Raw genomic sequence first — 72,089 nt, 5'->3', positions numbered from 1 at the left:
TTTTCTTCATGTTTGCTCTCCAAATGATTTTTGAACCCTCGAACAGTCTTGTTGATGCCCGGACGCCTCTAGAGATGGCCCTGTCTCCGGCTCCTCCCTACACGTGCTACGGGCTCCGCGTTCTACGTTATGGGTGGTCGGCAATGGCTCCTTGGTCACGCCTATTCCTCCTACACGTGCACAGGCTCCGCGCTCAACATTATGGTTAGCAGGCTAGCTAGGGCTGGAGACTCAGCTACACACTAGTTGTTCGGGCAGTTTGTATTAAATATAAATACATCTTCACACCAATTGATCGCTGAGCTACATACGCTATTTCATCACCATTGCTGATTTTTCTCTGGAGTTCATATATTTTAACATCATGTACTACCTGTTCTACATATTTGTGTTGCAGGATCATCGTCCAGGTGATCGGACCACCTGGTGCTCGGACATCTCCACCGATCAACTGGTCGGACTACTAGGTTCATGGACTTTGTCCCCGACCAGTTGATTGGACTGTTCACCGGTCGCTTCTTCTCAATGCTCACTTCGCCGCTGACCAGTTGACCAGACTGTTCGTTGCTCGTGCTTCATCACTAGCTACGTCAATTACTCCTCAGCGCTTAGATTCTTCGTGCTCGGGGACTAAGTGGGCACACTTCACCCCACTCATCGGTGCTCGGACATCGCCAGCTATGCTGGAGACTCCTTCGCTACTCGGACGTCGCCCGCTATGCTGGGGGCTCCTCGGTGCTCGGACATCGCTAGCTATGCCGGGGACTCCTCGGTGCTCGAACATTGCCAGTGGCGCCGAGGAGTCCTTAGTGCTCGGACGTTGCCAGCTACGTCGGGGACTCCTCGGTGCTCAGACATCACCAGCAACACCGGGGACTACTCGGTGCTTGGATGTCGCTAGCGACGTCAGGACTCCTTGGTGCTCGGACGTCATCAGCTACATCGGGGACTCCCTTGATGGTCAGATCTTGCTATGTCTCATCGTTGTGCTATCAAGATGCTCCATGCTATTCGGATCAGGGTGCTGATCTTGGGCAACACGTTTGGTGTCTTGATATGCACATGTCAGATGATGTTGGCAAGCTTTTAGACTTTTTTCTTTGACCCTGCTACAAGATTCATTCTTCATCTTCCAGCAGGCTCGGGGACTAAGTGGGCACACTTCACCTTGTAGTGAATGTGCTTTTTGAGGCTACGCTCGAGGACTGGTTGCCTGCTCGACCGGTCTTCTGCCTTTCTTCTACTTTCTGACCATGGCACCACGTGACTACGTCACCTACTGTTAGGCTCAGGGACTAGCTATGGGGGTATGGCCCCCGGTATCCATAAGACAAAACATGGGCCGCACCATCAGAGGTGGCCCAGCCCACAAGATCAAGGCGTGCACGGCGCTGCTCGACGTGCACCGCAAGACATTGTATAGTACCAAATAGGATATTATCCTTGCAACCCTACCCCTCTAGAGTATATAAGGAGAGGCAGGGGTCCCCTAGTCGATATCCCCATATAGATCCTAGGCCTAGCCTAAGGCATCTTATCAACACGCAATATCATACGATAGCTAATACAAACCAACATACTACAGGAGTAGGATATTACATCATACTAACGGCCTGAACCTGTCTAACTCATGTGTCTTTGTTGCCTTCTTGTTCTTGATCACACGCTTCTCTGCGATCAATCTACCTTCGTGGGATATCCCTCGGAGGACTACCGATGATATTATATCGACACTATAGGTTTTAGAATGAGTTTCATTCCAACTTCTATGCATCCATGAACTTCAACTCCAAGAAATCCAAAGTTGTCAAGATGCAGTATGTTGATTGGGAGGAGATGAAGGCAAAGAATGAGCCATAATTCAATAAGGTGATCAAGGCTTGTGAGTTGTTTGGCCTCACTGATATTATGAGTTTCAGATATAATTGGAATGAGGAAGTGCTAGCCTAGTTTCATGCCACTTTCTTCTATAGTATCTACACTGATGAGATTCACTAGATGACTGAGGGACGACATTATAGAGTTGATTTTGTGACTTTCAGCTAGATCCTTGGTTTTGGAGAGGAGGAGCGGGGCTTCACTTATATTCATGATGATGCTAGAGCTGAGATCCATGATATTACCTATATGTGGATTGACAGGAGAAGTGCAGATGGGAAAGTTAGTGGCCTGAAGAGCTATTATTACATTCTGAATAATTTGATCAGGCACACTATCAATCCCAATGATGGAGCAACCTCTTATCTTAATGGCTATGTCAGAAATGTGCTTGCTAGATTTGTTCCTGGAGGTGTTAGGTTTAATATCCCTCGCTTCATGTGGCATGAGCTGAGGAACGCCATGGAGGATGGGAGAAAGGGGATACCCTATGCCTACTATCTCATGTTTATGATTGAGAGGGTCACTGGCTATAGATTTGAGAAAGATGGTCTTCACACCATCTACAAAATTGAGAAGACCTGAGGGACAGGTGCTAGTAGGGCAGTGAGATGCTCACCATCAGTTAAGGACATGCCTGAGTCATCCCAATCTAGGCCTCGTAAGGAAAAGAAGATGGAAAATTTTGGGAAGTGGACCAAGGCCATCTTCACCACATGTACCTATGTAGTGAGGACCGCATATCAGGACTAGTTGGAGAACTGTGAAGCCAACAGGGAGGCTAGAGAGCGTGCAGGGCTGCCACCTCTTTCTCTAGTTCAGTCACCGCTGAAGTTTAATGACCTCCCTAGCCTATCTGACACAGATTCAGAGGATGAGGAGGAGGAGGAGAAGCAAGAGCAGCTAGATATTGATCCTCACACTAGTTTGAGGACCACCTTGTAGTCCATGAGGAGGAGCACCAGGCGTGAGCGCTAAACTTCGACCACTCATAGCCAAGGGAGGGCGGTGGTGTCTTCTTCTTCCTCCTCCTCCGACGATGATGATGATGGTGGAGAGAAGGACATTGCAGGTGCTAGTGGAGCTGCTGGTAGGGATGATGTTGATTGGGACACGATTTAAGAGAATGAGGAGTGAGTGTTGGTCTTTCTTCTTTTCTTCTCTTTTTGGTGCTTTATGCCAAAGGGGGAGAAAATTAGAGGGGTCAACAACTTTTTTGATGCCATGGAGGTTGCTGCAGCTAGAATCATGTTCATATCCATTTAAAGTAGTCTTTGTTAGGTGAGAGTTTGAGAGTCCATTAGAAACTCTATTTATGTAATAATGCTACTTAAGTACTTTATATGTGTGGGATATGGACATATATTAATCTATGCTGTCGCTTGTGATACAATTGTGCTAGAATGTATATCTTTATATGTATCACATGTTGTGTGGTGTTTGTTCTGATCTGTGCTGTTACAGCAAGTGCGGCACTGCCGCACCCAGCTGCAACAGTAAATCGTGTTGTGCATAAACTGTCATTTGCATCATGTTTTATATACCTGACATAGTATGCAGCACCCCACAGGACCATGGAAGTAGAGGGAGCCAAATCACTTTCACTAAAATGTGAATCTTTGCTTCTTATACCAATTTGAGAATTCAATTCTCTATTCACATACTTAGGGGGAGGCTCTACACCTATGGCTTGAAAATCTCAGTATTTATTTCATATCTTTTGTAAGCTCGAATTGGGTTGTCATCAATCACCAAAAAGGAGGAGATTGAAAGTGCAATCAAGCTCTAATTGTGGGTTTTGGTGATAATGACCGCGCAATTAGAGAACTAATGAGATTTATCGAGATGACAAGCAGGGAATTTATATTCGAGGATGCTACACGAAACGGAGGAGCCCCCGATTACAAATGTAGATGGCTTCAAACTCAAAGGAGGTTTAAATTCTTTTATATTTTGAATCTGAGTATAGGAAAAGCCATACTATAAAGGGGGACACAATGCTTAAGCTAATATGTGCTACCAAGTGCTCAAACAACCACTTGCATCCTCAGATTCACAGCCAAGATAGTCTACACTTCACTATTACCCTTGCTGTCTTGCGTGGTGCAGCACTGCCGCACTTGAGTCGCGGCATAAGGAAGTTAGCACCCACGCTGACTTCCCCGGATGACTTGAGATGCATTAAAAGGTCTCGCCCGACCTCGAGGCCACGGGCTCCGTCTCGCCCGACCCCTTGGGTGTGGGGTCCGTCTTGCCCGACCCCAAAGTCGTGGGCTTCATCTCGCCTGACCTCGAGGCCGTAGGCTCCGTCTCGCCTGACCCCTTGGGTGCGGTGACCGTTGGGGGCTGGGGGTATATATACCTTTCCCCTTCCTCCCCAACGGCTATCTGCCTCTTCTTCCTCACTTCAGCACGCTCAAACATAGAGCAGGAGCTCTCTCTCTCCCTCCATTGTTGACCTCAAGCCCCAAGCAAATCCATTGATTTTCCCATCAATCCTTGAGGGAAAACGGTCCAAAACTCGATTAGAGAGCAGCTCCAGTGATTCCCTCAACTCTAAAGAGCACTTGGTTCACGTATTAGCCGGCGGTTGTATTTATTACTCTTGGAGCTTGGCTCCTAGCTGACTAGAGCATTGCCCGTAGAGCTTGCCAACTTTTGTGGCAGCCCCAGGAGGTTTGTAACCATCTCTTGAAGTTAGTAAACTCACCCCTCAACTCAAGAGTTAAGTCTCTTGATTTGAGAACGAGGAAGGGTTGGAAAGCCCTAAGCCTTAGTGGCTAACCTCAACAACGTGGAGGTAGACAAGCCTTGGTGGTGAGCCAAACCATGGGATAAATTATTGTGTCACTTTGTGCTTGATTTACATTACTTGCACGACATATTGTGGTTGAGGTGATTTCTAGGGTTTGTCGATCTACTTGTGTGTGGTGTTCCTACCACTTCTAGCTTTTTATCAGTGATTGTCATACCTACAGTAAGCTAGGAAAATTCTCCGATCTAAGTTTTCGTTCATGGATTTTGAACTATGATTCGAAGTTGTCTGCAGGTGCGGCAGTTCCACTGTTCTGGCCTGGCAGTGCCGCAGTCCGGCAGTGCCGCTAGGTGAATTTGATAAAAGTTTGAGTGTTTGTTTTGACAGGCCTATTCATCCCCTCTAGGCCAACCAGAGATCCTACACTAATGATGTGCGCCCTCATAAATTTAGTTTTGATATGGATGTTAGATGAAACAATTGGGGATAGCATAGTGGTAAGCCCTAAGAAAAAGAGAAAATTGGTTCTATAGCATTGAAAGATTGATATGTTCAGAAAATACCATCTAAAGTTTGCCGTTCCATAAAATAGCATTGAAATAATGAACGTTACCCTAAATTAGCATTTTATCACGTTTGCCGTTAACGCCGTTCCTGACTATTCATTTCGATGGAGGCGGCACGGGCATTGGCGCCCAAGTGGCTGCCGTAGGCGTCGGACTTGACTTCCTGGACCCAGCGCCGGACTTGCCTTCCTGGAATTGGACACCCCGGTGCAGGCACGCGACGGCGACGCGCGCCTCCTGGACGGCCACCGAGAGGAGCCCGCTGACACAGCACGAAAGAGTCCTGGATCGCCGCCTAGTTCCCGATGAAGGAGAAGGTGCCGCCCGTGGCCTCCGCGGCGGCGTGCTTCACGGCGGCGGCATGGTCGGTGTCAAAGCCGAACGTGAGGATCGGCGCCGGCCGTCTGCTTTGACGACACGAGGACGGCGTAGCTCTTGGTGCCGTCAGGCCTAACGCTCGTCCAGCAGCCGGAAGTGTCCTGCTCGTCGGAGAGGAGGATCATGCCGGTGACATGTGAGCGAGGCGGGTCAACAAATGGTCACGGTAGCATCCGCCAGGCGCAAGTCGCGTTCGCTGCACTCCATGGTCCAGGGCTCCAGCCCGAGATGCAGGCCGCGCTACGTTGCGGTGACCCCACGAGGTTTTTTTTGATAAGTCGATGGGGGGGGGGGGGGGATCCCCCACCTGATATTATATTGATTTCAGTGGCCCTCTAGGCCAGATGTTTGAAATACATAGCAGTACATTGTTCAAAGATAAGACTAGTTCAGGTTTACATTGTGGCAGTAAGGATAGAGCACCAAGCATCTGCTGTCTGCCTATCTTTTCTCGGCAGACGGACTCGCCACAGGTTTGCCTTTGTCTTGCACGCTGCCAAAGCGCCTGCCAGCGTAGTCCGATCATCCCGGAAGATCGTGTTGTTCCTGCGTTTCCAGATGTGCTAGCAGCATAAGAGCAAGAATGTTCCAAAAATGAGTTTGTGCTATGTGTGGTGGTGGCCTGATCTCTCGCAACTTCTGAACACCCCATGAGGTCGGCGTCCATGTCCGCGCCTCGGCCCGCATCAATGTAACTAGCGTATCTCCGCTCGCCGTTTGCGGCCGCCGAACGCTCAATTTGTTGATTGACCATATTAATTGTTTCAGCCATGTACGTATATAATTATATTTCCATCTTTTGCAGATCATCGTGCCGCGCAGCGCCGCTGCACCTCGCAAGGGCAGCTCCACTGGCGGTACATCCTCCTGGCGGTGCCACATGTTGACGTCGTCGTTGGAAACCACGCGCATGGCAGCCGCGAATGGCGAGCGAAGGCGCGCGGGCGCTAGTAGCCTCACGGAGTCACCGCAGCGGAGCGCGTGTCTACGCCCTGGTGGAAGATGCCATGGCCATTCGTGAGCCGGAGGAAATCGTTGAGTATAGGCTTAGACGGACCAAACGACGACTAACAGACGACGTTAACAGCAAATATGACGTTAACTGCATATGGGCGATCAACTGCTATGCTGCTACCAAGTGTTTTTGGTCTTAAAGGAATATACTACTATTTTAGTCATTGGATAGCTAAGTGAAAATGAGCATCTATTTTAAATGCATGCTATCTCTTTTTGTATTAAGCGTCATGAACTGCTTTTATGCTATGTAGAGATTGTCTCTAAATTCTCGGCAAAAGGAGTTAGTCGTATGAATTCCTTTCCTTCTTATGTACTTCGTGCTATTGCTCCAAGTGCTAGTGGTAGGGCACCGCGAAGCACACTTTCTTTTCTAGTATAATAATTGTTTGTTTGCGATTCGATTTTCATATGGAATAAGCTTGTGCGCTTATGCCCGTTGTGATGTGAAAAAGGGACAGTAAGATTGATTAGCTGAGCGGATCCACGTGCCTTTGTGGAGGAAACAAGCTAGGAGCTGGGTGCGTGTAATCTACTCTTATCAAGCCAGCCGACTTTTGTCATCACTGAGTCCGTCCACGTTAGCATAAACAATTTACATCATTTGATCTGCTTTTAACGCTTCAGATTTATCCACCGCTCGGTTATCAAGCCAGCCGATTTTGGCATCATTTGATCTGCTTTTAACGCTTCAGATTTATCCACCGCTCAGTAATTGTGTGCCACTCCACGTGTTAGCCTCCAATGGGCTCGACACAAAAATATCTTCCTCGTCTCCTCCACTTCTCTGGTTGCCTCCTCGTCTCCTCCACTTCTTCCTCCCCCAACGGCGACTCCTCCTGCTTCCTCCGCACCGGGCCACATCGGCCAGCGACCGGCCCTAGCAGTGCGGCCGCCCCAGGCGCGTGCGACGCCGGCAACCCGGCGAAGCGACCCCAGTGCCACAGTTGATGCTCCGCCCCTCCCGACACGACCAAGCCCTAGCGTAGCGGCACGGACGACGATCGGCCCCAACAGCGCGGCCGTCCCAGAGCACGCAACGCTAGCTGCCCCTGCGGCGTGGCCCCAGTGCAGTGCTGGCCCTAAGGGTAGGCCATCAGGTGCGACAGCCGAGGGCCCAAGCAGAGGAAGGGCCCAAGCCCAGGTATACAAACCCTCAGGTCCTATAGTTCATTAGGCATTAGCAAACTAATAAGAAGAGAGACATAGAACTGGCTAGGCGGTCTAAAAAGACAATATTGATATTTATTTCCTAGTTTTCTTTCCCCACGGCCCTCGGGTAGAGAGGAGGCGAGGAGTCACGCTGCACACAACATACTCTGATCGTGAGTTCGGGACGTGCGCCTTACACGCATGGAGCTGGCGAGCCGCGCCGCCGCGAAGAGCTAGACTACCGGAGACACGGACACGGCGCACGAGGACGGCGACCAGGCATAGCTCCATGACAACGACATCTTGATTCTTTGCTTCTTATGAATTGCGATCACCGATTAGTTGTTTAGGCCCGGTATTTTTTTTCTTTTTTATTTTTAATTCAAATTAATTATTTGTATAGTATTCCAGACTTATAGTACTTTGCCCATATAGTCATATTTTTCTTCTAATTTACATGTTAGAATTTTATAATGTTACCTAAGAAATATTTGTCATGGGTGAGAAAAGAAAACGAATATATTATTTTTTTAATCTACATTATTCCTCGATAATTATCATACATCTACAAATATATTCCTTAATCTATATTGTTTCTCGATAATTATCAGACATGTTAAATTAAAAATATGTTATTGAATTTGCTTTTGTTTTGCAAGTAAAATTAGCGCCTATATATTATAAGATTTTATACATGATCAAGAGGGGCCGTTACGATGAGAACGCCGGAGGGCCCTTAAAATCCTAGGACCGGCACTGCCCCAGTGCCATCGCTGCTGCTCCGCCCCTCCCAACACGAGCAAGCCCTAGCGCGGCGGCACGAATGCGGCCGTCCTGGTGCGAGAGGCCTCAGTCGTGACCAGCCCTAGGTGAGGGTGTGTTGCCTCCTTTGTTCCTCTCCCTTTCCCTCGCCGACGCTGGGGACGGGCGATTTGTTGATGGAGATGACTATTGGAACGAGGGTCAGGCCACCACGATGAGTTTCTCTGAGGTTTGGTTCTGCTGCCCCTTTGTCCTTCTTTCTTGTCGCAAGCAAAGAGATAAGAAGCACGCTCAATGTTTGTTCAATCCGATTTAGCCAAGTTGCAGACCACTCAAATGTTGGAAATTATGAGGATGTTTATTTTATCCTAAATTTTGTGCTGCAGCTTCGACCAACTAACTTGCTTTGGATATCAGTTTTGCATTGCTAATATCGTAGAGTTAATGAAAGGGATGCCTTCTCCATGCTACCAGCTTGCAACTAATTTTAGTTGGGGCTTCTCTTTAGTTTTCGATTACTGTCATGCTTCTATTGTCTAGAAAAAGTCTTAATTTTATTTGTAAAATCTTTAGAATAATCTATCCTTGAAATTGAACTATATTAATGCACCCTTCTTTTTTTTTCAGATGCGATCCGGTGATTTCCATGTTTCTCTTTTGTAACCACTATTGGACCAAGGTGATCTAGGTTTTATTTAATTTTTTATCCCCTTTCAATAGTTGTGTACGCAATTCTAATGTTCTTCACGTATATGAGTGAGGCATGTTTCCTATATCAGAAAATACAGAGCAACACGCAGTAGAAGATATTCTTCAAGATCTGCCAAACTTGATTGCTTCATCTTGAATTTATGTTGCCAATTCCCTGGCTGGACACAAAACTAATACTGTTGGACCTTCACTTGAATTATGCTTCAGGCGCTCCACAAGAATAAACCCTAGGAGGAGATAGCCCCGTGTTTTAGATGAACCTATCTTTGCCACAGCTACTATATCGTGACCCTTTATACCAGCTGGAGATGACTGAGCTTGGATACAATTTCCCTAAAGCAATATGCTAGATATTCATTTGGTATGTCATTCCTATCAGATTGTTCAAACATCTTTGTTGAGCATGGACATTGATTAATTTAGAGTTGCTGTAGAGAGGCCTAAAAGACATTCATTTCTGGTAGATTAGTTTGCACAACAATCAGAAAGAAAAAAATATTGGGCCTGCTCTTGTTTCAATCATAGGGTCAAGTGACCTCCTTTCCATTCCATCTTACAAGAAGTTCTGGACATCTGTGTCAGCTTCGCTTTTTCCCATGTGTTCTTAGTTTTCACGGTATTAGTTGGTCCTCATGGCTGTGAAGCTAAATAATTGTGTTCTGCATATAGACCCAATATATAATTATCAATGCCTACCTACATTGTCCATGCCTGATATTCTTATTTGTTTTACTCTTTCTGCTACTACCATGAATGGGATGAGATTTAGATTTGAACGCATAAACGAGTCCTCGTACACTGATTCGTGGCCTAGATGTAGGGATTCTAAAGTTTCCAAAAGTCTTATCTAGATATTTTTATATTTCTTTGCAGCTCATCCAATGCCTATGATGAGTTGACTGCAATCACGAACATAGCTTCACGCGGCCTATTAGTCCTCACTGCCCTCTCCACCAGCATGGTTTGCTAACCAACAACTTAGAGTTGGTACCATTTCTTTCTTGTATCTCCTGCTACTTTGTCTTTGCTTAATTTCCAACTATATATTAGTACCACAACTACTCCTTAGTGCCTTAGAGGTTGCAGTTATAGGCTTTTCAAGAAATTTAGGAGCAGCCTGCCATGGTGATCTCTTCCATTGAAAGCAAGAAAGTTTATCCCATCAAGGTAATCATTTTGGGTCCTTGGACTTCCTTCATGTACTGAGTTGTAGTATGCATAATGTTCATGGGACATTTAATTCCTGAATTTACATTTTATTTAGTAGAGAGGAATTTAGTGAATCACTGTGACAGAATAAAAAGGCACCACATAAATTGAGGGTTTAGAGTTTAGCAGTCCTGGAACCCTCAATTTATCTTTGCTTGGTTAATTTATACCATAAGCGATAACCCACTTCCTAGAACCTTCAATTTATCATGTTTCCAAATTTGTAGCAGTCCTCATGGTTCCACTGTCTTGTAATAGTTCAAATCTCTTTGAAGAGACATACATAGACACTCTCTCGAAAGCTTCTTATTATCCATCTGTAAACTTTCAGCGCTGACAGTACAGTCATTGCAAATGCAGGAATGAAGGTGTTATAAGCACTCATAGTACCTATGCTCAGATGGATAATTACTTCCACGAATACCGTGCTGAGTACCTAGCAAATTGTGCATCAAAAGAGAGTTATGCAACTCCAGTCCATCAGGTATATCATGGCCTTCATCTGAACCGTTTTCCCCCTTGATCCATTATTAGAAACCTCTGCTTTGGCGATGTTGTTTTCTTGTTTCGTGTGGTGGCCACATGCCGGCAATGATGACCTCACGTTGTTACAATGGATGCTGGCAGAAATTGTGCTATTAGACCTGCCTCACTCACCCACCAGGGAGGTTGCTTAATGATCCTATCCATTGCTAGAAGAGGTTGCGCCGTACTAGAGCGCTCCCTCAGTTCCGTGTAGGTTATGCCGATGGGAGCGATCTAGGTTTGCATCTATGGCCTTCATCCATCGTTGCTTCTAGAGTTGTATCAGTATGTGTTGTTATTCAACTCCATTCTATAGTCAGTTTCGCTGATGCGTGTCATAGTCTTCTCTTGCCATTTTTATAATTTCTACTATAAAATATTTGTAGGTAATGTCAGGTTTAGTCCCAAACTTAGATCTCTATTGCTCTGTTCGTAGACTCATCGTGTCACCTATCTAAAGCACACACTGAATAGACTTGGCCTATTCATGGTGCGAAATTTTAGAGTCACTTTCAGAAGCAACTTGAATATAGAGGCAAAGATATGGCTAACCTAACAGAAATATATACATATTTATTTATCTGATGTGCTTTATTGATTCCGTTACAAGTTTGTATTCGCTCCTGTGTGGCTGGTAATTGTAATTTGAAGGAATTACATACTTTAGCTCACAAAATTATTTGAGCCAGCCTATAAGTTGCCTTCTTCGCATTTAATTCCAGTTGAGTTTATGGCTGTTACAACTGAGTGGTGGGTGGTCAGCAATCAATGACCAATAGTAGTGGTTGGTGAATGTCAATGTATGTGTTTTGTTGCCTTTCTCAGGCCTGTTGGTTTTTTCCCTTTCAAGTTTATTTGCTGCTTTGTTATTCTGTTACAACAATTCAATGTATGTCTACCACTTAAAGTTAACATTCATAATAAATTTTGATTATTTTAAATTGATGTGTAGGGGCATTTGCTGGATTGAAGCTATATGGAACCTCAGCGGCTAAAGCAAACATTAGCCTTGTTTGAATGGTGGATCCAGTTGTTCCAGATCTCATCTATTCTTTTTTAATATGAATTCTTACATTTTTGCAAAGATGGATTTTTTAAAGTTCTGGCAATCTACCTAGTGTGATCTCCAAGTATTTTCTATGTTATCATAGGTTCAATATTTCGCATTGGAGAGAAGTACTTTTCCCTTCTACGGAACCTACATTATTTGTAGAATGTTCTCTATTTCGTAATTTGATTTGAACAATTGCCAGCGACTCCAACATTTAATAATTAGTGTCCATTCCATTTTAAGCACAACAGCTATATTTCCTTGCATGATTACTCATTTCCAAGTGCTCTAATGCTTCTGTGTGTCCTGCATTTATTTATCTAAAAGTCTCTGTGTGTTACCTATAATAGCACAAGTTCTATAGAACTCAAAACATCACCAGACTTACTTTTGCTCGACCATTCATGTCTTATATTCCATAACATTTTCTATTTGATCATTGAGTATTTAATTTGCTTTAGTTAAGACATGGATTATGTTGTACATTTCATCTAATGAAAATATGAATTATACTTTAAATTTGTGCACCTGTAATTCTGTATCCTACCTTTCCTCGTTTGCAAGATTTTGCTTTTGTCCCATGAAAAAATGTGATGGATTCTTGCCTTTAGATATTGTGCATCGACCATCGAGCTACCCATAAAGAGGGGGGGGGGGGAATATATTTCAGCACCTTATTATTTGTTATGCTCATCACTCATGGAAGCTATTCAGAACAAAAAAAAAAGCTCGTAGAAGATTATAATGTTGTTGTAGTTCAATTCATATAGGTGGTTTAGAATGATAATGGATCAAACCAGATAAGCCTCTCTCCCTTTCTGTCCCCCTCCCTCCGCTTTTGGTGTATGACAGGGAAGCCCGTTTAGAGGTCATGCAGTTCTGATGTGCACTTCTTTTTGTGACTATTATTCCTTTCCCCAGAAACATACTGAGAAAAGAAGCGCGGAAAAACAAATGTACACTTGATATTTGAACACCATTGAAGTACCTTGCATTTGACACAGGGATGATAATTGATATCACAGTAATGCAGGTATAACTTAGGCTTTTTCCATGTTGCATTAGCCTGAAACACATCAGAGAACTACTGGATGCATTAGAAGCCAGATCCAGGACGACCTTTGCAGGTGCCAAAAACTTGCCTTCAAAATTGTTACATCCCTTTTTGACACCTTTTCTTAGTAGATAGAGATATCTTGGTTTTGGTTATCCAGCAAACCATAGCAGAGATATCTTGGTTTTGGTTATCTAGCAAACCATTGCTATGCCACTGAATCACTTGACAGCAAGACAAAAAAAACTGACACTGCTAAATGCAGTGTTCTCTTTTATTCTGTTTTTGCACATTGATGTGAATCATCAAGCACAAACTATCTCCGGCACATGACATGGAAATCATGATTCTTTCTTTTTATTACAATGTCTAATCTCAAGACTGATTATACGTATAGACAACCAAAATATGTTTGCTTCCTTCCGGTAAATTACATATAGCTCAAATATTGGTTACAATCTATGCATGCCTTCTCCGCGGTGCTTCGCATCTCCCTAGTGGTTTCCCCTTGCCGTAGTGTGCCAGGCAAGGCCAACTAATCATGTGAGGTCTAGCATGTCGAGGGAAATATGAACCCTTCACATGAAAAGATTGGTTTGGAGTCGATCTGGCCCCAAGAAATCGAGCTTCCCTTGCCGTAGAGCCCCTCTCTTCGTTCCTATTTATCCTGCCAGCGCATGGGTTGTGCAGCACTGCACGGGTTAGACGATGATTAGCATCTAATGACCTTTACTGAACAAAACTACACAGGTAAGACACCTTACTAATTGTACATTACTTATATACATAATGGTTTTATACATAACCTAACAAACTGCCTTCATAACCAGGTGATGAAAACGTATCAACATTTTATTCCTCAGGTCCATCACATATATTACTTCTACGCTTTTCCAAGCACTCCATATCAGAACAACGGCAATATTCGTACAGTTCAACCATAAAATAGTCCACTATTATATCATTTTACCAGACAGTTTCTACTTCACAGATTATCTCTCAGGTTGCAGTCACCATACAGAATGCATGTGCCACTACCAGATCTCCGGTAAACATTCTTATCCATGCAGAGCACCCATATTCTTTTCACAAACTCATAGAAAAAAACTAATATAGCATCTATAGACATAAGACTCCAGTAGGCCGAGCTTAGTGTCCATCGACAGCGGCCTTTTAGACCATGAACCAGAATACTAAACAGCTAAGCCGCACTACCGCATCGTGATCAAAAGATGCATCCATATGTACAGTTAGTACAGAAGGAACTGTTTATACAAAATCTATATAATTATGCTCTAGACCGTGTACTACTAATCATAAAAGGCATTGTACAAAACCACTATGTCTATCCGGTACTATGTTAGCTCCAAACTGCCACCATGTACCATGACCTAGACATATTATATTACTAAATTTATACATAATCCTTATCCACTTAATCCTCTTGCACTCTATTTATTCAGCATGTATGTTTCACATAGACATCAACCATCCTCATATTACAATGCCGGATATTTATCGTGTCTATGCTCCTATCTTAAAAAAATGTATATATGCACATGATTAGATTTGCGATTATATTTCCAACTGAGTGCCGACGCGCACGAGGGCGCGCGCCACGGACTAGTTGACCATAGAATGGAGGAGCGAGCAGGACGAGTAGATAATAACCTCTTTTTTAAGGTGTAGAGACGAGGCATAGAGAAGAGATAGATATGAGGGGCCTGTTTGGCAGAGCTCCTAGAGCTGATTAGCTGATTTCATAAAGTGATTATCTGAAATGAACTAAGAGGCTGAGAGCTGAAAAAGTAGGTTCTCTTGATTTTGTGAAGTGGTTCTCTATCATGATTTTAAAAATCTATGCTAAAGAAATTAAGAGAATTATTTTCAACCATAAAATCATTTCTATCAGAAAATCAGCTTCCATATAGAATCAGAATCACGTGGAGCTCTACCAAACATGTTCGAAAACTGTCTGGGTTCGTATTTGAAACCCCTATGGCCATTATCTCAAGTTTTGAAAAAAAGTCCTTTCGGGAAAAAAGAACTCTTGGAAAAAGAAAAGAAAATACACCTCCAATGAACACGTCTAAATGAAACTCTGAACTGATGCAGAGTTTCTAGAGCTGATTCTCTGCTGAATCCAGAGAGAGCTCTGTCAAACAGTTTTTAGGGAGAAGTGATTCTCAGTTAATTCCGTGAAGTGATTTTTTGAAATGAACTAAGAGGTTGAGAGCTGAAAAAACTAGATTTTCCTTATTTTGGGAAGTGGTTCTCCATCATGATTCTAAGAGTTTACGCTAAAAAAAACAAATAGAATCATTTCAGCCATAAAATCATTTCTCTAAGAAAATCAGCTTCTATAGAGAATCAGAATTAAATGAAGTTCTATCAAACAGGCCCGAAAGCTGTCTGTTAGCCTGGACAATCGGTTTTAACCGACACATCGGTTCGGTTTCCAGAAACTAGCACCCGATCGGTTTGGTAGAAAACAAGAAACCAACAACTTCGGTTTCAGTTTCTTCGGTTTGGTTTTTGGTTTAAACCGAACGATCTCACCAGAATAGAGAAGAGGGAGAGCGAGAAGCACAGGATCCCACCTCCGCTCATCTGCTTGCGGATCCGCCGTCGCCGGCTCCTCCTGTTCGCAGATCCTGCCGCCATCGCTGCTCCTGCATGCAAATCCGCTCGCAGTCGCTGCTCCTGTCACAGATCCCGCCGCCGCGCAGCTCGCCCCCTCCGGCGCTCGCAGCAGCCACCGCGCCCATGCTGCCACTCGCCCGCTCCGGCGCTCGCTGGCTCGCCCGCTCCGTAGGGTAGAGGTTAGGGTTTGGAGTGGCTTGCCGCTCCACGCTCGGCCGTTCCGGTCTCTCTCCTCGCGTATGGGTAAGGCGTGGGGGGAAGAGCGAAGGGTCAACTGACTACTAGAGTCGGGACGGGTGGGGAGTGGTCGAGTGGGCCTTTAGCTGGGCCTTGGTGCGCACGAGACCGCCGAGACGGAGGGAGTCCTTGTACGCTGGCCAGAGAGAGGGAGTCAATGAATCCTTACGGTTCGGTTGGACGTACAAACCGAGCACCGAGCTAAAAAAAACCGTAATTTTCAGAATCAAAAACCGAAACCGAACCGAAAAACCGACATTTTGGTTCGGTTCTGTTCTCAGTTTTTTTTTTTTTTTTTTTTTGTCTAAAAGTGAACTGTCTGATTCGTATTTGGAACTCCCTGTGGCCATTATCTTAAGTTTTGAAAAAACTTATTTCGGAAAAAAGAACTCTTTGGAAAAACAAAAGAAAATACACCTCCGATGAACACATCTTCTGAACTGATGCACGCCTCCTCGACTTCCTCTCTCGGCTCTCGCAACCCTCGACCTCTTCCGCAGTTCCGCTCCCCTCCCCCCTACTCCAACTACTGGAATCGCAGATCCATCCGGTTCTGACCGATTGCTTCACCTGCTGGTGAGAAAGCCTGGCTTGCTTGGATTGATTTTTCTGCCCCGATCCGCAGCGGCGAGCGGAGATGAACTGCGAGACCTGTCAGCTGAAGGAGCTGGTCTGATACCGATCCTAAGCCCTGCCTCGGTTTCACTACGGTTCTTTTGCTTGCTTTCTCGTCGCTTATTTTGACGAATTCTTTTTTTTTTTTTTCTGGTTGTTTGGGCCGCAGGAGCTGGAACCGACGGAGATCAGGGATGTGCTGCGATGTGAGTGCTCAGATCTTAGTTTTTCGCACCCCTTGCCATCTCTCTATCTTCGTTAAAAGGGGTCTTTTATTACCTCAACAAATTGCTCTCTATTGACACGACACGGAAACCCTAATGTACTGTATTCATTCACATGCTTCTAATGTACTGTATTCATTCACATGTTTCTTTGTTGTTATGGTTCCAATAATTTTTGGAATAGAGTAATTTCATGTTGCAGTTTTGAAATCATGATGATGGTTAACTAGTGGATTTCACCTAGGTTTCCCCCATGGGGAAATTTAAATGCTGTATGGATGTATGGCAGTGGAAGCTTAACAAAAATTGGGCTAATAGTGGAGTTGACTCTCTGCAGAAGATCATATTATTATACGACACAACACTATGTTGTGTATTTTTCACTACTTTGTTGTGCTTATCTTGGTTCCAGAGTCCTTGCTGCTGTGAGTTCTTTCTATGTTCTTGAGCTCCTTCCATTCTACAGATAGTTAACCTTTATACTCGCCCTGATTATTAGTAACTGCACTCATCACTTAGATGACTTCATGAGATTTCTCTGAGGATGCCTTATCTTTCTTAACTTCAGGTCCTTCTATTAGTAGTAAGAAGAAATTGGAGTATTTCTCTGTGTTCTTTTATACTACAATAGCACCTGCTAATGGATATGGTAAATATGAACTGTGCTGCAGGCATTTTGCACACCATATTCTTCCATAGAACCCTCAGCCTGGTTCGCCCCAAAGATGTTGACTGTGATTTCCTTGAGATCACTTATGTGAGTATTTCCCTGCATTAAGATCTGGGTTTGTTTCCATGGTCAAGGTATACAATGTTGTGCTTTAAGTAACTATATATTTGTATATTTACTACTTCCATTTGAAAATTATTGATGCTTTCACTGTTTCACAGACTCCCAACTGCAATTTTCACCACTACTTATATTCACAATATATGGTTCTAAAGCCAGATTTTGTTTCAAGAGAAAATGTAACCTATATTCGTCAGTTGACATAACTTTTCCAAAGACCCAATAATTGAGTGTTCTAAAGTTAGTATGTTACAAGAAGATGCGACCTAGGATTATTTAAGAACATGTCTGGAACCCAAATCTGTGACTACAGTGTTTCCTGGCATTTCACATATTATACGACTGTCTAGCGGTGGGCAAGAATGCCTGTCTTCTCTTTCCTCGTATTATTATGGCCAATCAAATTGGTCTGTCATTGTAATGCTTCACTTAGCTGTAGCCATGAGCCATGGTTCAGTATTACTGTTACTAATATTGAGATTAGACCTGGAAGTGGATTAGCATCCGCACCCAATCAACTCAGTTCAAAAGGAATCCAACTAGTGAGGCATGCATCCAATCCAAACTGTTGTCATGCACAGAAAATCCAGTCCAGTACCTCGTCAATCCAAATCCAATCCAATCGTCCAAATACTTCCGTCCCCGAGGTACTCACCATTCCAGCAGCCCGTTCCAGCTTGCCGGCGTCACCAACCTTGTTCGACATTGTTAGGGTAGAAGGAGTAGAAGCAAGAATCGGATCGAGAAAGGGAAGAACCCGGAAGAACACGAGGAGCAGGCGGAAGGAGGTCTGTTCTTAGAGGGGTTCAGAGTTTTGGTAATACAATTGCTACCTTTCTCGCTCACGTCTCTCCCCTTTTTCATCTGGCTCTGCCGGTGGCGTGTCCAAGCAGCGCAGCTGGCTCTAGCTCCTATGGATCACGCCCATTGTGGCCCGGATACGCGAACACATGGATGTCTTGCCCGTCTCAGCTCACGTGATGACGTTGTCGGGTCCCCAGCAGTAGACATGCCTGCTTCATCCCGCGTCTCTTCTTCAGTATATGGCCACCCTCCTGGGCTATAACAGACATCTCCAGGGACGGAGGCAGAGAAGCAGTGGGATGCCATCATGGACGTGATCGCCACTGGTGCTCGTGCAGCCTAACCAGGTGGTGTTCCAGTCTCAGACGATCCTCGCTGCACCAGCGGAGGCCAACAGCACCTGGGGCCATGAGCAATGACGACTTAAGCCAGAGCGCGTCGACGCCGTAAACGGCAAAGGCGGCCAAGGTACGCAGACGTGATCCGGCAAGCTGGAGAAGCATATCAACACGCACTTATTAGGCCGCAGGCATCGCCGCAGTAGCAGGAACAGCCGGAGGAAGACGATGCCACGAGCAACTGCTGGAAGCTGGAGATGCCGCGGTGGAGGTGCTGCTGCCCACCTGGGAGAGGCACTGGGAGGAGAGGGGAGAAGGTCCAATGGATATTTGGATATCCAGCTCTTTCTATCCAAACCAATCCAATGCGTTTGGATCATGGAAAGAATGTCCAGGCTCAAACAACATCCATCCAATTAAATCCAAAGTAGGTTGAGTCCATTTAGATTTTGGATGATCCAAATCCATTGTCAGGTCTAATTGAGATCTACTTTTCGGTAAACCAGAATCAAAAGGAGCTAACTGATTTTAATGTGTAGTTGTAAAATTTAGAATCAACAGAGACAAGTGGTCAACAGATTAATATGTGCTGTGGGCAACAACTCTTGTTTTGTGTGTTAGAAATCCAAAGCTTACTCAAGCAGGTGGCGCTGCTCTCTCTTCCACGCCCTCTGGCACACGCTGGTCTATCCTCCATCACCGCGGGCACGGAACCCTTGTGTCGGCGAGCACAAGGGAAAGGAAGAGAAGAGGCAGTAGATAGAAGAGTTCTCTAGATTCTAGAAGGAATGATGGATGACAGTGATTTACATCTAGGGAGGGAGAGAAGCGCACGGGAGGGGCGTTGCGTGTACGCGGGTGGGTAAAAAATTATTCGGTGAAAAAAGACTGGTATGGGGACGGCGGCGGGAGCTGAATTGCACAGCAGGAATGTGTAAGACTCTCAATGGTGACTGTAAGTGCGTTGATGGCCCACTGACAGATTAGTTTGCACCGTTAGATTTAGAGATACCTGATTGATCCGAGGGTTCTAATATAGAGTGGGTAAAAACTTTTGGGTAAGATGTATTTTCAATTCATTCGCTCTTTTATATCATAGAATAGATATAGATACATAGATATAGGTAGATACACTGTATAACTTTCAACAAGCGTTTCAGCAAGTTGCTTTCTCTGTATCAGTTTCCAACTTAACCACGATGAACTGATGTATTGTCCAAATATGATTACCTTGCTTGTTGCAGTCTAATAACTTTCTTTCAGTTGCATTTTCTTTGCCACTGCTTACTTCGATGTTTTCATGTGTTTAGGTACAATGTGGTCTACCGGAACTAGAAAAGGAAGTTGATGAAAAGATAGGCCAGTTCACTGCTTGGGTGGAGAAACACCCAAATCGCAGAAGCCAGGTCTGAACTACAACAATTAACGATTTTGATATTATGCTGCAGTTTCCTTCTGTTGCTGCTGAACTATGTCATCTTTCTTCTGATTAAGATTAGTGGCTGAACTGAATATCTCAGGTATGCCTCTCCTTCTTCGACGAGAAACACAGACACCCAGGTTGGTTTGTCAACAAAACAGAGCGCATTTATTGGGAGCAATGGTTCATCAATTTGCATGTCATGAGCCCAAAAAGATACAGCAAGTCAAACAGCTCCAAAGGGCTGACAAACATCGGAGGTAATTTGGTTAACTAAAGTTTCATGGCCTTCGTGAGGCTGTCATAAATAAACATATTGAATGTAGCAGTAACATTTTGTGCAATATGCTCATAGCGAATGCCCTGGAGGAGACCAGCACAAGGCGTGCTGCATTGGAGTCGTCGATTAACAAAGTGCTATTCCAGATCATAAACTTCGCCAATGAGAAAAAGGACCACATTCCTGCCATCCCTGACAGAATTTTCAATCACGAGATCATGATCCCAAGGTGAGTCTTATATTTGCTATCGGTCGGTCTGTGTGATAAGGCCCATCCTTAGTTAGCCCAAACAATTTTTTGTTAAGATTCTCTACATATATCTCGATCTCCAGGTGACCCCTTTTCCTTGGACGTGTTGACAGCTCGGATTCTGTATTTGGATGGAACACCGATGCCATTCGCAGAGTGCTGAATAGCGGGCACCCGTACTCACTTTAGCTGGAGACGACAGCACGCTATTCTGTGTACATAAGGATGTACCCTGCTCATCTGGCTTTAGGGAAAACCTAGTTCTTTATACATAATGGTGTACCCTGCTCATCTGGCATGTAAATACTGTGTTGGGATCTTGCTCATCAGTCAAATGTTCAAGCATTTCCTCTTCCCCACCTAAACGAATGAAATGGATGCTCTGACTCCCGCACTCGGGAAAAGTCTGATTAAGTTCATAAAAACAATATCAATATTTATGCCTCCAAATATGTTTATTATATAAAAATATATTTCATGATTAAATTTAATGGTACTTATTATAAAATACTAGTATTGTGTAAATAGATTTGATCAAACTTAAAACTGTTCAACTTCTTGAAAAGCGATAGTTGTATTCTTTTTTTTTTGTGTGTTGGAGGGAGCATCATTTATGGACTCACCATGGTCTGTATATTTTTGATTGAACAAAATGTAACAGACTGATCTACAGATTGAAGCTTCTTCCGATTATATAAAGTTGACGTGGAATCGGGTTTTCCAAGGTTCCTCGGTCTTGTGCTGTGCCCGGCCTGATCCATTCATCCAGACATCTTGGAGGCCACTTGAACTCAAAGCCGATCTCTTTGATCTTGGAGGACACTTGAGCTCAGATTCGCTTAACTGTGTTTAGGCTTAGGATCTCTTTGGAAGGCAGGATTTTCATACAAATTATGTAGGAGTTCAAGAATCCATTTACTTTTAGAAAAAATTGGTTGCAGGACATTGAAAGTGAAGTTGCTTTGCCAGCAGACATCGAAAGAAGTTGCTTTCCTGCTTGACACTAGTTTGAGACAAATTTGCTCGTGGACACCGAAAAGATTTTTGCCGCTGGACACTCTTTGAGCGGGTTTCACGTTGTCTGTGGCTGGTTCATCCCGAATCCGCAACACTTTCACCCATAGGGCCTGTTTGGAACGAAGGAATCTAAAATGTAGGAATAGGAAAAAACACATGAATAAGATATGATGAAAAGTGAAAAACTACGGGATTTCAAAACACAGGAATAGAAAATTTAGGCCGTTTGGAACACAAGAATTTATAAACATAGGAATTGTAACATGTTATCTTCTTATCTGCTCTCCTGCTCGTCGATCTTTTACTTTAGCAGGTGTACTGTATTCATTAACTACATCCATTCTCTCTCCTGGACGTTGTTATCTTCTTATCTGCTCTCTCTATCCAAGGCGGGAAGAGCACATGCAGCCTGATAAGCGCCAGAGAGATTTCCATTGGTTCTGACCGGATGCTTTTTTTCCTGTGAAATGCATGTAGCTCATTTCCTTTCCTCCAGAACAGAAATCTCCTTTCCCTTGTTCCAAACACATCCACGTACTTCCTTTCCTTGGGAACGGCACCCTCCAAAAATCCTACAAAAATCCTGCAATCCAAACGGCCCCTAAAAAGGGCCACCGAAACCACGTCCACACGTTCCGCTGCCATCACCGCCCTTCTCGCGCCGCGCCCCGCCCCGCCCTGCCCCGCCCCGAGGCCACTGCCTCCTACTCTCTCTCTCTCTCTCTCTCTCTCAAAGTCGGCCCCCGTTGGGACAAGCGAGGCGACACCGTCGCTGCGAGGATTAGGAGGAAGACTGATGGCGTCGCTGCGACCGTTCGACCTCTCGCTGGCTGGCGGCAGAGGTGAACCGCGCGGCATGGCCGGCGCCGGAGCTCACCCGCCTGCGCCACCGCTCGCTGCCCCGCTTGCGTCCTCGCTCATCTTCCCCGTGCGCCCGCGAATCCCAGGGAGGACGACTCTGTCCGTCCAAAAAAGAGGGACCCGAGTCACGGCATCAACAACGCATATTTCCAGGTGGGACGGTCTTATCTCAGTCTTGCCTCAACCAACCAGCACAAAAGAGGGATCGCCCCACCTCCATCCCAGTCCCACCCCATCTCACCAACCAAACACTACTAAAATAGTACAACAACAACGACGACGACATAGCCTTTCAGTCCCACCAACCAAACACTACTAAAATAGTACTTTGAGTAAATTAGAAGTATTCAAACATGTGTAGTTAGATAATTGGATTAATTGTAACGTTGCCAGAATATACTTATCGGAACTCATTTGATTTGATAAAAGTATTGTAATTCAATTCAATGCTGGTTCATTGTACATTTTGATCAGTTTTATATTTTTTTCAATTAATACAAATGACTCTAAATGAAATTCCATGCCTAGCTTTCCATTTACTACTTAATGTGATGTCTTCTGCCCATATGCATTGATGTATGACAAGTAGATCACCTTTTATGAACTACTCCATGGATCTCGTCACAGTTGTTTCTTTACAATATATTTTTCTTCTCTGGCCTATAATCATTATACAGCAGAAAAGATGAAGCAGTTACTTGCAAATTCTGCTCTTACACACATGCAACTCTCTGAGTTCTGAAAGTCTGATTCCAGTAGAGTTTGTTGGCTACACTCACTATTTTTATTCTACAGAACAAAGGAGAAAAAACAAATAGATCCTTCAAAGCAGGATATAGTGCGTCTTCGTGTTTGTCTAGATCACCAGGTTATGTTTGGTGAGCATGTTGGCATTATTGGTTCGACAAAAGAGCTCGGTTCATGGAAGAGTCAGGTTGAGATGGATTGGACACCAAATGGTTGGGTCTGCCAGCTTGATCTCCCTGGAGAAACACTTGGAGTTCAAGTTTGTGATATTTTTGAATAAAGGCAAGGACAAAATATGGGAGGATGGTGACAACCGTGTAGTTTATTTGCCAAAAAATGGTTCATTTGATATGGCATGCCACTGGAATAAGACAAAAGAGCCTTTAGATCTTTTAGGAACATCAGAGATTAAGTTGTCTGGAGATACTGAGAAGGAGATAGATGAAGATGCTAAACTATCTGGAAATATTGCTCTAGAAGAGATGGGAAATATTGGTAATGCTGGGGATGGCGATCTAACACCAGAACTTGAGTCGAGCACACTTGGTGGCCTATGGCAAGGTAGTGATACAGTTTTCATGCGGTCAAATGAGCATAGCAATAATGAGAGTGGTAGGAAGTGGGACATGACTGGGCTTGATGCAGTATCGCTGAAATTGGTGGAGGGTGATAAAGCATCAAGAAACTGGTGGCGGAAGGTTAGTTGGATTAATTCCCTATTTTTTCTTGTGAAATGGGTACAGTATTCCATGTGGGTTTATTCTTTTGATCATAACACCTGGCTGTTTACCTTTTGGTAGTAGTTGTTGTTAGATGTAATTCATAATAGTTGTTAACTGTGATAACTGGGATCTCTTGTGAAGCTATTATCTAGAAGTATAGTGTTTATTGCCCAGATCTTTTTTTTTGAAGGGACTTAAAGCTAGTGTTATCATATTTTTGGGTATTATCTAATATATACTGAAATTTCTAGGTAAGTCTGATTCCATTTGTAGAATTTGTAAAGCTTCCAATCGAGATTAATTTAAAGCTGAATGGACTTTCTTTACTAAGTAATATAAAACCAGGGTATTGCTCAAACTTTTTGCACTTCTGGAGAAAGAAAACTAATTTTATCTACTGGACTATCTATGTGAATTCACTTTGCTATGTTTCTGCAGTTGGAGCTTGTCCGTGAGCTTTGTCTGAATATGTTCATGGTCAGAGTCACTTGGAGGCTCTTACATATTCTGCTATATATCTAAAGGTCCCCCCTCTTGCACCTTACTGTGCTGTTAGTCAATAGGTGGCACAGATATCCAAATATTCCCCTTGAGCTTTGTTGTCTGGAGACAATGATATTGGTTAAATGGTTTTGGTAACATTCTCAATATCTTCTCTTGATCGCAGTGGATATATACTGGTCAAATACCATGCTTTGAGGATGGTGGTCACCATCGACCCAATAAACATGCTGAGATATCCAGGCAAATTTTTCGTGAAATTGAAAGGATATACTATGGGGAAAACACATCAGCTCAGGTTGATTGCTTCATTCCTCATAGTAGTTGTGACATCAACATTGTCCTACTAGTATTTTATTTTGTATCACTACTTATTTCTATAAAAATGAACGCCCCATGACTTTGCACTAAGAAGAAACCTCGGCGAAACTATCTATGAAAACCCCAAACCCTGGCTTCACCGTACAGGGCCGCACTATAACCTGAGCCGGCGACCATTGTCACTACCCCGAGATAGTACCGCACCATTATCATAGGTTGGTGCCTTGCCACTATTTTTTTGGGGGAGCTTTTTCTTTTTGATCTTGCCGACGGAGGAGGTGGCAGTGGCCATTGAGGATTTTCAATGGTGGGCGGCCGATCATCTCTCTGTCTTACTGTCTACACGTCATGCGCTGGTCTTGTTCCCTTCATGCCTCGGCGGAAAATCTCTCGTTCTCTGCGGACATTGAGTTGCGATGCATTCCCTCTCATGTCTAGGATCAAGACACGCGGAGGGTGGGTGCGGAAGGTGATGGTTAGGTCCTGGTCTTGTTTAGAACCACCCCCACCCTTTCCTTCTCGGTTAGGGTGGGTGGGTGTGGTGTTGTTTTGTTCCGTGAGCTGGGTTTCTTTCTAAATCCAGCTCATCTTGTATTCCTCTCCTCCTGCGTAGTTCGAGAAAAAAAAGTAGGTGACCAGAAGTCCAGAACTACCAAAACCAGGAAAACTATCCCCCAACAAACGTCCTAGCCTGCAACTCCTGGCACATTTTTGCTTCAGCAGAACTACATGCATTTGTGCCTCGCTACAACACCACAATGATATTCAGACTTGAGCTGTTAAAAACACAATCATTCTGATGTTTCCAGATTTCCCAGAACACGCTAATGATAACTGAATTGAGGCCTTCTCTGATCTCCTTCCGCACTTCTTTGATTGCCCGGTACCACCAGCTTGAGAATCTGCTGATAGAGGCTGGCGCAATGGAATTCAATCCCAATCTTGGAAGATTCTGTACCATACCTGTCTTGCAAAGGCTTGAATTGACTCTTCTGCTTGATCACAAAGTGGGCAAGCAGCTAGATAAGGAAGTCCTCTCTTGGCAAGACGAGCGTCTGTCCAACAACGGTTGTTCATTGCAAGCCAAATGAACTTGCAGTGAGGAGGAGCCCATGACTTCCAGATTCTTTTCCACGGAGCAAAGAAATCATTTTGAGTAGTTTTGCCGAATCTTTACTAGAATATATATTGTAAGTTGGGAAAATATGTAGAATAGTAGATTGTATTAGAGCTTGAACAGGCTCAAATGTTCCATTGATGAATAGCAACCAGGATTACAGGGGATAGGGAGGGAGGGAGGGAGGAGGGAGGGAGGGAGTACAGAGGCGGCAGCCAGGGGTAGTTCCCAGGCGACAGCCCGGGGAGAGACCAAGGCATCAGCCGACTGGTAATAAATATGCTAACAGGAATAAATATGCTAACAGATTGATATGTCGAGTACAAGGTACATGTATATATAGGCGTGGATAGGGGCGGCTTATGGATAGAACCGTCCTCCGATATCCTTGCTGAATACAACTCAATATACAGGTGTGCCGGGCTTGGAGTCCAAGGCAACACAGCTAAATAGGATGGCGGCTGGGCTAGGGCTGCATGGCCAGCCCAAGCCCATATTTGTCTAACATATACGCCTTAATGAAGACAAATATTATTCTATTTTGTAATTCTGACCATTTACATTTTGATTCATATTAATACAGGATTTGCTTGTGATACGCAAGATTCATCCTTGTTTACCTTCATTTAAATCAGAATTTACTGCCTCCGTTCCTCTAACACGAATTCGTGATATTGCTCATCGTAATGACATACCACATGATCTCAAGGTGATGATCACATTTCACAATTTGGGATAACTTCCTCTATGGAATTGTTGCTCAGTCATCTTCTATTATCAACAGCAAGAAATCAAGCATACTATACAAAACAAGCTTCACCGGAATGCTGGCCCTGAGGATCTTATTGCTACTGAAGCCATGCTTGCTAGGATTACTAAGACTCCTGGAGAGTACAATGAAGCTTTTGTTGAACAATTCAAGACGTTTTATAGTGAATTAAAGATTTCTTTAATGCTGGCAGGTTGTCTAATTCCTAATTTGCCCCACATTTTCTGCATTCAGAAATTTTCATTTCACTGTTTGCTATAATAAACTGCTCCTATTAAAGCTACTATTCTTTCAATCATGCTAATCCTGATATCCTATATCCTGCCTAAATTAGCCAGGTTGTCCTTGGTCTCTAGCCACGGTCCTGTGGCCCAGCCGTGCCTTCTGGCCGCGTGCAGCCCTCTTGCACCACCGTCTGTACGTGCGCCCTCACGTGACAAAGATAGTGACATCAGTTTTGAGTTTCTATTCATAACAACTTGTCACCAGAAGTACCAATACAGACATGCATTGGTGATGGTGATGAAGGCAAAAATATTGCACCAAAAGAATCAAGGTCATTGGAGTGGATCTGTGTTTTCTTAGAATAACTTGCCTAAAAGCCTAAAATTCTTGTACTAGAAATGGTTTGTGTGCAAAACTAAGAAAGTTGAATCTAGTCTAGAATAATTAAATACTAAGAGTAGTTAAGAGAATAAATCCACTGTATGCCACTAGAGAACTTCCTAATTGTGATTACCATCAAATAAGTCCATTGTCAGTCCATGCCAGCATGGTTTTCATTTTTTTTCTTGAACACATAGGAGAGTTGCATATCACTATATTAAGCAGAAAAAAAAGGTAAGATCCCATACAACACACCCGCACACCCAACACACAGGTCTTGACTCAAAGACCTAAGAAACTCCTTGAGCTGTGGCCAAGAAGTAAGAAATACCACGGGCACCGGCCAGACCCCAAAGGTGAATTTCCTCCCTAGCGAGCAGGAGTGCTTCAGCAATGTTGGGAAGATGGTTTTCAATTTGATGTTGATACTTTTCTCAGTCCATGATATCTGGCAATGACATGGAGTAAAGAAATTCAGAATCTTATGGTATGGAATTAACTCTGACTTATTCCATGGAAAGTCATGAAACAAAGAAATATCCAATGGCAAATAATTAATGTCAATATAAATTACTGAATTCGCCCTTAAACCTTCAGACTAGAACAGAAATAATTTTGTGAATCATATTTTATTCTCAACCATGCAGACGAATAATATAAAAGAAGCTTTTATGCTGCATCATCTTTTCTTTGCACTCTGTGGTCAAATGCTTTTTGAAACAATTATGTGATACTGTAATGTGGGCTTTGCAGCCTACTGGAGCAAGTGCAATCTATCGAGCAATCTTTGAATGAGTCTGGCTCAGAAGCTCTCTCATCCTTTCTGAAAACCAAAAAGGTTAGTTTTTTTGTGAATTTGCTCTTCACTCCCTAATATAGACAAGTACAATAAGTTTGGAGTTGTTAATTTGTGCTACCATCACGTATTTGCTATTTCTATGTTTTGGCAACTCCATAGAAAAGAGTAGCCTCATCTTTGCTGATGTACTTAAGTTCTGTTAGTATTCATGCCTTGCTGGGTTCGATGCTATGTCTAGTTGGATAATGTTATTAGGCCTGGTGTACGCCCTGCAACCCAGATTCAAGTCCCTTTAAACTTGAATTTGGGAGCCTATTCTTCTTAATATCTGACTAAGTTCCTCCTAGCGTGAGTTTTTTTAATAAGTAAACAGCTGTTACTGCTTATCTTTAACCAGTTGACTGAGTGATGGACCTGCTGCTCACCAGTGTAATGGCCATTTCATACGTGTATATGTGATTCTATTGATTTTCTCAGAATTTAGACCAACTCGAAGATGCAAAAGATTTGGATGAAAATGGTGGCGTCCAAGTTTTGCTGAAGACCTTGCTGTCGTTATCTTATCTAAGATCAATTCTAATGAAGGGTCTGGAAAGTGGCCTTAGAAATGATGCTCCAGACAGTGCTATTGCAATGCGACAAAAGGTTATCTTGTCAAAACACAATTGAGAAAGTATGGGTTAAAATTGGATTCATGTATTTCAATTAAATTGATTGTTGAGGTTTTGCAGTGGCGTCTTTGTGAGATTGGGCTTGAGGATTATTCGTTTGTATTGTTAAGTAGGTAATGCCATAGTTGAAATTAAATTTGTTTCTGTTTCAATTATGATGCTTCCGTACATACTTTGTTTCTCATGGAAGCAAATTTGGTTTTATTTTCGTTGCTATGGTACCATAACAGATACATCAATGCTCTTGAAGCTTTAGGTGGATCAGCTTCACTTGCAGAGGGTCTTCCTACAAATACAAGTCTATGGGATGATGCCCTTGATGCCCTTGTCATTGGCATAAATCAAGTTAGCTTTTCAGGTTGGAAACCAAATGAGTGTACTGCAATAGTGAATGAGCTTCTTTCTTGGAAGCAGAAAGGTCTATCTGAATTTGAAGGTACAATTTCTCCTTTAATATATGTCATGCATGAATGTGCATCCCTACTACTTGTGTTCTCAATGTGGTGAGGAGTACCCTTCAACTACTGTTGTCATGTACATAGGCAGTGAGGATGGAAAGTATATTTGGGCACTGAGACTCAAAGCCACTCTTGATAGATCACGAAGACTAACAGAAGAATACTCTGAAGCACTTCTTTCTATATTCCCTGAAAAAGTCAAGGTGAGTTTACTGAATGAAGAGTAGATGAGTCCTGTGATCATAAGTTTATCATATACTATTCTGCGCTCCACCTATTTTTTCCCCTCGAATATGTCATTAACCTTGGGGATCTGAGAAGTTTTTTTTAACACTTCAGTAGTAGTGGAGATGGCTGTTACTAACCTTGGAGATTTGAGAAGATGAGCACTCCAGTAGTGGAGATGACTATATATATATAGGAGCCTCATGGACCATATAGGCCTATAGTAGATGGACCTTCATACACTTTAACACCCCGCTTCAAACTCAAGGTGGAAGTGGAGGATCTGAAGCATTGAGTTTGAGCAAGTGAAGCCGATGCTGCTCACGGGTTTGTGCTTTAGCGAAGAAATCTGCCACTTGGTGAAGATCTCAACATATTGAGATGACGTTGGCACATGGAGAACACGGGCACCACCAATGGGAAGTCGCTCCCAAACAAAGTGAAGATCAATCTCAATGTGTTTGGTGCTTTGATGCTGAACCGGTTGGAGGACATTTAGACCACACTGATGTTGTTGTAGACCAGGGTAGCATGGCAGGCCGGTGAGTGAAGCTCGCACAGAACAACATTAGCCACAACGCGGTACTCGGCTTCCGCATTGGACTGAGATACAGTGGTCTGCTGTTTGGAGGGCTAGGACACAGGGTTGTCCCCGAGGAAGACCGCATAGCCCGAGTTGGACCTGAGATGTAGAGTGCGGTGAATGTACCTCAAAATGTGCTTGAGAGCTGCATGATGAGATTTCCGAGGATCATGCATATGGAGACAGACTTGTTGAATAGCATAGGGAATATCTGGTCGTCGCTGACCGAGGCGCTTCCATGGCCGACAAGAATGTACCGGTTCTGCTGAGAGAAACAAGCCGTCGGCATTGCAGCTGAACTTGCATCCTAAGAAAGTGATGTAGCTCACCCAGGTCCTTCATCTAGAACTCCTGTTGCAAGGTATGGGTGGTGTGGCGAAGGAGAGCTGCTGATGATGCAGTGAGGACAATGTCGTCGACATAGAGAAGCAAGTAGATGACGTCGTCTCCTCAGCGGAATACAAACAGCAACAAGTCCGACTTGGCTTCCACGAAGCCGAGTGAGAGTATGTAGGCGGTGAATTGGCTTCAACACATAGCCTAGTATAAAAAGCAAACTAAACCCTAAACTAGATGTCTCTTGTAATATGAAATCCAGCTTGTTTAATTTATATTGTTTTGACACCATGGGTTTGCTTTTACTCTCCAAATGTTGCATTTTGTGATGGGGGGCCTGATGTGGCGTAGAGGAGCGCAATGTCTTGGTGGGGATGTTATGGAGCAGCATGGTGGTACTAAGGCTTTCAACCCAATAACGAGGAGGGAGACTAGCCTGAAACAAGACGGAGTGGACGACATTGTTGAGGCTGTGAATGGGAAGGTGTACTCGGGCAACTTCCTTGAGGACAACTTCGCCGGGGATGTGGCAGGAGTACTTCTCGAGGATGAGAAGGATCTAATGGCTCCAACAGGTGTAATTGTCGGAGTCAGTGTCGAGGATGGCGAGGATGAGGTTGTGGATGTTCTACACGTTGACTGCCTGAGCGTGCAAATTGATGATGGCAACGACCTCATGGACCAACAGGGCATTGCGAAGGTGCTGGTGAGGGCTGTCCAGGGGTGGTTGACTTGAAGTCCTTGTCGGTTGCGATGGCCCGTTCGTGGGCTGCATGGGCGAGGGTGCGCATGGCTGCTGTGACGGCCCTTTTGTGGGCCGCACGGTCGAGGGTGTTGCTGGCGCGTGCGACAGCCGTGTCGCACGCCTGGGTGGTAGTGGAGGCTTCCCGCTCGGCAGCTTGGGCGTGAGCAAGGGAAGCAGTTCCTCTAGAGTTGGTGCTTCTTGGGCACGAGCAAGGGATGCAGTTCGTCTGCAGTTGGTGCTTCTGCAGTTGGGCGACTGGCAGGTCAATCAGGGCCACCCTCCAGTCACACAACTGCACGGGCACCAACACAACTGCAGGGGCACCAACTGGAGATCTCGTTCTTGAGCAAGGGCCGCCTATGCGCGGCCTTGGGCTTGCGGTGGCGGGTGGCAGCACTATGCCTAGGGGTGTCCTGCATCGGCGACGGTAGCAGTGTTCGCAACGGTGGCTGCTGCCGTAGCGGCCTTGGCCTCCGCATCAGCAGCTGCGGTTGCAGCGAGGTTGGCCTCCTCATCGTTCTCGGAAGGAGAGGCGACGCCGCAGCAGTGTTGGGCTCTGCATCGGTGGCTGTGGTTGCAGTGAGGTTGGCCTCCTCATCGATCGCGAGAGAGGTGGAGACTGCAGCAGCCGAGGGAAGAATAGGGGATTTCCGGATATGGTGGACGCAGCATGAGGGGATCAAGCATGGGAATTGTAGCGGGCGAGAGGCCAGCCCATGAAGAGGTGCAGCTGCGTGGGCTGCGCTAGGGCTAGTGGAAGGATTAGGGTTTAACATCAGTGTTATCCTAAATGCTAAACGCTAAACCAGTAAACAGTCGGTCACTTACCGTTTAGCCATTATTCGGGCTAAACGGCCACTTAAACAGGCAAACACAGACAGTTTAAACGGGATAAACTGTCAATTAAATGGAAACGACGTAGCAACATTTAGCATTTAAATGGTGTGTAAATGGGCTGAACGATCGTTTAGGCTGAACAATGTTTAACCTAGACTAGTGATGCCATGAAAGCAAAGGTATTGCACAGGAAAACAACAGATTGATTAGGGCTGTAGAGTACAGGCACATATATAGGCAAGGATGATCTAGGTTTGGTTTATAGAAGTATGGCCACCATCAGATATCATTGCCTATTTTGTCTAATGATCAGTCTATAGAAAACCATGACAGGCTCTAGGCCCAGATGCGTATTTGTCTAACAGTGACAGTGAGATAAACAAGGCTTCCCACAATATGACGATATCTAGAGGGATCCCCAAGTGATGTTCCATCAGTAGGGCGAAGGTCCAAGTGAAGATCAATAGGTGCTTGTAGTCGTTTGATTATCAGTAATGCCAGAACGGGCAATATGATCTTGGAATGAGAGAGATAGTATCCCTCAGCAGAATGCAACACCTCAATTCTGAGGAAATAACAGAGAGGCCCAAATCAGACATTTGAAATTGCTCACTGAGTTGCTTCCTCAGAAAATGTCCATTGCTTATTGCTTGACTGAGATAAAACATCATGATATTTGTCCATACCTCTCTGGCAGAACACTTGATGGAAATGTTACCAATCATCACTGATGATTTATGTTAACTTAGTGTACTACTACTGCATCTTTATTGCAAAGTAATATGCTTTAGTGTACATAATATAAATATTCGAGCCAATAGGATCAAAATTACCGGACATAAACATTATATAACGAGGGTTGTTCTATATGATCTTTGCTTATTTATTTGCATCATTTTTTTTTTGCCTCGCTCATGGGTTAGGAAGCTAGGAAAGATCTGTAAATGTGGTTGGATTGCAAGTTACAAGAAGGTGGGAGCAGGACATATTTGTATGAGGAAGATACATGCAGTGTGTCCAAAAGGAAGTGAAAATAAGGATAGAGTACTAGATTATTTCATGCTTAATCCAAAATAAAATTTGTTTCCTTAATCCTTATATGAGGAATTCCTAAAAAATAAAGTACAAAAAATTAGAGACCGATTTCAACACTTTAAGCAAACATTTGTGCATGCTCTGTTCAATAGAACATAAGCCAACATTTCCATTTATTCTCACACTTTAACTTTCTTGTGAATTGTGGGTAAATTTTCAGATTGATTGTCTACATATGTAGGTTCTTGGGAAAGCCCTTGGAATACCAGAGAACAGTGTGAGAACATACACTGAGGCTGAAATTCGTGCTGGGTATGTTTTCTTTGGAGCAACAGAAGAGTACTGAGTGCTCCTGCACATCATTTGGACGATACTGATATTAAGATTAACATCAATCTGATTGATGTGAATCTAACTATTTAGATTTGTTTTAGTGTTATTTTTCAGGTCTCGAAACTTTGCACTGTACTTTTAAAAGCAACTCGAGCAGTTCTTGGATCGTCTGTGTGGGATGTTCTTGTTCCTGGAGTGGCCCATGGAGCCTTGATACAGGTGTGGGCAACTTCCATTTGCTCCTTTTGCCCTGTTGTTGTGTTCTCATTGTAATCTATGTAAGTTTATTTCGTGAATCCCACACCATGACCACAAAAAAAAATGACAATTTGCTCTTCTTTTTTTATCGAGATGTAATTCGAGTATGACAAGATCAAACATTTTATCATTCAAATGATCAGCAGTATATACTGAACAATTGTCAGTCACACATGGTGGGTTTATGCACGGCTTAAGCTTCATTGAATGATTAAAAGAGCTAAAAGATAGATTTGATGATAATTCGTAATAAATCATCCATGTAAATTCTTGTAGAAAACTGAAGCATAGACCATAAGACCGGTTTATGTCAGACCAGGATATTTGACCTTAGCATTATTTCAGTTATGATTCATGAGTTGGGTTTGACCTTGGTTCATTAAAAAATATGTCCTACCCTTGAGTCTTTAAAAAATTAGACTGGTGGGAGGAGACATCTCCTGGGCATTTTAATTAAAACTGACTCTAGACTCTTACCCATCTAGAATGGCCACAAAGGTTGGTTTCACAATCGACAATTACATCCTTTTGGTGGCAGCTATTTTAGGGTATAGAGTGTGAGCCAATGAGGGGCCTTTATTAGCCCAACCTGAAATTCGCTCACATGGGGAGTCGAATGTAGGACCTATGGTTCTACTTGTGAGCTCTTCTAACCAGTCAAGTTGCAGGCTCTTTCACCCCTTTAGTCTTTAAAACCATCCCAGCCCATCCTTGCTTGCCATATTTAAGTTGAAAAATTCATGTGTTTATAGCATCGTTTCTTTGGTCATAGTTCATTTTTTCAGGTTGAAAGAATAGCTCCTGGATCATTGCCATCATCCATCAAACCCGTCGTGCTAGTTGTAAACAAGGCTGATGGAGATGAAGAGGTATCTATAAACAATTAAATCCTTGGTTTGTTGTTGTTGTCTTGACAACTTCCTGATATTGCAAAGGTTTGGCTCCTCATTTGACAGGTCAAAGCTGCTGGGGATAACATAGTGGGTGTTATTCTTCTACAAGAATTACCTCACCTATCACATCTTGGTGTTAGAGCTCGTCAAGTTAGTACCGAAAGCCTCATTTTATTTAATTATGGTTTCCCTTTTTAATGAATTCCACTGCACTTTTTCGAAAAGAAAAAAAAGAATGCTACTTACATATGTTTCCAGGAGAAAGTTGTATTTGTAACTTGTGAAGACGATGACACGATTACGAACACGAGGTTACTTGAGGGAAAATATGTCAGGTTAGGTTCTATTTTACTAACATTTCATTCCATTCTGATATGGACTGTGTTGCTCCCAAGCAATGGAAAAAATATTTTCTTATTTCTTAAATGAACATATTTAATAATTACTGGTGTCTTATGAATCTTATATGATAATTAACTATCATAAAGGAAGTTAAAACAATTCACAATGTGTTGTCTGATCTCAAAATTGTATAATTCAGATGGAAAATCATATGGCGCTAGGGGTGCTGGCGCTCTCGTTCTAAAATACCATGTTGCAATGTTTCAAAAATCATCACAAAAATCATGTATTTTAGCTATACTTATCTTTATGTGTGCTACATACGTGATTTTTGTGATGATTTTTGAAACATTGCAACATGGTATTTTAGCTAACGAGGGCGCCAGCCCCCCCTGGGCACCAAATCCGCACTCAATTCAGATTTGAGTTTTAAACTGTTAGTTGATTATTCTGTGGAGATTCAATTGTATATCGATAGAGATTTAATTGATTTGTTTCATTTATTGCATAAGAATTATTTCTTTGTTATATTGGTAGCCTTAATGGTTCCTCTTATGGGCACCTTTGATATGGCACCAATTGTAATCCTGCGTGATTCTATTTGATCAATAATGAAATATATACACAAACACCCGGGCCTTTTGGCTGTGTGCAGCATTGCCCCTCATCTCTTCTCCCCCTCTCATTTCTACATGGTATCAGTTTGATCCTGCCCTTTTCTGTTAGCCTACTGATGGCAAACGCTTGCTGTGGCTCCTCCCTCACGCCATATTGACTCAGGCCAGCAGGCCAGCAGGGAACCATATCAGGGACTAGTTCTTTGTGTTAGATATGCATATATCTAGGGGTCTAATTGTATATAGCTTTCTTGTAACTTAAGTCATACCTGACTATATATATAAAAGCCACCCAACCAAGGGGTGTAAGACATAATCTGCTGCTGATCTCCCTCTCTGATTCTGCATCAGGGGCAGGCACTCGGTCAGCTCCTGGTTGCTGTAGAGTGTAAGGCAATAGGCCATCTCTAGTACATGTAGTTGGTAGAAGGCTACATCAGCCATGTCTTGGTAGTGAGCTGATCTAAGCCAATGTACTAGTAGTACTAGGAGTAGATGGGGCTGTACTCAGCCATACTCTTGTGTAACTCAGCCATACTCTTGTGTACCATATAGTTGGTACAAAGGTAGCCGCTCACCGCCGACAAGCACTTGCAACATCATGGTGTCAGCGGTGCCGATCCCTATCAAGGCGTGTAGGGAGGTGCCAAGATCAGGAAGTGTGTCGCCTAGGTCATCCTCTTTGCCTTCCGCCAACTCCAAAAGGAAGACACCTTTGGCTGAGTACCTGTGCTCCAACGTATACTTCTCGTGGGCAGAAATAGCATTGCCCACTTTGACGCTTCTCGGCCATCTCCTCTGGGTTTCGGTAGCAGAAGCGTGCACAGGGCCCGTCGGGCTTGCCGTAGGGCCGTCGTGGCCCCTGATGTCATCGTGTTAGTCGTGGGCGGTGCCCATGGTCGCACCGCGGGTTTGGGCGTGCTGGAAGATGAGACGCCGAACACTTCCTGTTGGTGACGTTCATAAGCACGTGCCAAACTCATCGCTGTTTGCAGGTTCGAAGGCCACTGGAGCTTGACGTCGGAAGCTAGCAGCTGGTCCAGCCCGGTGGTGAAGAGGTCCACCTTGTGCTACGGAGTGAGGCCATCACAGTGGGACAGGAGGGCGAGGAAGCGCCGCTGGTAGTCCTCCACGGAGCCTGCACGTTGGAGGGCCTTGAGTTTGCGGAGGTTGTTCGAGCAGATCGGAGGGGTCAAAGCGGAGGTTGATGAATTCGACGAAGCGAGGTCAGGAAACGATCCCGAAGTCCTACTCCATCTGGTAGTACCAGTTCGCCGTGGCTCTGTCCAGGTGAAGTGACGCCATCCACTTTTCTTCCTCCAGCGTGTGGTGGCCACGAAAGTAGTTGTCGCACTTGTTTAGCCATGTGAGCGGATCAAACTCGCCGTCGAAGGACAGAAAGGTGATCCTGGGGGGGGGGGGGGGGGGAGGGGTCAAGGACGGCCATAGTGCTCGTCGTAGCGATTGCGGCGGAAGTCGCCGCTGCAACCACCATCGCCCCCCCCCCCCCCTCCTGCCCCCACCGTGGCCACGATTGCGGTGATCATCCGTGGTGGAGGCTTCGGTGAAGTCGCCGGAGTCCTTGCCCAACTAGAACTTCTTGGTCCGGGCGACCCACTTGTCGGGGAGTCCATCCGGTTGTTGAGGGTGGTGAGCTGCCCCAAAATGCGATCCAGCTTGGCCGCCATCTCAGCAGGATCAGGAACGCCGGACATGGTGGTCGATGCCTTGTGAGTGGTCTCTGATACCAACTTGATATGGCGTGGGCGGCGTGGAGTGCAAGAGTAGTAGGGATTGGGAGGAAGAGTGAAGGGGATAGCGAGGCTGATGCCACCGTCGATGGAAACCCCACCCCGACACAGGGAGGCTTTTCCTTCTTCGATGATAATGTTTGAGTGCCCTTTATAACTCAGGGTGCACTTCTTAACAAACTCGGTAACAATTCTCCTAAATATCCTCCCTGCAATCCCTGTTCCTAACCGACCCAGTCTCTGGTCAATCCTAGCCATGGCTTGGGCTCGGTGGACGCCTAGGGCGTCGCCTATATTGGCAGCCCATGAATGTGTCCACAACTTATTACATGCAGACAAGAATAGGTGGATGAGTCTGTCCTATTTTGAAGTTACAAATCTAAAAGTTCTTTTTTCTAATGAAGGAATGTGTGGAAGTAGAATTTTCAGTTGTATACTGAAGTAGTAAACCTGACTGCTAATTAAGCACCACTTAGTGGTATTGAAGTAGTATGCTACTGCTATGCACCCTCTACGTGAATATGTTTGGTGAGTTTTGGTGTTCCTTTTTACAGGTTGGGTGCATCATCCAATAATGTTGATCTTTCAGTTGTTTCAAACAAAGATGATTGTGCTGCCATGTCTTCAGAGCCATCCAGTGGAGGAAATCTATTTGCACAGCAATTCTCACTACCGCCGACTACAGACAAGAAGTTAAAATTGTCTGAGGTTAGTTTCTTTTGCTTCAAATCATCTAATCAAAGCATGCCAATCCATCACATCTTGCTGACTACATGTTACAATGCATGTTTTTACACTTGCTCCTACTTACTTTTTTTTCTTTTCCCTAACCCTAAGGGGCCTTCACTTCAGCAAAAGAGCTATACTTCAGGAGCGAATGGTATGTCTGGTGTGCTCGAGCTTTCAGAGGCATCAATTGAATCATCTGGTGCAAAAGCTGCTGCATGTGGAACTCTTTCGGTTCTTTCCTCAGTGTCAAATAAAGGTACCAATTTCAGTTGAGATATCCATTAAATTCATGTTGATTTGTGTTACCGACTTTGTTGTGAATCGATACCTTACAAGGTTCGCAAGATATCTCTGATGATAGGGAATCAAGGTAGTTATCATGCTCATTCGCAGAGCAAAATGTCATGTTTAGGAATGTTCTTGAATTTGACAAGTATCATTTATACAACCAGTCAATTTGCCTGGACGTTATTAGTATGTTGCTGCTTATTAACAGAGAAAAGTATTAAACAGGGTATCATTCCACCAATCCATATTGTAGAATATATACACCCATGGTATCATTCAAAGCAAGTAAGTCTAGCTGATAATGCTGTACATTCCTCCTTTAATAAATAACAAATGATTAAACATAGTGCTTAACCAAGGTGATCAAGAATAAGCCTAGTTTTCATGTAACAATAACAAAGAATGTTGTGATAGCTTTTTATCTGCTAGAATGGCAAAAATGATGCTGTTAAGGTCGTTTCTGCTGGTCGTGTTTCTTGTAGATTGTGGTGCGAATCTAGCCTAGTTCCTGGGGTGTGGTGTATGTGTGTTTGTTCCCGTACTCGGGTTTGGGTCCTTCTAGACTCGTGTACTACTTTTTTTCTACCTTTAATGAAATGATGTCGCAGCTCTCCTGCGTAGTTCGAGGAAAAAAGGTCGTTTCTGCTGCATGATAGTGTTTATGGATCCATAGACCTTGTACATTATGTACATTAAGAAAAAACTCATAGGAGTACAACAGAACTGCAAGCTTATAGTAGTATGGCCGAACTGCTTTCTTGAAAGTCTTATGTTCCACTTCATATTATCTTTACATTTTTCATTGATTATTGGGCAGTTTACAATGACCAAGGAAACTCCAGCAGCATTCAGAGTTCCTGCAGGTGCTTGTCATTCCATTTGGATCCATGGAGGACGCCTTCAAGAAAAGTGAGAAAGTTTGTATTTGTAACTTGTGAAGACGATGACACGATTACGAACACGAGGTTACTTGAGGGAAAATATGTCAGGTTAGGTTCTATTTTACTAACATTTCATTCCATTCTGATATGGACTGTGTTGCTCCCAAGCAATGGAAAAAATATTTTCTTATTTCTTAAATGAACATATTTAATAATTACTGGTGTTTATGAATCTTATATGATAATTAACTATCATAAAGGAAGTTAAAACAATTCACAATGTGTTGTCTGATCTCAAAATTGTATAATTCAGATGGAAAATCATATGGCGCTAGGGGTGCTGGCGCTCTCGTTCTAAAATACCATGTTGCAATGTTTCAAAAATCATCACAAAAATCATGTATTTTAGCTATACTTATCTTTATGTGTGCTACATACGTGATTTTTGTGATGATTTTTGAAACATTGCAACATGGTATTTTAGCTAACGAGGGCGCCAGCCCCCCCTGGGCACCAAATCCGCACTCAATTCAGATTTGAGTTTTAAACTGTTAGTTGATTATTCTGTGGAGATTCAATTGTATATCGATAGAGATTTAATTGATTTGTTTCATTTATTGCATAAGAATTATTTCTTTGTTATATTGGTAGCCTTAATGGTTCCTCTTATGGGCACCTTTGATATGGCACCAATTGTAATCCTGCGTGATTCTATTTGATCAATAATGAAATATATACACAAACACCCGGGCCTTTTGGCTGTGTGCAGCATTGCCCCTCATCTCTTCTCCCCCTCTCATTTCTACATGGTATCAGTTTGATCCTGCCCTTTTCTGTTAGCCTACTGATGGCAAACGCTTGCTGTGGCTCCTCCCTCACGCCATATTGACTCAGGCCAGCAGGCCAGCAGGGAACCATATCAGGGACTAGTTCTTTGTGTTAGATATGCATATATCTAGGGGTCTAATTGTATATAGCTTTCTTGTAACTTAAGTCATACCTGACTATATATATAAAAGCCACCCAACCAAGGGGTGTAAGACATAATCTGCTGCTGATCTCCCTCTCTGATTCTGCATCAGGGGCAGGCACTCGGTCAGCTCCTGGTTGCTGTAGAGTGTAAGGCAATAGGCCATCTCTAGTACATGTAGTTGGTAGAAGGCTACATCAGCCATGTCTTGGTAGTGAGCTGATCTAAGCCAATGTACTAGTAGTACTAGGAGTAGATGGGGCTGTACTCAGCCATACTCTTGTGTAACTCAGCCATACTCTTGTGTACCATATAGTTGGTACAAAGGTAGCCGCTCACCGCCGACAAGCACTTGCAACATCATGGTGTCAGCGGTGCCGATCCCTATCAAGGCGTGTAGGGAGGTGCCAAGATCAGGAAGTGTGTCGCCTAGGTCATCCTCTTTGCCTTCCGCCAACTCCAAAAGGAAGACACCTTTGGCCGAGTACCTGTGCTCCAACGTATACTTCTCGTGGGCAGAAATAGCATTGCCCACTTTGACGCTTCTCGGCCATCTCCTCTGGGTTTCGGTAGCAGAAGCGTGCACAGGGGCCTGTCGGGCTTGCCGTAGGGCTGTCGTGGCCCCTGATGTCATCGTGTTAGTCGTGGGCAGTGCCCGTGGTCGCGCCGCGGGTTTGGGCGTGCTGGAAGATGAGACGCCGAACACTTCCTGTTGGTGACGTTCATAAGCACGTGCCAAACTCATCGCCGTTTGCAGGTTAGAAGGCCACTGGAGCTTGACGTCGGAAGCTAGCAGCTGGTCCAGCCCGGTGGTGAAGAGGTCCACCTTGTGCTACGGAGTGAGGCATCGCATCCACGGAGCCTGCACGTTGGAGGGCCTTGAGTTTGCGGAGGTTGTTCGAGCAGATCGGAGGGTCGAAGCCGGAGGGTCAAAGCGGAGGTTGATGAAGTCGACGAAGCGAGGTCAGGAAACGATCCCGAAGTCCTACTCCATCTGGTAGTACCAGTTCGCCGTGGCTCTGTCCAGGTGAAGTGACGCCATCCACTTTTCTTCCTCCAGCGGGTGGTGGCCACGAAAGTAGTTGTCGCACTTGTTTAGCCATGTGAGTGGATCAAACTCGCCGTCGAAGGACAGAAAGGTGATCTTAGGGGGGGGGGGGGGGGGGGGGGTCAAGGACGGCCATAGTGCTCGTCGTAGCGATTGCGGCGGAAGTCGCCGCTTGCAACCACCATCGCCCCCCCCCCCCCCCCTCCTGCCCCCACCGTGGCCACGGTTGCGGTGATCATCCGTGGTGGAGGCTTCGGTGAAGTCGCCGGAGTCCTTGCCCAACTAGAACTTCTTGGTCCGGGCGACCCACTTGTCGGGGAGTCCATCCGGTTGTTGAGGGTGGTGAGCTGCCCCAAAATGCGATCCAGCTTGGCCGCCATCTCAGCAGGATCAGGAACGCCGGACATGGTGGTCGATGCCTTGTGAGTGGTCTCTGTACCAACTTGATATGGCGTGGGCGGCGTGGAGTGCAAGAGTAGTAGGGATTGGGAGGAAGAGTGAAGGGGATAGCGAGGCTGATGCCACCGTCGATGGAAACCCCACCCCGACACAGGGAGGCTTTTCCTTCTTCGATGATAATGTTTGAGTGCCCTTTATAACTCAGGGTGCACTTCTTAACAAACTCGGTAACAATTCTCCTAAATATCCTCCCTGCAATCCTGTTCCTAACCGACCCAGTCTCTGGTCAATCCTAGCCATGGCTTGGGCTCGGTGGACGCCTAGGGCGTCGCCTATATTGGCAGCCCATGAATGTGTCCACAACTTATTACATGCAGACAAGAATAGGTGGATGAGTCTGTCCTATTTTGAAGTTACAAATCTAAAAGTTCTTTTTTCTAATGAAGGAATGTGTGGAAAGTAGAATTTTCAGTTGTATACTGAAGTAGTAAACCTGACTGCTAATTAAGCACCACTTAGTGGTATTGAAGTAGTATGCTACTGCTATGCACCCTCTACGTGAATATGTTTGGTGAGTTTTGGTGTTCCTTTTTACAGGTTGGGTGCATCATCCAATAATGTTGATCTTTCAGTTGTTTCAAACAAAGATGATTGTGCTGCCATGTCTTCAGAGCCATCCAGTGGAGGAAATCTATTTGCACAGCAATTCTCACTACCGCCGACTACAGACAAGAAGTTAAAATTGTCTGAGGTTAGTTTCTTTTGCTTCAAATCATCTAATCAAAGCATGCCAATCCATCACATCTTGCTGACTACATGTTACAATGCATGTTTTTACACTTGCTCCTACTTACTTTTTTTTCTTTTCCCTAACCCTAAGGGGCCTTCACTTCAGCAAAAGAGCTATACTTCAGGAGCGAATGGTATGTCTGGTGTGCTCGAGCTTTCAGAGGCATCAATTGAATCATCTGGTGCAAAAGCTGCTGCATGTGGAACTCTTTCGGTTCTTTCCTCAGTGTCAAATAAAGGTACCAATTTCAGTTGAGATATCCATCAAATTCATGTTGATTTGTGTTACCGACTTTGTTGTGAATCGATACCTTACAAGGTTCGCAAGATATCTCTGATGATAGGAATCAAGGTAGTTATCATGCTCATTCGCAGAGCAAAATGTCATGTTTAGGAATGTTCTTGAATTTGACAAGTATCATTTATACAACCAGTCAATTTGCCTGGACGTTATTAGTATGTTGCTGCTTATTAACAGAGAAAAGTATTAAACAGGGTATCATTCCACCAATCCATATTGTAGAATATATACACCCATGGTATCATTCAAAGCAAGTAAGTCTAGCTGATAATGCTGTACATTCCTCCTTTAATAAATAACAAATGATTAAACATAGTGCTTAACCAAGGTGATCAAGAATAAGCCTAGTTTTCATGTAACAATAACAAAGAATGTTGTGATAGCTTTTTATCTGCTAGAATGGCAAAAATGATGCTGTTAAGGTCGTTTCTGCTGGTCGTGTTTCTTGTAGATTGTGGTGCGAATCTAGCCTAGTTCCTGGGGTGTGGTGTATGTGTGTTTGTTCCCGTACTCGGGTTTGGGTCCTTCTAGACTCGTGTACTACTTTTTTTCTACCTTTAATGAAATGATGCTGCAGCTCTCCTGCGTAGTTCGAGGAAAAAAGGTCGTTTCTGCTTGCATGATAGTGTTTATGGATCCATAGACCTTGTACATTATGTACATTAACAAAAAACTCATAGGAGTACAACAGAACTGCAAGCTTATAGTAGTATGGCCGAACTGCTTTCTTGAAAGTCTTATGTTCCACTTCATATTATCTTTACATTTTTCATTGATTATTGGGCAGTTTACAATGACCAAGGAACTCCAGCAGCATTCAGAGTTCCTGCAGGTGCTGTCATTCCATTTGGATCCATGGAGGACGCCTTCAAGAAAAGTGGATCACTCAAATCCTACACTAACCTTCTAGAGAGGATCGAAACAGCTCAAATTGAAAATGGTGAACTTGATAGCCTATCCTCGGAGCTTCAAGCCACTGTTTCACTTCTTTCTCCATTGGAAGAAATCATTGAATCTTTGAAAAAAATATTTGATCAGAATGTTCGACTAATTGTCAGATCTACTGCTAATGTGGAGGATTTGGCTGGAATGTCTGCTGCTGGGCTCTATGAATCAATTCCTAATGTCAGTCTCTCTGACCCTAGTTCCTTTGGAGCTGCGGTTGGACAGGTTTGGGCATCATTATACACAAGGAGAGCAATCCTTAGCCGTCGAGCGGCTGGTGTACCTCAGAGAGACGCAAAGATGGCGGTTCTTGTGCAAGAAATGCTTCAGCCAGACCTCTCCTTTGTGCTTCATACAGTTAGCCCATGTTGACCATGATCCCAAGGTTAGTAGAGGCTGAGGTTGCCCCTGGTCTTGGAGAAACCCTCGCTTCTGGAACCCGTGGCACTCCATGGAGACTCTCATGTCACAAGTTTGATGGCAAAGTCACAACTCTAGCTTTTGCGAATTTCAGTGAGGAGATGGTGGTGCTCAACTCTGGCCCTACTGATGGTGAAGTGATTCGTAGGACCGTAGACTACAGCAAGAAGCCGTTATCTGTTGATGCAACCTTTAGGGGGCAGTTTGGTCAGCGCCTTGCCGCCATTGGACAGTATCTGGAACAGAAGTTCGGAAGTGCCCAAGATGTCGAAGGTTGCCTGGTTGGCCAAGATATATTTATAGTTCAGAGCAGGCCACAACCATAATAAACAAAAAGTTCTGCTAAGATGAGTGTGGTTACCTGGTTAGCTGAATAAAAATGGATACTGGCTGAAGAATTAAGGACTCTGTAGCACGCATAGCAGTGATCGAGTCTTTTTAATATGTTACCTCAGGTAAAATAATAATTTGGCACAGGTTCAGCCATTCACTTGTATCGATTCTGTTACGACTTCTAATGACCTTTCGAATATACATAATGAAAATCTACAGGAGGTAGCATCTCCAGCAATACTGCTCAAAACAGACCCCTACTTGTATGTTTGGGTAGTCATCTATTTTTTATACTACCTATTTTTTGCTTCCAACTCTAGCAATATATTATCTAAACTATGGCTCTTAGATTTATTTTAGCAGTCAATGACATGTGAGATCCATATGTCATCATCTTCTTCCTTCAAATGGATCGTGGGTGGATATCATTGATATTATATTTGTTTTCATATTTCTATTCGGATTCGTATTCGAATACGAATAGTATCAGCTATGTCGGATATGATACGAATGGATATCATAAATATACGATTTGAGTATTCGGATATGGTCATCGAAGGTTGAATATTCAGACTTGGAATACGGACACGTCTAAACTCCTCTAAACAGATTCAAACTCAGATACGGTCAGAAAATACCTGTACCATTTGCACCCCCACTTGTTACCATTGCAAACTTGGCCATCTGGAGTGGGCCGCCGCCGTTAGGGGGTTGTCGGAGGAGTGCCACCCATTCGCGGGAGGGGTCACCGGTGAGAGGCGCCTTTGCAGATCTGGCTTGGACACGACTGGATGTGGCGTGGAGGCGGCAGCGGCGTGTGGAGGCAGGGAAGAAGGTCAGCGGCAGGCTCCGTGCGTGCGGTGGCGTGGACGAAGGTCGGCGGTGGGTTCCCTGCGAGCGTTGGCATCGGACAAGGCCGAGCACGAGACCACGCGGGGGGTGGAAACAACAAAGGTCGCCTCTGCAGATCTGGCTTGGTAGAGCAGCATGGGTCGCAGGAATAACTCAAACTAGTATCAGGGCGCGCGAAAAACTAGTATCAGGGCGCGCGCCTTCGCGCGCCCGTGCCCGTACAGTAGTATCAGGAAGCGACTACATATCTTCTGGATGTTTTTTTTCAGTCCATTAATCAGATTTATATCCAATCATTACATGACGCCTAGTTTCCTGAAAGTAGAGCAAAATCTAGTAGATAAAGAAGGCAATTACACCCAGATTTTACAGAAAAATAAAACAATAGAGAGTGAATGAAATTACAACAATCGACAACCAGATCTAATGAAATATGCGACCTCCTCACGTGTAGCAACAATTCCACCATCAGCTTTACATGTGCAGCAGAGAGAAAATCTTGCAAAAAATAAGTAAATACTCATTTGACTAAAAGAGATACAAATGAAATGAAAGATAGAATAATCAACATTAATGGAAAATACATTGTTATGGTCACGCTGATGTTCAAGTTCACGTGATGAGCTCCATCTAAATTTGATATTTAAAAAATCATACAGTTACAACTTGCAAAAGCTACCATACTGACAAAACTGAGATGTCAATTACTAAAACTATTTACCTATGTACACAAAGAATTAGAGATCAAAAGTACTGAGAAACTAACATGCCGAGATAGCTTCTTCCATTTTTTCTGAACCTACTCACATGAATACTTGTTGTAGCTGGTAATCAAGAAAACCGGTTTGATGCACTGCTGACAAACAGATAATAGTGAAACTGAGTATAGGCAATCTAATAGTAATAAAGCAGAATTTCTACTGACACAAAAATATTGAAACACTGACACTCAAAAAACATAATAGAGTATTCACTATTGCATGAAAGTGACCTTCACTAATTTTAAGCATCCTGATGCACCATTCCAACTGCATCACAGTACTCTGACTATTTTACTTCTATTTAGTTACTGAACAGAGTTTTTGAAAGCTGAACCAAACTGTAAGTACAAACCACAAAAAAAACTGCTAGGCAGAGGTTCAAACCTCTCAGCTGCAGTTAGTCACGGCAAAGGGAAAAGAAACCAGCTGCAACCAAATCAAAGGATTTGACTAATATTGCTGTTCTTCTTACCTAAAAGACGGGAAGCAGCTAACATGGCCATGAAACCGGTACAGCCCAACACAAAAAAATAAGAATGAACTCAAAACTTATTAACTGAAACTAATAGCAGCATTTACCTTGCCTGAACTAATAGGAACATTAACTGTAGCACGAAAGGGATATCAAATGTTTCTCTATAGAGTCAATCTTACAAAAAAAGAATCAGTGTACAACTCTAAGTAGGAATCAACTCTAAGCTGTCGTTATCCTCGTCAGCTGCTTTTTTGTTGTGTTGGCTCACCTCATCACCTGTTTTTTTATTGTTTTGGTTCCCACTCATGTGTGTGTACAAATATCTGTCTTAGTAGTTAGGATGAGAAGCAACTTCGCTGGGAAGCCGCTTTAACAAATCTTTTTGAACCTAGCCTAAAAATATTAGACTTTGCCTTAGGCGCAAAGACAAAATTGTGAAGACTCATTTGGATGGGGTAGATAAAAATGTTAGGATGGATGTTTCTTTTGTTAAAAAGGAAAAGTTATTTTTCTTATAGCGCAAAGAACCTTCCTTATTCAGAACGTTCTTTGTTGATATAATAAGATTAAGGCTATGAAAGCCAACAATGACAGGTATGATATACATACGAAAATGTTTGGGCTATGTCTACATGAATTGTGCTACTTGAGCAGAGACCAAAATTGGAAGCCTCATCATTTTAATATAGCATTCCACTATGGTTAGTTTAAAAAAAATAGAGCATCATCAGCAGGCTAAATCATTTTGTGAAACCTGGTTGGTGGTTGACTGAAAGAATTCAAAGGAGAATACGTAGCATATTTTTTTAGTGTGATAGGTTGCATGGAAGTCTCTAAATAACCAATTTCAGATTTGAGCCACGATCTAAAATAAAGGGAACTAACTAAAAAAATAGATGTGAAGCATGTATTTTACCTTCGCAGGCTTACACCTTGAGGCCGAGTGATCCAAGCGATCCAGGCAATGATGATTCACTTCTTTAGCATTTGAATAGAATAAGAGTTTTCGTAGTCTTTGACAGGGAAAATGAAAGCACGTTCTCAAGTGATATATTGTGCACTCACAGATTGCATAAATCTGTTAGTTTGTGATAGAGCGCAGGTCTAAGCATTGGGGTAATAATCATATTAGACTCCAACAGGTGATAATATTTTTTTATCATAACCTGCTGATGCAATGCAACTTATATGCGGTAATCTTATGTGATGACCATAAAGGAAATTACCTATCAGCTGGCAAATAAGGAGAGAAGACCTTTTCAATCACGTACACACAGAAATGACCCTGACTTAGCAGCAGATAAGATACAGTTAAATTGTTGAGAGCATAAAAGAACTTAAATAGGGTGAGCATGTTAACTCTATCCCTTTCTTGCAATCAAACTTAGATAGCGGCTGACATATGAATAGTTATCGACCTAAGTTCGAATGGACAGTCATAGGCACACCGGAGAATTTGAAATCAAATACATCGTATGAAAATAAATTGGGAGGGCTAAATGTCAAACAATGGACAAAGTTTTGGATAAAAATGACAGCAACATGAACCTGACATGGGAGAAAAAAAAATTAGTTGACAACCATGATGTGGCTGTACACATGGAGGGTGACCTGTTTTTTATCATAGATACACAAATCTAAGGAAGCACACCTAAATTGATGGCATAAAATTCTAGAAACAACAGTTAAGTGGAACAGATATTTATCATTTAACTGCTCTCTTCACATGGCAAGAAGCTAAATTGGGGGGGTTAGATGTGCAACAATGGACAAACTTTTGGATAAAAATGACAGCAACAGGAACCTGACATGGGAGAAAAAAAAATTAGTTGACAGCCATGATGTGGCTGTACACATGGAGGGTGACCTGTTTTTTATCATAGATACACAAATCTAGGGAAGCACACCTAAATTGATGGCATAAAATTCTAGAAACAACAGTAAAGTGGAACAGATATTTATCATTTAACTGCTCTCTTCACATGGCAAGAAGCAAGATCCATAGTAATGTGTATAGTATCAAAAACCCCAAAAGGAGTGCAATAGATATCTAAGAATCAACAATAACTGAACATACTTTAGCAAGGCTACACACACCTATATATATTGCCTGTAGCTCCATTGTTTTCCAAAGGAATGAGATTTACCACAACCTGTCCACATAAAAAACATGTATAAAAAAACAGCACCGGGAATTAGCACTACTCAAATATTCTCTTCAAATATTCTATTTACTAATAACGCTCATTGTATCGAAAATAACTAAGGAATTTGTTATTGACACATCCATGATAAATAAATTATACATAAGCACCGTCTCAAACGTTCTATTTATTAATGAATATCATTGTGTTGAAGATATAATTATGAAATGTATGCTTGACATATCATGGTAAATAAATAGATTATACATATAAAAACGGGCACTATATCATGAAAACAACTATTAGGGGCAAAGCAAGCACGCACATACACATATAATTTGAAAAGAAACTTCAGTCTCATACATAGGAGCATCAAAATTATGCTACAGCACCAATAATCACTCGGTCATGCTGTAGATTGAAGAACACTTGGTAACTAAAGGTAAATCATATAATACTGAACGCATTTAGAAACACTTATCTATGAAAATGGAAGAAGTCCATGCTGCAGATAGAAGAATACTTACAAATTATGACGAGGACTTTATATTTCCTCCCCAAAGACAAAGAAGGTACGGACAAATCTGTCATCTGAAACCACCATAATCCCTATCCCAACAATCTTGGGCGTGGTCTACATAAGTGATTTGTAAATGACAGTCAGTTGTCTTAACGGAGATGAGAAGAAATCTGCATGATACTATGACTACAATTCACAGCAAAATGCAAATATATGAATTGCACCAAGAAGTTTGACGAACCTGGATACAAACTTTAACAATAGCCTTTTCAATCAAAGTTGCTAGAAAAAACTTCCAGAAAGGGATGTTGAATTGTCCACACAACATACCGGCAAGATCAAATAGAGGGTTTGGCACCTGACAGAAGAAATAATTATACAGTTTCTCCATGTCATACATCTCATAAGGAAAGGAATAATATGTCAATAAGTATAAAACTTCGGTGAGACCAAAAATTCAAAAGATTTAACAATAATATGTCATGCAAATGTCAGAAAAGAGTGAATGTGAGTTTCTTCAACGATTTAAATGGGCCTTCACCTTATTACAGTCTAAATTGACAAGGTGCTACAAGGCAAGTCAGCAAGTAGGGTAAAAATGCAACATACTAAAATATGACTTGAACAAACAAATTTTAAATGTCAACAAAATGATACTAACCGAAGCAAGTAGGAATATTAGAGTGAAGCTTAAATGCTGTGAATGAGACATGAGCCATCTTTTGGCCTGGCGCAAAGTTGATGATAGAAAACCTTCAGAAATGGAAGCATCCAAATCTTCCAACCCATCAATTACGCGGCCTGACATGCTAGCTGTGGTTCATTATTTAAAAGGAGTCAGCAACATAACACATACTTAGAAAAAAAAACGGGCTTACTGCATCATTCAAGTTGATGCCTTTAACCAATGGCACAATCTTGTAAGGTACATTGATCCTAAATTTAACTTTATATGATGGATTGTTGTGGTTAACCTGTAAGCTAGATAACCCTGCTGGCAGCAGAGCTGTAAAACTTTTTGGATATAAACAAGCTCACTATTCCTTTGATACCTATATAAGCCCCATGGATCATAAATGATTTCAATTTCTTAGTAGAAGGGGGACTTAGCCTGTGATATAAGCTAATAAGATGGTTACCATTTTCATTTTCATGTATAACAATATGAAGACATCATTGTTTATATCTACAAAACTAAAAGGAGAAGGAAAAAAAGTATTCTTTATATCTATAAAACTAAAAGGAGACAAGGAAAAAAAGTATTCAATGAAAAATGCTGCATTGCTCTTGCACATATCTTATATTTGTTTCTTTAGTTACAGAACCAGCAGACTTGGTTTATAATGGCTGTAGATCGCTGTTATTAAGCATTTTGTTTTCCTTTTACTGCTTTTGCACCTATTCTAATAAGGACCGCCTAAAGCATCTCACAATGTGGAGGCTGGGATATTTCTATTCCATTGTCTAAGAAGAACAAGAAGACTATTACACAATTTTAGTTTGCTACTCTGGCCAGGAAATCCGAGCACAAGTATGCTTCAATGAAAGGTGGTATTATTATCAAAAAATAGGCAGGAGGTAGATTTTTTTTTTAACCAGCCCTTGGACAACTGATGAGGGCATGAGGCAATGACTCAAAGTGGAAGAGACGGATCAAGTGGACAAGCAAGAGGAAATAGCTGTAATAATCAAGTAAATTATGCTATAGTTAGTATGCAGAGCAGTATGAACAAAACCTGCTCCTGAGAGGAAATATGGAGGAAGCTCTCCAAGTGCAGTTCCAATGCCCCAAAGAACAGCTTCGAGACAAACTTGTTGCAGTATTTTGCTGAATGGAATTGTTTCATGATAAATTGGGGGTCCAAACTGCAGACAGTCTTTCTCCAACCAGGATGGGCTCCTTTTAAGGAGAATAGTGTCATACGGAGCACTTTTTAAATCAACCCTACCACACTGAACCGCTCTGATAGTAAACAGGGCAACATGGGGACCTAAATACATTATGAAAGTGTGCAAACCAGAACCTGCAAGATAATTACAGTGTAAGCAGAAACTCTTGTTATATTTAAATCAACTAATTAAACTCCTAATGCACAATTTCACCACATCTGAAACTATTTGTAATTACCTAATCCAATCGATGAAGCGACCCCTAGTATGATCCACCACAATCCAAACCTGACATACCAAAGTAGCTCCTGTAGATGCTGCATCAATGACAACATACCATGTTTATCCAAGCTGCTATATATATTTAGGGAAGACCTAAAACTATCTGCCATTTAGCAAATTTGCTTCCATATTGTTCAAGAGAATTTCATCTACATTGTTATAGATTGGTCATATCAATAATATTTTGCTTCAAATATCCTGTGATATACAGATGTTGTAATTAATTTGAAAGAAGACGGTACCTTTTCATGCAGGCCATCAGTGAACAAGAGCAGAACCCAAGTAGCAGCAACCAAAAGCATTGCGATTTTTAACCGAGAACCTTTTTTCAGAACAGATGAACACGTTCTTTCCAAACTCTGAGCAATGGCTAACACAAAGAATGCCAATGTCTTGAATGGTCTTGATGTAATTGTTAGTCTCTCCAGGTCCACACGATGTTTTTCCCGGAGCTCTGAAATATAAAGTGCACTGGTTAGAGCATGGACTACACCGCAGTATATCTCATTATTCGTTCAGTTAGCGAAGTGTTAATAAAAATCATGGTTTCATCTCATCCTGTAGTGCCATATGGAGAATCCAACGCACACTCCAAATTATTACTAACATTCTAGGTAACTTGTTCACATATAGTAAATCGAAATTCCGCAAGTTTTGCAACGCATGGGGAAAAAATGGCAGCTACCCTTCCATAACACAGTTTTTCGAAGAAAGGAGGCTTTGTGGCGGTGGCATCTGTATTTGTCTTCGAGCTGGAAAACTAAATTTGCATTGAAATCCTGCCACAAGGGCAAGACAGCAGAGAAAAAAACAAAATAGTAAAATTACCACTCCTAGATGCCAATATTTTATCATGTAAAAATAAGTCCGAAGAAAAAAAATCAAGTAAATAAAGATAATTCAATCAGACGCCAACCGCCAGAATACTATCTAAAAATCTAACTTGAAATCGTGGAAAACCTCAGTTTTTAAGTTTTAACCTTCAAAAGGTGTGTTCTAAAAGCATCCAATGCTTGAATAAAACAAAATCACAGATTGAAAGAACCGATACCAAGCACGCAATTTCGCTACTCAAAATAACGGTTCTACTCTGCTCTGAATCACGGGCGGGCAAGAAAATAAATAAACCAAACAAAAAAAGTCACTGTGTTTCCCTAAAATAGAAGGGGTTATACGTATCGCCAATCCGAATTTGTAGGGAAAAAACAGAAACAAAACATGAAATATTCCAACTTTGTAGGAAAACCTCAAAGACATGCATTCGCAGCTCGAGCAGCAACAACGATTTCCATAATCCCACACCACAGATGTCAAGTATGAACAGCGCAAGATGATTTAAAACCCAAGAACTAAACGAGACGGCGTATCTCCAAGAACAATGGGCGGACCAAACAACACGACCCCTCCTAGAGCCTTGCGAGCCGATCGACTCACTCACCTGACATGGTCTTGTCCTCGCCGGCGCCGACCGTAGGCCCCATGGCGCAGCTCCAGGTCCCTCCCCTCTGCCGTCCGCCGCCGCGCTGCAATCGCGACCAACCTCCACGAGCATGGAAAGTGAAAGGGTCAGAGAGAGATAGAGGATGTCGTACCTCCATACGAGGATATCGATGGCGCAGCTAGGGTTTGGTCGGTCACGCCATCAAAAGGAAAGGAGAGAGAGAAAGGGGAGGGGAAAACGGAGGTGAGAGGCAGCCGAGGTTGGACGGAGAGGAGGAGGAGGAGGAGAAGGAGGGCGGCGCCCGCCGCCGCACAGCAGTCGCATCCGGTGGTGCCGTTGTTGCCCCTCCGTGCGTCGGGACAGAGAGAGACCGATGGGGAGAGAGGAGGAAGCCAGGAGAAGAATCTGGAATGAGGGAATGAGAAGCGGGAGCCAGGTATATATTTAGTGGTTGGGGTCCTTACGAGAAGCTGCAGAAGCCAGCCAGAGCAACTGCGACGACGAAGAGTTATAAGAAGCTGATTCTAATGGAAGTGGCTATAAGCGATCTTGGCCATACGATGACAGATCGGACGGTGGTGGGAATTTCGGGCGACGTGGACAGGGCTCCTGGCCGAGGAGCATGTCCGGCTTGTCTAGTTTAATTGTAGGATTCACGAGCAATGGAAAGGTGGTACCTAACTGACTCTTAGGCCGCGTTTAGTTCCAAAATTTTTTGGCTTTTGGCTATTGTAGCATTTTCGTTTGTATTTGACAAAATTGTTCAATTATGGATTATTTAGGCTTAAAAGATTCGTCTCGTCAATTACAGGCAAACTGTGCAATTAGTTATTCTTTTTACCTACATTTAATGCTCCATGCATGTGCCGCAAGATTTGATGTGACGGGGAATCTTGAAAATTTTTGGTTTTTGGCTTGCATCTAAATGGGGCCTTAGTTTGATCTGAAGCTTTGGATCGGGTAATAACCCATTTGTCTGAAATATAATACTATTTGCCTCTTAGTTTTGACGTTGTAAGGATCTAAGTGGCCAGCAAGGGATGAATAGCCTATTATAAATTTCTCTACAAATACATAACACTAGAGCAAAGTGGTTAGATAAAACACAACTCTAATAGCTACTACTTTGCCTAGCCTAATTCACCTAATGCAAGCCTCCTACACAAGTCTAGTAGCAAGTTACCACTAGTAGACAAGCAAAGAGGCTAGCAACTAAACAAGCTACTCCTAGTTGAGCTAAGCAAGTAAAGCAACTAACTAGCTACTCTGCTCAACTACAACTACAACTACAACCAGAGACCTACAACAACTAGCAACAGCTACACAGGCAATTGAACTAGTGTAAGTGCAATAAACCCTAATGTGGGTTTTGGTGATAATGACCACATAATTAGAGGAAAATGATATTTTTCGAGTTGACAAGTAGGTGAAAAAGTAAGGACGATGCTAAATAAAGTAGTGGAGCCCCCAATTACAAAAGATTATGGTGTTGGACTCAATGAAGGTTAAATTTTGTTTTATATTTTGAAGTTGAGTATATGAACCACCCTACTATCAAGGGGGATGCAAATACACAAGCTTTAATGTGTAACCAAGTGCTCAACTCAAAACCACCATACAAAAATCCTCACACAAAAAGCAAAGCCACCCAAAGCCTAACTCCTACCGTATGTTGTCTAGCTTGTGCAAAAGTGCCGCATATTACACAGCACTGCCGCACTACGACACTACCACACAATATGTGGCACTGTCGTGACTTAACGGTCAGCTAGGAGGAAGGGGGTATTTATACCTCTTCTTCCTCCTCCCAACGGCTAGCTCATTCATTCACTCCCAACAACTAGCGGACAAGCTCCTCTCCAGGCATTGAAGGCTCCTGACCTCTCCGCATTGATTCCTAGTGATTCCTTGAGAGATTGGCCTCCAAAATTAACAAGAGAGCTTGCTAAAACGAGCTCCAACCCCTAGAGCACTGTAACACCTCGGTGTTAAGCATACATTAACATTTTGCAAATCATGAGCATAATCATTATTATGCATTCATAAGCATGCCATGAAATATAGAATTGAAACATACTAATGAAACATGTATGTTGCATAGTTTTGTTTTAATAGATTGGATGCTATGTTTGTTTTGCCATGTGTGTACCTTGGTTGATCACTTAGACCACTTAGAAGTAATTAGGATGCAATTTGGAGCAAGGTGTATATTCAAAGTTTTCTCAAATTTTGCTTTTAAAAATAATCTTCTAAAATAGGGTTTTTGATTTAAATTAACTTTAAATCTATAGTTCAAAATCTAATTAGGTTTTGACCTTACTCCTTTTGGCAAAGTTGTAGAGTACATTTTTCTGAACAACTTTTATTTTGGGTCCAATTTTTGAAATTACTTTGAAAAGGTTTAAAAATTCATTTGAATGAATTTGGGGAAGAAAATAAAAAGGAAAGATCACATTTTCACTGAATAGGCGCCGCCTCCCTTCTGGCCCGCTCGCGGATTCGGCCCGCGCGCCCGTGCCTCCCGCTCGCCCGCGCCTGCGTCCTGACCACGGCAGACGGCCGTCGCCGCATGGTCGCCATGCGCCGGCGACGGCGGCACCTGGGCATCCCGGTGGCCCCCGTGCCCCACGCGCTCGCCTATACCTCCGCACGCGCGACTGACTCCCCTGCGCTTTCTCCCATTTTCCTCTCACGCGCCAGCAGCAGAGCACGCGCACGCGCTCGCCTCCACCACCGCCCGCACCAACACCTTGCCGGAGTTAGCCGTTCCGGCCGCTCCAGTTTGCCAGAGCTAGCTCTGTCTTCGCCGTTGCTTCGCTTTGCCATCGCGCAGCTGGTGCTCGCGTCGGTTCGCCTTGGTAAGCTTTCACCGGCCGTGAATCGCTCACCGAAGTGAGCTCCTCCTCGTCGGAGTGCTCCGCTCCGTGGACATCTCCTCTCCGCTTCGCATCCCGCTCTCTTTTCTCGCGCACGAGCACCACACCGCGTCACTGAGGCTTCCGAGCGCCTCCACTCACCGTGCCGTGGCCGGAGACGCCCCACCGGCGACGACCCGCGCCGCCGCTCCGCCATGCACGGCAACGGCCGGCTTCCCGAGCTCCTTGGCCCATGCCACGGGCACCATTGGGTTCACGCGAGGGTGGGGAGCACGCTGGTCACCTGAGCTGACCGAAGACCTCACCGTCAACGAGCTCTCACCGCTGGTGATCTCCTCTGGTTTCTGTTTGACTGACGGGTGGGGCCCAGTCGGCCTTAGGGGCCACTGTCAGCCGTAGGGGTGCAAGCCTGGGTAGAGATCCGGGTGGATCTAGAGTTATGCCTCGGTTTTCAAAAAGGGTTTTTAAGAAATGATTTCCAGAAAATGTTGTAAAGGCTTCAAAAATCCATAGTTTGCTCATTTTAGCTCCAAATCGAGTGAGACCAGTTTTGTTGTGTTTCTTAGAAGTAGATCTACAATATAAAAATGTTGCATGTCAGTTTTGGGATACATTTATATAGGGCTTTAGTTAATTCTTGTAATTGTTGTTTTCTTGGAAAATGTTTAATAAATAGAATATACATCAGAAAAATATGATTTCAATTTGGTTGATCTATTCTTGAGATGTACTTTCTATGAAAAATATATGCCATGCTTGTTCTGTAGAAAAATATGGCTATGTGATTTAGGTGCATTTATTTGCTATTTCTTGTAAAATTGCTAGAGCCAAAAATATGAATAAAACATGTAGGTGAAACTTTTGTGCAGTGATTGTTTACTGTGTAGAACATAGGAAAAATATTAAATCTGTTGTTTGATACTTTTCATAATACAAAGTATTTTCATGCTCATATTTATGCCATAGCTTGTCATTTTTGTGTAGGCTATTTTACTTATCCAAATGCTATGAAAATTTTATGGTAGTCTACTTAGAGTAGTACTATGCTACTATAATTTTCTCAGATTTTTCTGTGCTACCAAAATAGGTGTTGTTGTTCAAACCTAGTTTCAATTAGGGTTTAATTAACCTTTTTAATGCATGTTTAGTTAATAATGTTTGCTTTGGTGTGTCTTTGAAGTATCTTAGCTTACTGTGGTGACTTGGCATGTTAGTACAGTGGTTGTAGTAGTAGTATAGTAGTACATATTCTTGGATGATGTTGGCTACCTTGTATAAGAGCTTTACTTCTACTATGTCCGATAAAGTTAAACATGTTTATCTACATTCCATGCATCATGATCATTACATGTCATCTCTCCAATGCACCTATGCATGAGCACTTATACATCTGCATCATACAGGATCGCAGGAGGAGTTGCTAGTAGCAGTTCAGGAAGAGCAGACCCGGACAGATCCACAAGAAATCCAGGCACAGGAGGTGCCAGAGGAAGAGAAGCAAGGAGAGGACTTGCCCGAGTGCGTGGATCATCAACCTAGTTAGTTCGAATGAGGCAAGCCCTGGAGCATTCTAAGTCTCCTACTTTATAAAAGCAATTTTTTCTATATATGAGTTTATATATTATTGCATTAAGTTGTAGGAGTTGATTGAAACCATTGATGCATTTATTACTATCCTTGCCTACCTTATTACCTTTTTACCCTGTTAGGTCAGGATCGAATAACTGCTTAGCCTTGCTTAGATCGATAGTGATCGGTGATTTCCGATCACCTACATTTATAGGTGGTTACTAGAAGAATTTAGCTATGGAAAGAATGATATCCTAGAATTAACCATGTGTGATGGATAATTGGAGACCAGACGGAAAAAGTTGGAGACAACCAGACAGGGTTCTGGGGTGCTGTTAGTTTTCCGTCTGTGTCGATTAAGGACCGATCGTTGCTCGTCCATGTTGTCATGTTGAACATATGCCTCACATTTAGCTGGCTGAACAAAGTACCTTTCGACCATGAAGCTAGTGACACTATTCGAGCCGGGATAAACTCGGATTGGCAGACTAGTTCTGAAGGGGGTATGATGGGGACACGAAGAGTGAGCCCAAGGTGCGTCCTGGCTGTCGGGCGGTCCCTAGGTAGTGCGGTCCATGACTGTTATCCTGTGGCTACTTGGAAAGTGTCATTAGTGATCTGTAGCTCACTTGATCGGTGAGTGTGGTTTGTGTGAGGAATAAATCACCAGCTAGTTAGGAATCGATTCGAATCACCATCGCTCCTGGATAGTGAGCACTTGACTCGAGCTACAGCATCGTAATAATTATGATGGAACACTAATGGTTATCTGGATGGTATGGGATATGCTAAATCTAAGTTGGTAACTAGATGTTATTGGTTAATCAAGTGGTTGCTATAGTATAGGTGCTTACCTAGATGGATATGTCATAATAAAGATGATGCAAAGTACTTAAAATGGTTTCTTCATGATAGCTTATACTTTTCGCAAATGAGTCAGCTAGCCCACTAAAGAAAGCCTTGCATAATCCTTGGTGTCGCTTTATTTTGGTTTAAGACGGGTAAGTCTAGCTGAGTACCTTCTCGTACTCAGGGCGTTGTTCCCATTGTTGTTGCAGATGGTCAAATGTACTACGGTTATTGCATTAACTGCCTGTACCCAGCGATGGGCGACAACTAGGACCAAGGGCAATGGTCACTCCGTATCTCTCATCTGATGCTTTTATTGGAGATGACTACCTACTGGCACTGTATCTGAACCAAAAGTGTGTGTGTGGCTTTAAAACTATTTGCTTCCGTTATTTCAGTTTAAACTTGGGTTGTAATAACTTTATGTTTTAAACTCCGATGTATCCAACTGTCATTGTGGACTTTATGTAATATGTGATGGTAATTGCTAAACTTGTACGATCTTGGTTTATATGTCGATTGATTTTGAAATCCTTCGTGGTTTCACGGACTACCGGGTTATACGTGCTTAAGTTTGCTAAATTATCTGCTTCGGCAAAAGATTTCCTTACTTAATCTCATATAATTGGTCGGTTCTGTTACAGCTGGTATCGGAGCAGGTTTAGCAGGTTACTGTTCCCATGAGTATTTAAAACCAAAATTGTGTTTAAAACTGAGTTTTAAAACTTAATAGTGTGCCAGTGGTCATATCATGTATGCCCAGTTAAGGACTCTAGGTGGCTTATTTAAGTACTGACTTGGGGGTCTGTGCATCATATTTCTATTTCATTGCTCATACAGCGTGCTATTGTATGAGTGCTATTCACTTGAGTGGTAATGTATGGATCCATTGCCTCTACGCCTCGGTAAGTGAGAGTTGTGAGAGCATGATCGGATACACTGCCAATCTAGGGAAGTGCTTATATGATGCCGGATTATTTACATGCCATACGCGTGTTTGTATGAAGGTATCTAATGTGTGGGGAATTCCATCCTGTGGTGACGATGCCGTCGATAGGACGATGGTTCGGGTAGTTGCTACCGTTGTACGTGTATCTGGGGATGTGTGTAGAGCGAGTAGATTACTTTACTACTTTCGTGCATATTTTTCATACTGTTAGGGTTTGGGCTAAAGTGGATCTTTTGTAGGTACATAACAGCGCTATCGTGTAGTACGTATTAGCTATGTTTATAAGAGACCGTTGTATGCCACCGTCTATGCCGCTAGCAATTGTTATTTTTCCTAAGTTTGTGAGAACGTACGGAACGTGCATGCATCATGTTGTTACATATCATTCATGGCATTGTTCCTCCCCTTATAAGTTGATTATCTCATTTTGATAAAAATGACAACTTAACCTTGTTCTCACGTGGGTAATTTTTTTTTGCTACAGATGGCACGCACAAAGCAGACCGCTCGCAAGTCCACCGGAGGTAGAGCTCCCTGCCATCAGCTTGCTCCATGTACCCGTCAGCACCACATGTTTCTTGGAGAGTTTGGGATGCCTACACTCTTGTGGAGAGTGCTCAGCTATGTAGGCTATCCTGATGGAATGGAGCCCCGCTATTTCTGGACAAATGAGCAGTTGGGGGAAGGTCTCTTGGTTACTGTGGAGGCCGTTGTTCATTCCCGAGGTGACGGTTCTGAGTGGACTGGTTGGCGTTATGAGTCAACTGGCAGGACCACTGAAGAAGTAGCTAACAGGGTAGCCTTTGGGATACTGAGGGATATCATGGATTGTTTTCCTCAGGAGTTGGCAGCCGCTATAGTTGGAGTCTTTCCGAGGGGCAACCCCTCCACTGACTCGTGCCAGCAAGCAAGAGGAAGATCTCTGGAGATTGGTGCAGCAGAAGGACAGAACAGTGATAACCCTGCTATGAGCGCCATGTTCGCAGTGATAAAGGCTTTCGATGGAGTAGAAGGTAGCTTGAGACGTGTGTCTGGTGCTCTTGGTCAGGCCCACGATGACCAACGTCAACATCAGAGGGATCATGACGCCGAGATTGAGAGGCTTAATGCAGAGATGGCTTAGTTGACTCGTTAGAGGGATTAGGCGACCCAGAGGACTAGAGTCTATGAGGGAGACGTACGTGCACTGAGAGAGCAGGTTGAGCGTCTGACCACCGCCAATAGGAACACTGAGCGCATGTTGATCCATGTGCTCCACCAGAGGAATGAAGCCTGGTCTACAGAAGATGTTCTGAGAGCTCGACAGGTTGAGCTGGAGCAGCAGCTGTCCAATGCAGAAGAGTACAACGATAACCTACATGAGGAGGTTCATTAGCTGAATAACTAGATCCACCCTTACGTTCCTCCTAGAGCAGCAGAGATGGATCTAGATGAGGACGAGGATCCCAAAGAGCCTGAGGCACCAGCTGATGATGACAACGATGATGTGGATAGTGACAATGTCGACATCTCCGACTTAGACAGCGACCACGATGAGTAGGCTAGTAGTTGTTGCGCTAGCTACTAGGGTTCCGTTTGCGATGACCTTTTGCATGGTTGGCATGTCTGGCATGTAATAATGAGTAGAAAGACTAAGACCTTGATGTAATGTTGGAAAACTTGGATGTGTTTGTGGCGATATTTGAACGTCAAAAGTCCAATGTATGTATGCTGGCAATTTGGTTGTAATGGACGCGATGTGTGTGCTTAAGTAATCTAATTAGTGATGTTGTGTTAATTGGAATGACTTATTGTGCCCCTGTTTTATTGTATGAATTTATTCTCTCCAGTGAATTCAGTACGGCATCATTTTTCATTCACCTGCAATTTCTACAACATCGCCTAATAATTACTGTTGCTGAAATATGCAGATGTCGAACACTCGTCGTACCGTGTATGACACTGCTGAGGCAGGTGGCAGTGCCACTGGGAATGAGAACCGTGATCCACCACCACCTCCTCCACCATACATCGTGGAACAGTTCTTCGCATAGTTCCTTGGAAGTCAACGCAACATGGAGGGCATGCAGCAGAACATGAAAGCTGCATTACGCCACATTGCTAACAACACCCGCCGTGGGTTAAACCCAAGTGGACATGAAGCGAATCAGTATAGCAGTTTCAAGGACTTTATGGACACTAGACCACCAATTTTTAAAGAAGCGGCAGAGCCATTGGATGCAGAAGAGTGGATAAACACCATGGAAGATAAGTTTTGTGTTCTAAGGATGACAGAAGTGTTGAAGACTGAGTATGCAGCTTATCAACTACAAGGCCCTGCAGGAATGTGGTGGAAGCACCACCGCACCACTTTTACCCCTAATGCCCACATTACTTGGAGGGAATTCACTGAGGCTTTTCATGGAGTTTACATTCCACCTAGTTTGATAGAAATGAAGTTTGGAGAATTTCTAGCACTGAATCAAGGCACCAAGACTATGACATAGTATCTACATGCATTCAACAATCTAAGTCGCTATGCCTCTGACATGGTGAATACCGATGCCAAAAAGATCGCTAGTTTCAAGAGAGGTCTGAATCCCAAGATGATGAAGCACGTGGGTACCAACACGAGAACTAGTTTCAATGACTTTGTTAGTGACTGCTTAAAGCAAGAAAAGAACAACAATGTATATGCTACATCCAAGACTTGCAAGAGGGCTTTTGAGTTAGGTCCGTCCCAGCCAAGGGCCCTGATGGCAAATCGTTCTATGTATCATCTGCCTGCCCCTAGTGCAAGGTTCAGGCCACCCCAACGGAGGAATCAGAATGCCCAGCAACCTTAGAGGAATCAGAAGCCATTCAAGATGGCGGTGCCACAAGCTAAGACCGGACAAGGCAGTTCATCTAGAGCTGCTACTTAAGTAAGAGGACCGTGTTTCAACTGCAATCAACCTAGGCACTTTGCGAAGTTTTGCCATATCCCAAGAAGTAGCAGAATCAGTACCAAGCTCGTGTGCACCACACCACCATTGATGACATCCTAGAAGGAGAGCCCATGACAGTTGATATGTTTTCTATCAACAATCATCCTGCAGTCGTTTTGTTTGATTCTGGATCATCTCATTCGTTCATAAGTCAAGCATTTGCAAGAAAGTATGAGCAAAAGATAGTTGAATTGGAATGTGCTTATCGGATAAGTTTAGCTGGGACTGATTTGTTAACTAATCAGATAATCTAGGGGGTAACCCTGAGTATAGCAGACAGGCAGTATAAGCTTAACTTGATAGTTATGCCAGGGCTAGTTTTGGATGTGATTATGGGAATAAACTAGATGAATAAGATGGGAGTAGTAATTGATGTTGGAGGAAGAAGCATTTCTCTCAAGGAACCTGTTGGAGAAGGTACATTTCAAGTAACCTTACCTCGGAGAATAGATCTGGCCAGTACAACTTGTGCAGTCCAAACTACTCTTCTAGCCTAGATTCTAGTAGTGTGCGAGTTTCTGGACGTGTTTCCAGATGAGTTACCCGGTCTTCCACCGGACAGAGATGTTGAGTTTGCCATTGAGTTAATCCCTAGAACACCACCGATCTCAAGAAGGCCTTATCGGATGCCTCCAAATGAATTAGCCAAGTTGAAGAAACAACTCCAAGATCTGTTGACTAAGGGTTTAATTCGTCCAAGTTTATCGGAATAGGGATGTCTCGCACTGTTCGTGAAGAAGAAGAAGGATAACTCCTTACGGATGTGCGTGGACTACCGGCCACTGAATGCGGTGACAATTAAAAACAAGTATCCTCTACCTCGGATTGATATCTTGTTTGATCAATTGTCAAAAGCTAAGGTGTTCTCCAAGATAGATTTGAGATCAGGGTACCATCAGATCAAGATTAGACCACAAGATATACCCAAGACCGCGTTCTCCACTAGATATGGTTTGTACGAGTATCTTGTCATGTCCTTTGGTTTGACCAATGCTCCTGCATACTTTATGTATCTGATGAATTCGGTCTTTATGCCAGAGTTGGATAAGTTCGTGATTGTGTTCATTGATGACATTCTAGTATACTCCGAGAATGAATAGGATCATGCAGAGCATCTAAGAATTGTCTTGACTAGACTTAGAGATCACCAGCTGTATGCTAAGTTTAGTAAATATGAGTTCTGGCTGAAGATAGTTCCTTTTCTCGGTCATGTGTTATCTAAGAATGGAATCTCAGTGGATCCTAGTAAGGTACAAGAGGTTATGGATTGGAAGACACCAAGCACAGTTCATGAGGTTCAGAGTTTTCTTGGATTAGCCAGTTACTATCATCGTTTTATACCGGACTTCTCGAAGATTGCCAAGCCAATGACAAGTTTGCTATAGAAGGATCATAAGTTCGTTTGGATAAAGGAGTGTGAGGCAGCTTTCTGCACCTTGCGGAATTTGCTAACCACTGCTCCTGTTTTGGTGCAACCGGATATAGAGAAGTCATTTGATGTGTTTTGCGATGCATCAAAGAATGGTTTAGGATGTGTTCTGATGCAAGATGGAAGGGTCATTGCTTATGCCTCACGTCAGTTGAGGAAGCATGAGGTTAACTATCCTACGCATGATTTAGAGCTTGCGGCCGTTGTGCATGCTCTAAAGATTTGGAGACACTACTTGCTTGGGAATGTGTGCAATATCTTTATAGATCATAAGAGTCTCAAGTACATATTTACTCAGTCTGAGTTGAATATGTGACAGAGAAGATGGTTAGAGCTGATAAAGGATTATAATCTGAATGTGCACTATCATCCGGGAAAGACAAATATAGTAGCAGATGCCTTAAGTAGGAATTCACATTCTCTTGCTGTGCAACCGTTGTTTGAAGATGGGTTCAATTTGTTGCATCCTGCTATGTTGCATAATATCTAGGTTAATTGTACCTTGGAGAGCAAGATCATTGAGGGTCAGAAAACAGATAAGGGAATATTCCATATCAAGGAGAAAATGAAGAAAGAACCAACCAAGCACTTTAGAGTGGATGAACAAGGAGTGTTATGGTTTAAGGACCGTCTAGTTGTACCTAAAGATCAAGAGCTCAAGAACAAATTGATGGATGAAGCTCATCACTCTAAGTTGTCTATCCATCCTGGAAGTGGCAAAATGTACCAAGAATTGAGACCTCGTTATTGGTGGACGAAGATGAAGAAGGAGATTGCAGCGTATGTTGCTCGTTGTGACATGTGTTGTAGAGTGAAAGCTCTTCACATGAGACCCACAGGAATGTATTGGAAATGGGATGATATAAGTATGGATTTTATCACCGGTCTTCCCACCACACCAAAGGGGAATGATTTGATTTGGGTGATTGTAGATCGCCTTACCAAATTAGCTCACTTTTTACCAGTCAAGAACGCTTTTTGACCCCCTCAGTATGCTGAGAAGTACATTGCAGAGATTGTTCGATTACATGGTATACCAAAGACTATCATGTCTGACCGTGGGTCACAGTTTACCGCTCATTTTTGGGAGCATCTTCATAAAGGTTTGGGTACTAGCTTGGTTCGTAGTACAGCTTACCACCCACAGACAGATGGGCAGACAGAGCGAGTTAATGCTGTTCTTGAAGATATGCTTAGAGCTTGTGTGTTATCGTCTAGGGGTTCATGGGAATCATGGTTACCTTTGGCAGAGTTTGCTTACAATAACAGTTACCAAGAGAGTATCAAGATGGCTCCATTTGAAGCCTTGTATGGTAGGAAATGTAGGACACCGTTGAATTGGGCTGAGCCTAGAGAGAAGGTTTTACGAAATCGATTTTGTTGACGAGGCTGAGAAAAAGGTCCGTATTATCCAACAAAACATGAAAGCGGCATAGTCATGTTAGAAGGGTTATGCCGATAAGAGAAGGAGACCGCTAGAATTTCAAGTTGGTGACTATGCCTATTTGAAAGTTACCCCAATGAAGAAGAAATGGTTTGGAATCAAGAAGAAACTTGCTGCTAGGTTTGTTGGACCGTACAAGATCATAGAGAAGAAGGGTCCCATGGCTTATAAGTTACAGTTACCAGAAGCAATGGGTTCGATCTTTCTAGTCTTCCATGTATCATAGTTGAAGAAGTGCTTGCGTGTTCCGGAAGAGATAATAGAACCTCAAGGCATTCGGATCAAATCAGACTTGGAATACCATGAGCAACCGGTTTGAGTTTTGGACACTAAGGACCGAGTCACTTGGAATAAAGTGGTGAGAACATATAAGATACAGTGGAGTCATCATGATGATGGTGATGCGACGTGGGAAATAGGAGAATATCTACAAAACGCTTATAAGGATTTTTATAACAAATGGTTCATAACTCAAAATCTCAGGACGAGATTCTTATAAGGGGGGAGGGTTGTAACACCTCGGTGTTAAGCATGCATTAACATTTTGCAAATCATGAGCATAATCATTATTATGCATTCATAAGCATGACATGAAATATAGAATTGAAACATACTAATGAAACATGTATGTTGCATAGTTTTGTTTTAATAGATTGGATGCTATGTTTGTTTTGCCATGTGTGTACCTTGGTTGATCACTTAGACCACTTAGAAGTAATTAGGATGCAATTTGGAGCAAGGTGTATATTCAAAGTTTTCTCAAATTTTTCTTTTAAAAATAATCTTCTAAAATAGGGTTTTTGATTTAAATTAACTTTAAATCTATAGTTCAAAATCTAATTGGGTTTTGACCTTACTCCTTGTGGCAAAGTTGTAGAGTACATTTTTCTGAACAAGTTTTATTTTGGGTCCAACTTTTGAAATTACTTTGAAAAGGTTTAAAAATTCATTTGAATGAATTTGGGGAAGAAAATAAAAAGGAAAGATCACATTTTCACTGAATAGGCGCCGCCTCCCTTCTGGCCTGCTCGCGGATTTGGCCCACATGCCCGCACCTCCTGCTCACCTGCGCCCGCGCGCTTGCGTCCTGACCGTGGCAGATGCCCGTCGCCGCGTGGTCACCATGCGCCGGCGACGGCGGCACCTGGGCGTCCCGGTGGCCCCCGTGCCCCACGTGCTCGCCTATACCTCCGCATGCGCGACTAACTCCCCTGCGCTCTCTCCCATTTTCCTCTCACGTGCCAGCAGCAGAGCACGCGCACGCGCTTGCCTCCGCCACCGCCCACACCAGCGCCTCGCCGGAGTTAGCCGTTCCGGCCGCTCCAGTTCGCCAGAACTAGCTTCGTCTTCGCCGTTGCTTCGCTTTGCCATCGCGTAGCTGGTGCTCGCATCGGTTTGCCTTGGTAAGCTTTCACCGGCCGTGAATCGCTCACTGGAGTGAGCTCCTCCTCACTAGAGTGCTCCGCTCCATGGACATCTCCTCTCCGCTTCGCATCCCGCTGTCGTTTCTCACGCATGAGCACCACACCGCGTCACTGAGGCTCCCGAACGCCTCGACTCACCGTGCCATGGCCAGGGACGCCCCACCGGCGACGACCCGCGCCGCCGCTCCACCATGCACGGCAGCGGCCGGCTTCATGAGCTCCTTGGCCCATGCCACGGGCACCGTTGGGTTCGTGCGAGGGTGGGGAGCACGCTGGTCACCTTAGCTGACCAGAGACCTCACCGTCGGCGAGCTCTCGCCGCCGGTGATCTCCTCTGGTTTCTATTCGACTGACAGGTGGGGCGCAGTCGGCCTTAGGGGCCACTGTCAGCCACAGGGGTGCAAGCCTGGGTAGAGATCCGGGTGGATCTAGCGTTATGCCTCGGTTTTCAAAAAGGTTTTTAAGAAATGATTTCTAGAAAATGTTGTAAAGGCTTCAAAAATCCATAGTTTGCTCATTTTAGCTCCAAATCGTGTGAGACCAATTTTGTTGTGTTTCTTAGAAGTAGATCTACAATATAAAAATGTTGCATGTCAATTTTGGGATACATTTATATAGGGCTTTAGTTAATTCTTGTAATTGCTAGGAAACAATCATGCATGGAAGGAAACAATAATCATATATGGAAGAAAACAATAAACATGCATGGAAGGAAACAATAATCATGCATGGAAGGAAACAATCATACATGGAAGGAAACAATAATCATACATAGAAGGAAACAATAATCATTTACACTTTTTCAAATAGTGGTCTTCATTTCGGAGCCCTTCATGCAGTTTAATAATGGCTGGGGAGCTAGGCTTGCGAGAACTTACTCTTAATTGGGTTGCAAGCTAGGGATGTAGCACTTCAATGGGTGTCTTGGTTGAGTTCTACAATTGCCAAAAATTGATGGTGCTGATAAGATTGACAATCATATAACTCTGCAATACCTTTCTTTTTTCAAAAAAGGAGGGCAAATGCTACTTATGGTCGAATCCATGTTCTTTTTGTTGTTTTGAATTGATGCCCACAGCCCACAGCCCACATGTTAACTTTCAGATGTGTTTATAAAGAATCAAAAGGAGTTGGCCTAATGCCAATCTTTCTTGTTGTCTTTTTCATTCTTTATATTTATACTAGGTAGCATGCCCGTGCGTTGCTACGAGATAACTAATAATTTATACTAAAAACACATGGATCGCATGATAAGATAACAATACTGTAAAAATTAAATACCAACATTAAAGTGACATTTAGTTCAAAAGGTAAGTTTATGAATTTAACACAGTCACGAAGTGCGCGGTGTCGCAGGCTCACAAACTCTACTTTATAGACCTTTCCGTGATGCGGCTAAGATAATATTTTATATTGGCAGGAAGAAATCTCTAATATCCATTTCTTTTATTGTAATCCATTTATCTGGACAATGTTTGAGGTGAGGGCACGGTTATCGTTTTTAGTAGCTTTGCGATATTGTCCGAAGCTATGAAATGATTGATGTCTTGCAATGATCCTTTCATTAATTTAGTTTTCTATTTATGTTTAATTGCTTATTCAGTCTATTTATAGGCACGACGGTAAATAATAGATGACAAAATTCAAGCATCCATAATTTATCTCTTTGACTTTGAGCATGAGTTTTGTTTTTATTTTTTAGTTGATATATTGTTCTTTTGTTTTTACCGTAGCGTTAGCACGGGCATGCATGAAAAATGAAGATGTCTTTACACTGCAGAAATCTTTCAAGAAGATCATGCATAGATTATTTTTGTATTGAATAATATATATATACAATCACCTAAATATTCTAATTAAACTACACAATTTTGAATTAGGATACGAGGTAATACATGCAAACAGATATTTCAAAACTACCTGTAGAGCCCAAAGAACTTAATAAATAAATCCTTCTGGGGGCAATGCAAATTCTCTCTAATCTTTCATTTGGTGTAGTTAGTGTTATCATAGTACTCACATGTATTCATGGGAAATAAATCGTGGACAAAACGTGGATACTTTTTGGTGCGACATTCCAATATGGGTCCATCGTCCTACCAATATCCTTGAGGCAAATCACATAAAGAATGAGAGTTCCTCTATGAGATTGCTCACAAGAGACTCAAACTTATATCTGATCATGGTAATGTTGAATTGTTTTGCATCAAAAGCATCGACAATGATAAACGGGGACATAGGTTTTAGTATGCATAGTGGACGAAAACTCAACATTGGCCTTCTCAGCAGTTTTTCTGAGCATTTGCAGTGTTAACTTATCCTTACTCAGATAGTCAAGAGGTGCACCATAAAATTTTGCACCACTAAGAAAAGTGTCACCATTGGTTGTCTTGATCTGAAAAATATGTCGAAATTAAGAATTACAACACCTAATTTAACATCTTGGAACAAACACTCAAGTGGATACCTTATTCTACAATTTATGTCTATGTGGAATAGTCCTAAAGCCACACATATTTATACGGTGAGTATAACATACTTTGTTTTCAAATTTTATGAGAGATTTTTTAAGACACGCAATATTATCCATGTGACAGGCACTAATATTTACATATATACTCGAACCTGTGTGTACAGGATTATATGGAGATGCAGTAGAACTTATTTATAGATTTATTAGCGCATGAAAGAAATGGATATTGGAGAATTCTTTCTGCCGATATAAAATATTATCTTAGCCATATCACGAAAAAGTCTATACAGTAGAGTTTGTGAGCCTGCGACGGTGTGCTCTCCGTGACTGTGTTAATTTCATGAACTTTGCTTTTTGAATTAAATGTCACTTTAATGTCGATATTTAATTTAACAGTATTGTTATCTTATCGTGCGATCCGTGTGTTTTTAGTACAAAAGATTTAGTTGTCATGTAGCAACGCACGGGCACGCTACCTAGTAATTAAACAAAAAGCCGATCAGAAAAATTAGAGTCTTCAAACCGACAGACCTTGCCAGCTTCACTCCTCTCTATATATACTTCATCAATTGGCTATTCACCATTTGGTTCAACAACAGTTGTGTTGGGCGTCATCACCGGATCTTCACTCACCTCTGTATGTGGTACTTCACTGTTCACCTGAACTTGTTTGCTCTCAACTTCAGATGTATTGGGCTTCATCGCCGGCGCATGACTCCCCTGTGTATGTGGTACTTCAGCATTCGGGTCAACTTCTTTTTTCGTAACAGCAGTCGTATTGGGCTCCACCATCGGAACTAGACTCCCCTCTGTATGTGCTACTTCTATTCTCCTGAACTTCTTTGTTGCCAACATCTATCTCCTGGTGCATCTCACCTAAGGATTTTTGCGAATGATCGTCGCAAAGCATAGGACGAGGAAAATGTAACAAAGGCTGAGTACTAGGTGGCATAGGCATAGGCGGTAGCATGCTAGTCTTGTTGAAAATGTATGCAAACTGATAGTCATTGTGCGCTCTATCATCCCTCATCTGCGCAAGCAATATCTGCTGGCCTAAAAATAACGAAGCTAGCGCCTCATCGTGCTTCTACGATTTTCTCATCACAGCATCAAACCTGTCTTCTTGTGACTTTCACATATGAATTAGTTTCACTTGTAGGGATTGCATAAGCATAGATTGTGCTTGTGCCATGTTTGGCTCAGTCAGTGGCCTAGAACTAGATCCTGCAGTTTCATCCCACAATGTATAATCCTCATCATCGTTGTCGCTAGCTAGTAGTGTAGCACCAAGTAAACCAGAAGCCTAGAACGTGCCTCTGCCTCTCGCAAAGCTAGGTCAATTTCCTCATTGTTGGCTATATCTGCTGGTGTCATGTGGTCATGCAGTATCCTCATAGTATGCCCTCCTCTGTGTCTGTCAGTCAGATCGGGAGGTTTATACTTAGGGAACATACTCTTCGATTCTCTCAGTACCGTCTCCTATTTTAGGAAACCAACAGTCTTAGCCAATAGGTAACAGATGACATGAGCATAGGGGATCCTCCTCTTGCCCTTGAATCCGTCAGTGATCCACTCTTCCCACTCACAAATCAGCAAGTCTACCAAATCAAACAGGGTGTGCCCCAACACCAAAGATAGCAACCACCGTTGCATTACTATGATTGCCTCACCAAATCTAGCTCTGGGGTATAGCGACTTCTTAAGGTGAGTAGGAGCACAACTGCTAGTTGAGTGAGTTCTCCTGGTGACCTCAGAGAGTCAGGACTGAACGACTGTCAAAAAAGAACAGATACAATTTCGATGGGTGGTGGCGTCCCACCTACAAGGGCATAACAAGGAGGTACTGACTCCTAGGTAACATAATTCATGGACCTGAGTGGTGGGAACTAGATCAACACCTAGAGCTTTAGCTATTTCTTCCCTGTATAGCCAGTGGTGATCCCCTCCAAACATAAATTCAATGTATTGCCATCCTCATGGTATCCACAAAGTTGTGAAGAATATCTTCACCTAATCTGGCCCATATTCATGTGCTCTGGTCAACAGGTCTAACAGTCCTGGCATGTATGTCAAATGACCATTCATCTCTTCCTCGGTGACTCTGGCTGACTTTGCTAGGCCTTCGACTGTAATCCGACAATGTGCATAGAACTTGACGCCTTCTTCTCAGATGGCCATCATAAAACTTGCCTACATTGGAGTCCAAAATGGACCTCATGCAATGGGTCTTGGTTCTAGGAACCAATCCTCTAATGGAACAAACCTCAGCTCCTAAATCTTGCTGCCTCTCATGTTCAACAACTGGTCAGCACAGGGAATAGGGGGAGTAAGATAAATCATGTGGCCTGCCTCTAGCTTGCCTTGTGTGTCCCTCGGTTCCCTGCCGTCCAACCTTATTGTCGAATTTGCATGAACGTGGCAACTTTGGACATGGCATCGAGAACTGCGATGGTGGGTGGTACGCCCTCTATTCTCAATGTCAGCTGCTCCTAGGCCTCCTTGTAATTGAACCCTTGCTAACCTTCTCAAAGGCTTGGTTATATATTTTTGAATGGATACAAGGGACACAGACTTTCTTTGCCTGAGGCAACGACCTTTGTTGGGATGATGTCCGTGCCTCCCTCTCATTGCTTGATGCATGCGCGGGTCCTCCCCTAACCATAGTGATGAATAATCCTAAAGTACCAAAGATACACGGAGCACATAATTTACAAACAGATTTGTTTTTTATTTCAATATATAGTTGTGGGCAAGGGCAAGAATTAGATCTTACATAGAACACAACCCTAGCCGCGTAGCTGTGCCTTGCTCAGGAGGTCAAGGGGACAGCAGAAGGGGGCATGTGTACACACGATGATATATGGAGGTAAGGCAGCAGCACTCGATGCGCTGATGCGGCAACAGCTGCTGCGATTTAGGGTTTCCCTAGCTATGAACCTAGGGGTTCCTGACTCTAATTGTAGATCAGCAGACTTAGAACATCAGGTCCGCCGTCAGTCGAATCAGAATTAGGTCTGTTCCCTTGAGTTCGAGGTTAGCGGTGGTGGTAGATGGTGAGATGTAAGTAGACTGTCCCTTTTAGGGTTGGTCGGTTGGGTACTAAACTGGATGGCCAAGATGAATCGAAGAATGATGGACAGAACAGATTTGGGCCAGGGTACAGTTGTATAGGAACACCGAATCATACGCTGGTGTTGCCATAACATGAAGAATATTATATTGTCACCATAGTACAATGGTACCATTTGTTACGTTGGCAGTTATAACCATAGTACACAACCTCAAGAACAACAAAATTTAGGTACAACAAATGTTTTTAAGGCATGACGATCATAGCCTCATCATGATCCACTCTCACATACGTAGGTTCCACGCCCTCTTCAAATAGAGGTAGGTCGACATCTACTCTGACTGCAGGCATGTCCTGATATTCGTTCCCTTC

At 43.2% G+C, this 72,089-nt stretch overlaps 2 protein-coding genes and 1 pseudogene across 8 annotated transcripts; 2 read left to right on the top strand and 1 right to left on the bottom strand.

The window, feature by feature from the left end:
- Positions 1 to 16,337: 16,337 nt before the first annotated feature.
- Positions 16,338 to 21,106, top strand: LOC136471686 (autophagy-related protein 101-like). 2 transcript variants are annotated; one of them, XM_066469429.1, is made up of 7 exons: positions 16,338 to 16,605; positions 16,720 to 16,756; positions 17,446 to 17,531; positions 20,017 to 20,112; positions 20,227 to 20,386; positions 20,482 to 20,635; positions 20,770 to 21,106. In XM_066469429.1, exons 1-7 carry the CDS (start codon positions 16,573 to 16,575, stop codon positions 20,843 to 20,845), a joined length of 642 nt encoding a protein of 213 aa, XP_066325526.1. In that variant the 5' UTR covers positions 16,338 to 16,572; the 3' UTR covers positions 20,846 to 21,106. The 2 variants fall into 2 exon arrangements, with proteins under 2 accessions (XP_066325526.1, XP_066325527.1); XM_066469430.1 differs by having other exon boundaries at positions 20,740 to 21,106.
- Positions 21,107 to 22,333: 1,227 nt separating this feature from the next.
- Positions 22,334 to 44,553, top strand: LOC136476205 (phosphoglucan, water dikinase, chloroplastic-like; annotated as a pseudogene).
- A 1,151-nt stretch (positions 44,554 to 45,704) lies between these two features.
- Positions 45,705 to 52,732, bottom strand: LOC136476204 (vacuole membrane protein KMS1-like). Of its 6 annotated transcripts, XM_066473960.1 has the most exons (12): positions 52,666 to 52,732; positions 51,470 to 51,681; positions 51,184 to 51,262; positions 50,792 to 51,079; positions 49,717 to 49,868; positions 49,297 to 49,413; positions 49,063 to 49,169; positions 48,489 to 48,544; positions 47,618 to 47,676; positions 47,308 to 47,469; positions 45,922 to 46,008; positions 45,705 to 45,785 (listed from the first exon to the last, which is right to left on the bottom strand). In XM_066473960.1, exons 1-7 carry the CDS (start codon positions 52,706 to 52,708, stop codon positions 49,080 to 49,082), a joined length of 981 nt encoding a protein of 326 aa, XP_066330057.1. In that variant the 5' UTR covers positions 52,709 to 52,732; the 3' UTR covers positions 45,705 to 45,785; positions 45,922 to 46,008; positions 47,308 to 47,469; positions 47,618 to 47,676; positions 48,489 to 48,544; positions 49,063 to 49,079. The 6 variants fall into 6 exon arrangements, with proteins under 6 accessions (XP_066330057.1, XP_066330054.1, XP_066330053.1 ...); XM_066473957.1 differs by having other exon boundaries at positions 45,705 to 46,008; positions 47,308 to 47,495; XM_066473956.1 differs by having other exon boundaries at positions 45,705 to 46,008.
- Between the last annotated feature and the right edge of the window lie 19,357 nt (positions 52,733 to 72,089).

The sequence above is a fragment of the Miscanthus floridulus genome, chromosome 8, assembly GCF_019320115.1.
Source record: "Miscanthus floridulus cultivar M001 chromosome 8, ASM1932011v1, whole genome shotgun sequence".
Classification (NCBI taxonomy): Eukaryota; Viridiplantae; Streptophyta; class Magnoliopsida; order Poales; family Poaceae; genus Miscanthus; species Miscanthus floridulus.
This window is presented reverse-complemented; position numbering and strand designations above follow the sequence as displayed.

What these genes read in the sequence shown, in the direction of transcription:
- LOC136471686 (XM_066469429.1), top strand. Translation starts at nt 16,573, where the DNA reads ATGAACTGCGAGACCTGTCAGCTGAAGGAGCTG. An exon ending in ACCCAAATCGCAGAAGCCAG is followed by an intron (nt 20,113 to 20,226) that starts GTCTGAACTACA and finishes TGAATATCTCAG; the next exon opens with GTATGCCTCTCCTTCTTCGA. An exon ending in CACGAGATCATGATCCCAAG is followed by an intron (nt 20,636 to 20,769) that starts GTGAGTCTTATA and finishes ACGTGTTGACAG; the next exon opens with CTCGGATTCTGTATTTGGAT.
- LOC136476204 (XM_066473957.1), bottom strand. Translation starts at nt 52,708, where the DNA reads ATGGGGCCTACGGTCGGCGCCGGCGAGGACAAGACCATGTCAG. An exon ending in CGAGGACAAGACCATGTCAG is followed by an intron (nt 51,682 to 52,665) that starts GTGAGTGAGTCG and finishes TTTATATTTCAG; the next exon opens with AGCTCCGGGAAAAACATCGT. An exon ending in TAATATTCCTACTTGCTTCG is followed by an intron (nt 49,414 to 49,716) that starts GTTAGTATCATT and finishes TTCTTCTGTCAG; the next exon opens with GTGCCAAACCCTCTATTTGA.